The sequence below is a fragment of the Sorex fumeus genome, unplaced genomic scaffold (genome assembly GCF_029834395.1).
Source record: "Sorex fumeus unplaced genomic scaffold, SorFum_2.1 ptg000092l, whole genome shotgun sequence".
Taxonomy (NCBI): Eukaryota; Metazoa; Chordata; class Mammalia; order Eulipotyphla; family Soricidae; genus Sorex; species Sorex fumeus.
The window spans coordinates 6022652-6092582 of NW_026606149.1; the positions used below are offsets into that span (position 1 = coordinate 6022652).

General features: G+C 54.2%; 1 protein-coding gene and 1 pseudogene across 1 annotated transcript; one reads left to right on the forward strand and one right to left on the reverse strand.

Moving 5' to 3' along the window:
• The first annotated feature begins 9042 nt into the window (after positions 1 to 9042).
• On the forward strand, positions 9043 to 36015 carry SOCS6 (suppressor of cytokine signaling 6). Its single transcript, XM_056131522.1, has 2 exons — positions 9043 to 9150; positions 34226 to 36015. The coding sequence occupies exon 2, from the start codon at positions 34275 to 34277 to the stop codon at positions 36000 to 36002; it is 1728 nt and encodes a 575-aa protein (XP_055987497.1). The 5' UTR covers positions 9043 to 9150; positions 34226 to 34274; the 3' UTR covers positions 36003 to 36015.
• A 21674-nt stretch (positions 36016 to 57689) lies between these two features.
• On the reverse strand, positions 57690 to 58619 carry LOC130039622 (RNA-binding protein PNO1-like; annotated as a pseudogene).
• Between the last annotated feature and the right edge of the window lie 11312 nt (positions 58620 to 69931).

Genomic DNA, 69931 nt, shown 5'->3' on the forward strand with positions numbered 1-69931 from the left:
AGACAGCCGGTCAAACTAAATGGATAGCATTAATGTTAAAATGTCTAATTAATGCACTACTTGAAATTAGCTGTTATTTAAACCTCCATTTATTTGTCTTAGTTATTCTCTGTGGTTCTCTTTGAAAATGACAAGGTACCTTAAAGTACAGTAACGAGGAAACAATAAATAAGTTTGAGGGGAAAAATGCATTCTTTCTCACATAAATGTCTGGGTTTTCTGTTTCTTCATAACTGCTTTCAAAATGTTTTTGCATATGAAAGCTAGGCTGTGAAGTTGGGGACTTGAGTTGTCAGTATGATTAGACACAAGAACAAGAACAGCTGGAGAGAGAGCGAGAGAGAGAGAGAGAGAGAGAGAGAGAGAGAGAGAGAGAGAGTCTCTCTCTCTCCATCTGCCTATCCAGAAGGCCAGCCTGTTACTGAGGCCTGAGAAGTGCAGTGAGTAGAGTTTTAAGTCAACCTGAGTTAGAGTCCTATCACCCCATTTCACCCCCCAAGCCTGCCAGCAGTGATGTCTGAGCACAGAACCAGGAGTAAGCTCTGAGCACCGCAGAATGTGGCTCGAAAACCCCAAATAACAACAACAACAACAATAATGAAAGACCAGCCTGCTTCTCCCCACACACTGACCAGGAAGACTGAAGCACACTCCACCCATTTGGTGGCCACAAACGTGCACCCACTGCCAGTCCACCCAGCCGCCGCCAGGTGAAGGGACGGTCTCTGTCAGGAATCCGGGAGGCCTCTGCAAGGAGAGGGACCGCCTGGGCCACCATTGTCCCCCCACAGAATTGTCCTCACACATCAGGAGCCTGAGAGTCGCCGGAGCAGAAGGAAGTGTGAATCAGCCGGACGCTTCCTGCAGCCTCCACGGTCCTTTCCCTTTCTTTCCGGGGAAATCCAGGCTGTTCTCCAGTTACACAGACTCGGCCATATCCTCACGGGGACCCTGTCAGGGAGGAAAGGCCGGCGTGCCACACTCGGTCCCCACGGCTCCCTGGCTGGGATCAGGGCCCGCCCAGGCCTGGCCACGCGCCGCCTGCCCGCAGCTGAGGCTCTGCCACCTGGACTCCAGGCTCACTCACTGATGCTTGGATTGGATCGTCTCTTTGGGTCCTAGTTGTTGTTCAAGTGCATCCACGAAGGTACTAGAATACCTTTCACCTGAGTGTGTTCTATCAGCTCACCAGATCTATATTCATTCTAATGATATGACTCACAGGTTCTGGGGGGTTGGGGGAGATGTATATATATATATTTTTTTGTGGGGGGTAAGAGAGGGTATTGGATAGAGGGCCAATCTGAAATTCTGGTGAAATTAAAATGTAATGTAGAACACTGAACTTTCCTCAGAAACATGAGCTTTTGTAAATTGGACCTATAATCTAAAATCCATAGAGATGGGCGGAAAGGAATGTTACACTGTTATGCTGGGGAGCTTAGCTAGGCAAGGTTAGAAGCGCTGCTGGCATGAATGTCCCCCGTGTCAGCAATATCACTGTATAACACTGTATATATCCTGATGTATTGAGTATGAATGCCCTGATTGGCCAGAGTTTCGATGACCGCTTCCGTCTCAACAGATTCAAAGGCCTTCTTGAGATCAATGAGCGTTAGACAGAGCGACATCTTGAACTCCTGAGAAGTCTCAATGAGCTTGGTTATCGTGTGGATATGGTCAATCATGCTGGATCCTTTGTGGAGCCTGGCTTGCTTGCATGAGCTGTATTACGAATTCACTACCAGGATCTCACCATTCTACAAAGAAGTGATCATCAATGTCAAGAGGGGTTCGGCAGGGTGATGCCATTTCACCGAAACTCTTTAGTGCCACCCTCGAGAACGTCATGCGACAACTGGAATGGGAAGGAATGGGAGTGAAGATAGATGGTCAGCAACTACACCACCTCCGCTTTGCCGATGACATCGTTCTAATAACACCAAACATTAGCCGAGTGGCACAAATGCCAGTTGACTTCGACCGTGAATGTGAAAAGGTTGGACTATAGCTGAATCTCATAAAGACAATGCTGATGAGAAACAATCTTGTTCCTGATGTTCCATTCGCTCTCAATGGAACGACCATATCCGAATGCAACAGTTCTGTGTACCTAGGTCGAGAAGTCAACATGATGAATGACCTGGCACCTGAGTTGCGCAGGAGGAAGAGAGCGGCTTGGAACTGCTTCAAAAGCGTCAAAGAAATAGCTAAGGGGACGAAGAACCTCGGGCTCCGGGCACATCTCTTCGATTCCACTGTTCTTCCTGCATTAACATACGCCTCAGAGATCTGGGTCCTAAAAAATAAGATGAGAACGCTATTCTGGTCTCCCAAAGAAGAATAGAAAGAGCTATGCTTGGAGTATCATGCTTCATTCAAATGAGAGAAAAATCTGGAATTCCGACCTCCATTGATGGTCAAGAATCAGGGACACTGTCTCGTTTGCCAAGAAGTCGAAAATCAGATGGGCTGGACACGTAATGAGATTTGGAGATGACCGCTGGACTAGAGCCGTTACTGACTGGATTCCACAAGATGTCAAAGGACCGCGTGGCTGCCCACCTACAAGATGGTCAGACTTCTTCATCAAGACCCTGAACAATAGGTTTGAGGCTCTTCGTGTTCCTAGAACGAACAGACGCCATTGGGCTACACTGGCACATGACAGGGATGAATGGAGACATTTCTGGTGCCCGCTCGAGCAAATCAATGATTAACAGGAAGTCAAATGATCAAGTGATAGAATGATCCAGTACCCATCCCTCCACTAGTGCCCATTCTCCACCACCAATGTTCCCAGTATCCTTCTTGCCACGCCAACATCCGCACCCCTCCCCTCGCCTCTGTGGCAGGCACACTCCCTTTAAGTCCTTTTGGGTGTTATGGTCTGCATTACAGGTAGTAGGTGGCCATCATGTCTGGTCCATAGTCTACTTCCAGCACGCATCTTGCTCCTCAATTTGCTCAAGGGCATGGCTCCCGTCCCCTTCTGAGAGGGGAAAGCATTTGATTTAGGAAATCAAATCAGATGAAAGTGGAGGGGCTAGCAATTCTAGTCCTGACTTAGCTCCTTTGAACGTTAGCACGTGGGCGTGATCTCTGAGATGACTTCCTCTCCTGTAAAATGAAAATGTCCAACTGTTTCCTTATCTGCACCGAGATTGTGCTGAGGACCAGGGAAGGTCCTTCTGGGTTATTCCTCTCAGATCCTATAAGAGAATAAACTTTATTTTTATTTCATTTTATTTGGTTTTTGGATCACACCGAGTACTGGCGATGCTCAGGAGACCATTTGGGATGCTGACTGGATGCTGGTCCCTAAGGATAAACTTTCTTAAGGATCCTTGACATCACCTTCTTTTGTTTGTTTGGGGGCCGCACCAACTGGTGCTCAGGGCTTACTCCTGGTCCTCTATTTGGAGATCACTCCTGGCAGGCTCGGAGACCATATGTGGTGACCGGGTTGGCTGCCAGGCAGGTGCTCTACCCAGTGTACTATCACTCTGCTCGACTTCACCATTATTTTGAAAGTTTGTCTATTAGACAGGTTTGCAGTTGCCAACGGCAGGTCTGAAGACCTTGAGCCACACGGGGCCTCAGCAGGCTCCCAAGGGCTGGTCCCGGGTGCCTGGTTCAGACAACGCAATGCCATCCTTTCTCTTCCGCTTCTCCCACTCACCTTCCATCTCTGCACTGCTTGTTCAAGCGCCGGAATCTTGCTCAAAAACCCAGCTGGTGGTTTCGGCCACGGGCGTATCTCTTGGTCCTCTGGGTGTAGGCAAAGAGAACATTTCCCAGAGACAGAGTCAAAGGCAATTCAGGGCAGCTGCCAAGGACAGGATGTGTCTACAGCCAAGGAGCGCTGGAATTCCGTCAGGTGCAGAGTCTGAGATGGTCTGTCTGGACACAGAAATCTCGATACTGGAGCTCTGGCTGCATAACACCAGTGAGACAGCGGAGGGAGGAGGGGCTCGCCTTGCACGTGGCCCACCCTGGCTTGATCTTAGCCCACATACAGTCCTCTGTGCGCAGAGCCAGGAGTAGCCTCTGAGGCACTGCAGGCAGTTAAGAGCTCAGATTCTAGATGGCAGTGAATCTAAGACTATGTCTCCTCTGCTACACAGGAACTGTATGACTTGAGGAGCTGCTTACTATTCAGTATACAAGGAGCTTGAGCTTCCTCATCTGTAACTTGGGGATGGTGAAAATATCCTAGACGTAGACTACTGTGCCGGTGAAAGGCAATACCTATGTAGTGCCTGACTCAAAAAAGATATGTCACCTAACACTACTAAAAAATCACTGTGGGATTGCCACCAACTTCAATGGATTTTTTTGCATTCCTTGTGGAGGCCTTCACACCCTCTTCCATCTTTGACGGAAATAGAAACTCTGGTTACCACCAGGCAATTGGGTGAAGGGCACACATCTATGACAAGTGTCCCATGAGGCCAGTACCACTCAGGGGGACTCAGAGTGAGGGCTGGGGCTCTGCCCACTGTTTGCCTTATCGTCAGGCTGGGAGGATCACAGTGTATCCCACCAGCTCTTCTGCCGGAGAGAAGGGAGTGCGGGAAGATGCCCAGGTTCAGTGCTCAGGGACCACAGGTGGAGGCAGGGATAGTACCAGGGTCAGCCACATGCAAGGCAAGTGTCTTAACCTTACCTTCACTTTCTTCCCCACTAGGGGCCTTTGTTTGCATGGAGGCAGCTATGCTGGCTGTGCTCAGGGATGACTCTTGGTAGTGCTGGGGCACAGGGGACCAGATGGGGTTCCGGAGATTGAGCCCAGGTCCACTGCACACAAGGCACAGCCTTACCCTGTACTATGTGTCCAGTCGGAAGCTTTGCCTTATTATTTCTGAACGCTGGTACATTGTCATCACCCTACCCTCTCTAGTCGTTCTCTTTCAGGGGACTTTCACTGCGATACTTAGGAATTAAGTTGCATTGCAAACAAGTTAGTAATAGTAGAGGTTTGTTCATTGAAGTTAAAATTGTGATGCACCACACTTACATATTCGAGGCGGCTGTACATGCGATTGATAGGAATTAGTACATACTGCTTGAATTTTTTTTGTTTTGTTTTTGATTTGGGGGTCACACCTGGAGGTGCTCAGGGCTCAGGACTGGCTGGGCACTCAGGAATCACTCCTAATGGGCTTGGGGGACCATATAGGATGCCAAAGACAGAGCCCAGGTCAGGCAGAGTGCAAGGCAAATGCCTTCCCCACTGCACTATGTCTTCAGTCCCTCTGCTGAATTTTCTTAAGTAACAGTTCTTACTGATATACTCATAATACAGATATAAATTCACTGTTGAACCACTTTAAGACATTCCCCTCCCGACCTGCTTGGTTTCCACATTTCAAAGTCTGCACGGTGGAACTTTAACTCACAGGCGGGAGGCCCTGGCTGTCCCAACTGCTTTCCGAAAAATGAAATGAACACGGTTCCGTGCGCATAGACAGGAGTGATCCCTGAGCACAGGGCCAGGAGGAAGTCCAAAAGCAAAAAGCAAACAAAGAGAATCAAATTTGCGGTCACTGTTCTCCATTAGGAGGAAGTTCGGCCAATTTCTAAAGAAACGAGTCAAGTTACGCAACTCTGCATCCCCCCACCTTGGAATTCCGTCCCGCTTAGGACAGGGAACGGGTCCAGCCCTTGAGCAAACGCCACCGGCACACAGTGTTCAAGGAGCCGGGTTTTTAAAGCACTTCCCGGGATGAAGCCCGGGCAGGGGGATTGCTTCTGCTCTGGGGTTCTCCCGCCCCGCGGGGACCAGGCAGGGGTCACCGCGGCGACTGCAGACAGAGGAAGGCAAGGGCTGGGCCACAGGCCCGGGCAGGGGCGCGCCCCGCAGGACCCCAAACCTCCGGTCCGGACCCCACCAGCTCCACTCCACGTGCACAGTGCCCCCGCCCCCAAGCGATGACGCCCCTGATGAGCCCCACTACCCTTCTCGACAGTTCCCTACCCCGACCCGAGCTCACACCTCAACTCCCACCAGCTCAGGACGCCCCCGAGTCCCAATCACCCGCGTCCCAGGATGTGCCCCAGCACGTGACGTTGGCCCCACGCACCCTCCCACCCCGACCCTCCCGCCCAGCCGCTCTCAGGCCCCGCCCCCGATCACTCCCCGCCTATCACGCTCACAGCCGCTTCTCACGCCCCGCCCCTGACCACGCTCCGCCTATCACGCTCACAGCCGCTTCTCACGTCCCGCCTTCTCGATCACGCCCCTCCTATCATATTACAGCCGCTCCTCGCTCTCATGCCACTCCCCTACACTGACGTCACGGCCCTGCGTTCACAGCAGCTGCTCGGCCCCGCCCTCGGCCACGCCCCGCCTCCTAGGCGCACAGCCGCTCCTAGGCCACGCCCCTCGCCCTCACGCCACGCCCTCCACACTCAGGTCCCGCCCCTGAGCCACTTTTGGCCCCGCCCCCAATTACGCCCCGCCCCTCACGCTGACGCCCCGGCGTTCGCGCTGACCCACCCTCCCCTCCTGTTTCGACCCGGCCGGCCTTACGCTGACGCCCCGCCCCTCACGCTGACGCTGACCCCGCGCACGCTGGCGCCCCGGCCGGTCCACCAGGTCCCCCCGCTGATGCCCCGCCCACGCGCTGGCTCCCCGCCGCTCCCGCTGATGCCCCGCCCCCGTGCGGAGGCCCCGCCCTCAGGCTGCCGCTGTCCCGAGCACGCTGGCGCCCCGCCTTCGCGCGGACATCCCGTCCCCGGGCGGAGGCTCCGCCCCCACTGGGAAGCCCCGTCCCCGCGCGGACGCCCCGCCCCCACTGGGAAGCTCCGTCCCCGCGCTGAGGCCCCGCCCTCACGCCGATGCCCCGCCCCCGCGAGGAAGCCCCGCCCTCACGCTGCCTCTGCCCCGCGCACGCTGGCGCCTCGCCGCCGTGCGGACACCCGGTCCCTGCACGGAAGCCGAGGTCCCTGCACGGAAGCCCCGCCCCCACACGGAAGCCCCGCCCCACGTGGAAGCCCCGCCCCGCGAGGATGCCCCGCCCCCACGCCGCCTCTGCCCGGCGCACGCTGGCGCCTCGCCGCCGTGCGGACACCCGGTCCCTGCACGGAAGCCCAGATCCCTGCACGGAAGCCCCGCCCCCACACGGAAGCCCCGCCCCACGTGGAAGCCCCGCCCCGCGCGGATGCCCCGCCCCCACGCTGCCTCTGCCCCGCGCACGCTGGCGCCTCGCCGCCGTGCGGACACCCGGTCCCTGCACGGAAGCCGAGGTCCCTGCACGGAAGCCCCGCCCCCACACGGAAGCCCCGCCCCACGTGGAAGCCCCGCCCCGCGCGGATGCCCCGCCCCCACGCTGCCTCTGCCCCGCGCACGCTGGCGCCTCGCCGCCGTGCGGACACCCGGTCCCTGCACGGAAGCCGAGGTCCCTGCGCGGAAGCCCCGCCTCCACACGGAAGCCCCGCCCACGTGAAGCCCCGCCCCGCGCGGATGCCCCGCCCCCACGCCGCCTCTGCCCCGCGCACGCTGGCGCCTCGCCGCCGTGCGGACACCAGGTCCCTGCACGGAAGCCCCGCCCCCGCGCGGACGCCCCGCCCCTCCGGCCGAAGCCCCGCCCCTCACGCCGCCGCCGCCCCGCGCACGCTGGCGCCCCGCCCGCCGGCCCGCCCGGCCCGCCCCCCGCGCTCTCGGCCGCCTGCGCCGCGGGCCGAGTGGTGGGCGCGGCGGCCGGCCGGGCTGGTCGCAGGCGCTGCCGCTCGGGCGAGGCGCCCCTCGTGCAGGCGGCGGCGGCGGCCGGCCGCGCCCCAGAGCGCCCGGCGAGGCAGCGGAGCGGCCGCGGGTGAGCGTGGGGCCGGGGCTCGCGCCGGGAGGGCGCGCGGCGGGCGGGGGCCGGGGCCGGGGGGCGGGGGGCGGCGCGCGGGCCGGGGGCGCGGGGCCGGGCCGGGGCCTGCTTCTGCTTCTGCTTCCGCCCGGCCGGCCCTGCCCGCCGCCTCGCGCCCGCCCGCCCGCGCCGCCGCCGCCGCCGCCTTTGTTGCCCGCCGCGCGCGGGAGGCGCCGGGGCCCGCGCGGCCTGCGCGCCCGCCCGGCACCGGCACCCGCGGCAAGTTGGCGGCGGGCGCGGCGCCCTCGGGGCCAACTTCTCCGGAGTTGGGGGCCCGGCTCCCAGCAGCCCGCCCCGCCGCCGCCCGCGCCCGCGCCGCGCCCCCCGGGGGTCCCGGCAGCCCCGCGCGCCCGGCCGAGGCCGCGCGGACGCACCACGGCGCTGCCGCTTCCGTCTGGGCGCGCTCGGCCCGGCCACCCCGCACCCGCACCCGCACCCGCACCCGCACCCGCACCCCTCCTGGTCCTCCTCGCCGCCTCCAGCCCGGACCCGCACCTTCCGACCCGCGACCCTCCTGATCCCCGCACTCGCACCCGCACCCCTCCCGGTCCCGGCACCCTCCAGCCGCGGGACCCCGGGCCTCGGGGGGCCACTCGCCCGCCTGGTCTGGGGGGGCCCTGGCGTGTCTCTCGCCCCCGCTGCTGGCCTTTGGGGGCGCCTCCCCGACGCTGCTCCCGGGGGCCACTCCTGCTTGGGGCCACTCCTGCTTGCCGGCCGGGGCGCCCAGGTGGGTGCCCACCGCGCACCTGCCAGGCCAGGTCTAGCTCTGCCTCTGCCCCCCTCCCCCGTCTCTCCTCTTCCTCTCCCTCTTTTCTCTCTCCCCCCACCCCTCCTTAGACTTAGCCCCAAGTCTCCCTAACTTCACTCCCTGGGGGTGGGCTTCCCGGGACCTTCCCTGTAGCTCCTACTGCATCTTAGTCGTGCTGTCTTGGAGGGGCTCGCGTCTGCAGGTGCCCAGGGGTCGCTGGCCTGCTTCTTGGACCCGCCACCCCGTGATGCGTGCTGCGCGCGGGCGGGCGGGCGGGCGGGCAGGTAGAAGACTCAGTAAGCAGCGTCCCTTGTCCCTTGGGCTCTGTCCTGAGTGTTGTCTCTTCCCCAGGGCGGAGGAAGTTTCGGGACTCTTCGCATCTTCCTAACTTTCCCCCCTTCCGAAGCGGCCTCTGGAGCGTCTGCCAGTCCTGCCAGTCTCTTCCCCCGGCTCAAGGGAAGTTGGTGACGCTGGTGTGTGTCTTGCATAGGTGGACGCAGAGGAAGAACGCGCTGTCTGTCCGGGTGGCCACGGGGACGGCAGGTGGGTTTGTTCTGCAGGTGGACGCCGCTGGCATCGGCGTGTCTGTGCCCTCCGGCTTTGGGACGGAGGCACACTGCCCCGTTGAAACTCCCTTCAGAAGGTGACTGCCACGGTGTCACCCGCTGGGGGTGATTTTTAGCCACTGTGCTTGGAGGTGCCGGTTCTCTTGCGGACCATGGGGTCCCGTGGAGGCAGGCGGTTGAGCTTTAGGGAGGAGGGTCTGCGCCTAGCTGTGTGAGCCAGAGTGAGCGCTGCATCCCTTGGGTTCTTCCCCTTCTTCCCCTGGGAAGGAGAAGAACCCTCCGACGATGGGGACCACCCTAAGGACAGCAGCCCCGAAGACAACCTCTTGTCACGGCAGGGGCATCTCTGGACTCGGCAGAGAGGGACAGTCGTGTCTGATGGGGCCCCCGTGCGGCCAGCTCGCCCTCTGCTCCGGCCCTCCCCTGCGTGGGGTTTCTCCTGGGCACCCCCGGGGCCTCCCACCCCAGAGACCTGCGTGTGAAGGGAACCGAACCGCTCCGCCGGCCCTGGCTGAGTGTGTGGGACGTGCGGGGGGAGCACCTTGACTGCTGTTGGGGTCACTGAGGCCGGGCAGCCTGGACTGGCCCCCGGTGGAGTAGGTGAGGGCCAGGGTTGGATGTTCGGTAAGGCGCGTGTGGTCAGGCCCATGGCAGGAGCCTTGGCTCGTACCCGGCAGGCTGTGGTGAAGCGGATTTCCTTCTGGTTCGTTCCCATCCGCGAAATGAAGTGAGGACGGGCTGCTGAACGGTGGTGGGGGCACACTGGCCGTGCTCAGGGGTCCCTGCAGGGAGCTCCTGGGACCAGGAGGCATCCTGGGTGCCCTTGGCCCCCCACGGGGAGCTCCCTCTGGCCCCAGACCCAGACCCTCTTGGCCTGCAAGGTTGCCACTGGCCTCGGCACTGCTTCTTGAGCGACCGTCTCTCCGCCTTAGCCTGAAGTCGTGCTCCCGCCGTTCCTCTCCTCGCCTTTCCAGCCGCTTCTGCCGTCCCCGGCCTTGGGAATATGGTTCTGTCTGCCCGACTCCTCTTCAGGCTGTGACTCCTTCCCAGATCCTAGCATCGTCGGGGGTCCTCGCCTGACCGACGCCTCCCCTCTCCGCCCTGACCCGCCGCGTCCCCGTTCTCGGCGCTCGGTGCTCTCTGCCTTCATCTCTCTTGCCCCCTGTACCGGTCGGCTCTGCGTTTTCCCGGACCGGCTCTCCCCGAGAGGAGGTGTGCTCTGTGCTCCCGCTCTGTTCCCCCGAGCAGCCTGGGTCTGGCGTGTGTGTTGGAGGTTTTTGTCCTCGGAGCGCCCCTTTCTGACAAAGAGACGCTGTGTAGGTCTGGGAACTCCGCCGAGCGGAAGACGAACGACTTCATGGCCCGGGGGAGACGCGGGCTCGGTACCTGCCTCGCCCAGGTGGCCCCACAGAGGGGCAGCCGTCCCGCCTGGAGGGCCGCAGCCTTGGTGGGCTCCGTCACCCTCCCCAGGGGCGGGTCAGGAAGTGGCGGGCATTCCGCGGTGTGGAAGGCCCTGCGCCAGCGCCGTCCCCTGGGACCCTCGCTCCGTCGCCTGGTAAGGTAAAACCCCAGTCCCCGGGACCTCTGGCCACCTGCTCTCTGCCGGACAATTGGCAGGAAGGAAGACCCGACGGGGCGGGAGCCGAGCCAGAGGCCCCGCTGGCTTGGGTATTGGCAGGTGAGGGCAGAGCTGAGCTGACAGGGTCGCTGTGGGACTCAGCGGGTGCCCGTCTGGCCTCCTGGAGGCCGACTGCCTCCAACTTCTCGGGCTTGGGCTCCGGCATGCCACAGTGATCGTTGGTTTTCCTGGTTCGGGAAGCCGTGGGGGAAGGGTGTGGAAGCCAGGCCACGCGGGGAGGGGACGCTGTCCTTGAGGAGGGAGCCGTGTCCAGCAGGGATCCTTCCCCCACCCCCGGCCCTTCTGCAAAGCCTCTGTTCTGCTTTCTTACTGCCGTGATGCCGTTGGATCGCTCTGTGCTGGGACCGCACTCACGTGTTTCCTTAAAACACACCACAGGACAATCCTGCGTGGAGACGTTGCTCTGGGGGTGGCGGTTGGTGGCCCTGGAGGCCGACGCCCGGGCGGTCGGGAGGAAGGAAGGAGGAGCACAGGCCCCGGCCGGCACTGTGCAGGTAAACTCGGCCCCTGTACCGGCTCTGGGGGTGCCTTGTTGCTGCACTTCCTGTGTGCACGTGTGGTCAGAGCATCTCTCTGAAGAAGACGCAGTGCCTGGCTCCTCTCAGATACGCTCCCATCAGGACCGATGTTTCCAGTCTGATGGTGTCGAGGACGGCTGAGTTGACCAGGTGCTCTCAGTCCTAGCCCGTCACTCGGTGCTGTGCTGTTTCTGCTTGTGCTGGTACTCATTCTGTGACGGGCGTTCTGGCCACGCTGAGAACACACCGGGTGGTGAAGCGGGGTTCACATGCCGTCTCAGTGAGGAGGCAGTGTCCCAGGTTGCTTTAGGTGATTTTCCTTTGATGACTTTGAGTATTTATAATCATGAAGGAGTTTTGAATTGTCGCGGAATTTCGGTGTGGAAGGAAATGCCCCTTTGATAGCAGTCATTTTGGACTGTATACGTTGCTTCTGAAATAACACTGAAGCCGTGGGATGGTCCATTTAGGGTGTGTACCTGGCAGGTAGCCTCCCCCCCCCCACCCCGGCTCTATTTCCAGCCTTCCCGAGGGCAGCTCTAGAGACCCCCTGAGCACTGCTGGGGCGGCCCAGTGTCGGGGGGAGGGGACACGGGGAGGGCGTCCTTCAAGGTGAAGTTAAAAACCCTCAAGATTAGCGTGTTGCCAACTCACAGGCCGGTGGACGTTAGCCTGCCAGACAGAGCTCTGGGGGTCTGTCCGTGTTCTGGAAACTGCTTAGAATTCGGAGGTTTGTGTATCATGGACCCGCGTCAGCCTCACACAGCTGACAGGAGATGGGGATTGGAGCCGTGTTTGTCCGCCCCAGGGCACCCCTGGGGTGCGGAGTGGGGTCCAGCAGGGGCAGCTCTCCTGCCGTCCACGGGGTGTGGCTATTTGCACCTGGCGTACAGGGGACCCGGGTGTGTCCTCCAAGGTGTGCCCTGGCTTCGCTGGCTCTTGGGGAGTTTCCGGTCTCGGGTGGAGCTGGGGACCGAGGGACGGAGTGTCAGGCCAGGCAGCTGCGCTAGGCCGGGGGTCAGAGTCCACCCAGACACTCCTGTTGTCATCGGACATGCAGGATGTCGCGAGTCGCAGACAAGCGCCTGGGCGAGCCCGGGGTGGCCCTTTGCGCCTCTCAGCCCGACCCGGGAGCTTCCCAGGATGGCGAGTGAGGCACCCTGGGGTGCGGAAATGGGGACGTGTCGGGGTGAGTGACCGAGTTCCTGGGCGTGCGGGCTGGGGCTCCTCGCGGCCCCCTGGGAGCTGGTGTGCTGTCCCCCCTGCTGACCCGGAGGCCTGGGCGTGGCTATAGGCACTTCTGCTCCCTCAGTCACCGGTCACCGTGTGGCTCCTCATTTTCACGGCCTTGGCCTGTTCCCTGAATTCTCCCCCGTGGGCTGGCACCCACCCTCCTCCCAGGAGCCTCCCGGCACCAGACCGGCGCGCTTCCACCGTGAGAAGCCGTGGAACGGCTTCCTTAGTGATTCCCCCCCCCTTCGTTTTCTCTCTTTGCCTGACCAGACTCCTTTTTTTGAGTGCCGAGCTTCCTGGGTTGATACTTGAATTCCCGTAGCCTTTCTGGGGTCCGCTTCTGGTGGTGCCAGGACTCGCAGTATTGTCAGACTGCCCCGGGGAGCTCGTCCCAGCACCCACCGGCCACCGGAGAACCCCTGACCCCCTGACCCCCACCTCAGTGCCCCACGGACATTCCCAGCCCCCACTGATAAGCTCAGTTCTCTGAACAGAATCTCCAGTTCTGCTGACTCCGACCATTTGTTGTTCCCTTTCTTTTTTTTTTTTTTATTATTTCATATTTGGGACATCTTCCTCTTTTTAAAAACGTTCTCTTTAACTGTGGAGGTGGCGACGTTTACACACGGAGGTGCAGAGAGCTAATCTCCTGGGACGCCCCAAAATTCTGAGATCAGTGAGAAATTTAAAGTAAGATTATTTTTTCCCCAAACACCATCTTTCTTAGGTGTATAAATTCTTCAATATCATGAATAATTCTGTGCTAATCCACTTTAAGACTTGTATGGAATAAATCACTTGATGACTTCCCGTTGCTCATCGAGTTGCTCGAGTGGGCACCAGTAACGTCTCTCTTCATCCCTGTCGCGTGCCAGTGTAGCCCAGTGGCGTCTGCTCGTTCTAGGAACATGAAGAGCCTCAGACCTGTCCTTCAGGGTCTTGACGAAGAAGTCTGACCATTTTGTCGGTGGGCGGCGCGGCCACGCGGTCTTCTGGCGTCCCGTGGAATAAATAAATTCTGTAAAGGCGATCTTTAGGAAGGATGAAGAGAGTTAAGAGAAGTATGAGGGGAGGATTTGAATTAGGCCTATTGAAGTAAGAATGTGGGTTTTCTCCTAAGAGAGGGACTGGGCTTGATGTGAGGGAGTATCGTAGGGGCTGCGTAAGTGCCTGCATTAATACGGAAACGGTCGTAATGGAAGTCTCCGTGGATGGAAAGCAAAACAAAACAGAAACTCGGACGAGGTAGGCGGCATTCGGGGTGCGGGAAGGTTCGCTCGTCCTTGCCGGTGCACTCAAGTCCCCTAGCTGGGCAGGCGCGGACCGACCGTTTCTTAACCTAGCCGAGGGCACCCGTCGGAAGTGATGCCACCCTCGGCGCCAAGTGCCGAGAAGCTGGTCTTGCCTCGTAAAGAAGCTCCTGGAATGCCGCTCGCGCGACGGGTTTCGTGGCTGTAAATTCCCTGATGCTCCCTGAAGCTCTGTCCCTCCCGGGTACTTGTTCTCGGGGCAGCGGGAGTCAGAGATTTGGTTGTTCTTTTGCTTCAGGTGGGTCTGAGGGGTTGGAGAGAGGGGAGAAGGATTTCTAAATTGTGCTCTGTTAAACGCCCGTCTCTCGCCGTGTTGCCCGGCTGGCCCTTGCCTCTGCTCTCTGTGCTCTCTGCCACACAGGTTGCTGCCGTCACCCGCTGGCCGGGCTCCCTTCTTGCCCGTCCGGCCAGACACTGTCCTCCTGACCCTTGCCTCCAGTTTCCGCCGCCCTTGTTGGTGGGATACAGGAGGTACGGACGTGGTGGGTCTCTGAGAATCGAGTCCAGAGGGGTTTGTTCTTTTTTTTTAAGTGAGTTTTGTGTGCGTTGCTAGCACCTCTTCTGTTAAAGTCCGACTTTGGGGGGAGGGATGCCGGTTCTCGTTCTCTGTTCTTTTTTTTTTCCCCCTTTCTTGGGTCACACCTGTCGGTGCTCAGGGGTTCCTCCTGGCTCTCCGCTCAGGAATTACTCCTGACGGTGCTCGGGGGACCGTATGGGATGCTGGGGATCGAACCCGGGTCAGCCGCGTGCAAGGCAAACGCCCTCCCCGCTGTGCTGTCGCTCCAGCCCTTCCTGTTCTTCTTTGAATAAATCATGTTATTGGAATAAATGACGGCATTGCTGTCAGGAAGCCCCACTGGTGGCCCGGAGGTTTGTCGCCCTTGGGTGATGAAGGACCTACTCCTGCCGAGGGGTTGGGGGTGGGAGGGTAGCAGGACCTGATCCCATCGGGGCCCTTGGAAGCGTCGGGAGAGTGCTGGTTTGACAGTCTGTGAAGCGTGGTGACTTGCCGGTGTCACTGCCCATCGTGTGGTCGGCTGTGCTGCTGATTAAGTTAATAATTGCTGGGTCCCCCCTCACCTCTCGTGACCAGTGGGTTGGGATTTGTGCTTGATCTTAATCCACATTTACTAAATCTCAGGTGGATGACTTTTTGTACCACAGACCTGCTTTTCTGAAGCGTGTTCTTTGATGTGGTAGAGCAAATTATTTCAACTGAAAACTCCTGTCCTGTCAAGGCGAACTGGATGGAAAAAGAAAAAAATCTTCTATATTCTACGCAGGCACATTTACATAATTGGAAGATTGCTTTCTAAATTGGAACCTTTGCTTTAAAATCCGCGGAGAGAAGTCAGAGCAATTGTGTTTCTTTCCAGTTACTTTTATGTACGTGTTGTCTTTGGAAGGTGACAAGGCACGAGAAAGGAGCCCATTATCTTTGAGGTTTTATTGAATTTTGGGTCTCCCAAGTGTTGCTCGGGTGCCACCTGGTATCACCCTGCTGGAGGGACTGAACAGCGTGAAGATTGACAGGTAAGATAACCCCTTCCAGGGGACAGCGGCCTTTCCCCCACATGGGCAGCAGACAAGATCTGTGGGATCTTGTTGGCCAGGACTGTCAGAGCTTCTCAGGACACCTGCCCCAGTTGGTCGGTTGCCCGTGAGGTCCATCGCCTCGTGGTGGGGAGAATGTTCTGGGAATTCACTGTTTGGCTCACACAGCGCCTGGATGGGTCTAGAACTGCCGGAAGCCTGGAGATAGCACAGTGGTTAGGGCACGTGCCTGGCACCCGGGCAGCGCCCCTTCCTCTGGCCCTAGCGCTGACCCTCTGGCTCAGCTGAATATCGGATGTGACACCCAGGACCCCCTCCCCCCCCCCGAGACTGCTTGGGGTGACCCCCGGAACAAAGGTCCATGTTGCCTTGTTGTGTGGGCAAGCCTAAACAGGATGTGGGTCGGTGTGTAGGTGTTCTGCGTCTTAAACACACCCTGGGAAGACTCAACAAGGGCCGGAGCAGTAGTTCAGCGGGGAGGGATTTAGCCTTGCGTGAGACCGACCCAGGTTTGAGCCCTGACACCCCGTGTGCTCCCCCGAGCACCGCCTGGAGTAATTCCTGAGTGCAGAGTCCGAGTGCTCAGGTTACCCCCTGAGCATTGCCAGGTGTGACTCAAAATACCAAAAAAAAAAAAAAAGACTCAAGAGTGAGAATTTTACAGTCATTTCTTAGGAGCCGGCTTTATGAATATTAAAGTAACTGAATTGATGAACATTTGTTTCATATTACATTTAAAAGGAGATTTTTTGAGGGCCACAGCAGCCGTAGAGCTGGTAAGGCACTTGCCTTGCAGGTGGCCTCCCTGGGTTCAACCCCTTGTATCCTGGATGGCCCCCTGAGCCCCTCTAGGAGTGATTTCTGAGCACAGAGCCAGGGCTAAGCTCTGAGCCCCACTGGGTACCCCACACGCACACACACACAAACACACACGAACAAATGTATTGAAGAAGTTACAGGGCAGGATACTTAGAGAGGCCCCCAAGGAAGTCCTCGGAGGTGCGATTTCTCAGTCACCGCACGTCCTCCTTGTCTCTGAGTCTCGTGCTTCAGGACTGAGGAAGCCTGGAGCGGTGGTCTTCGACCTGGGGTCGCAGGGCCTGGTGCTGGTGGGCAGTGTGTAAGGCTGCCGTCCTTCCTTGGTGGACACTGCAGGACAGGGGCCGGGCTGGCGAGTCCCCTTCTCCCCGGAGGGAGACTGCGGGGTCTCAGCGTCCCGCTGCCCCGGCCGGCTCAGCACTGGGGTCTTCCAAGGTTTCCTAGCACCCTTGGATCCGTTCCTGATTTATTCCGTTGTGACGCCTTTGGAAATGTCAGGGTCACATTCCTCGCCTTTACGTTTCTCTGTGCTTAACCCTTTGTAGATCTGCAGGTCCTTGTAACCACTTTCGTACGGGGCGACACGTGATCAAGCCCAGGGTGATCAGTCTTGGCTCTGAGCTGGGGCAGGTCAGGTCCCGTGAGTTACGGACCATCAGACTCTGGTCTGCAGGGTGCCTGGCATGGGCTTTAATGGGAGCTGAGAGGTGTCCCAGCCGTTCTGTTCCTCCCACACGTGTCTGTTCTGCTGGCTTGGTGTTGTCAGGGAGGTGACAGCAGGCAGCCGAGATGTCCCCGGCTGCGAACTCGGGGCGGCCCCGTTGGTGATGGGAACCTTCGTTCCCTGGGCAGAACCGGCCCCCAGGGTTGACCTTGGTGCCACGCGGGGGATGGACCGTGGTGCTCGTTGGCCGGGAGCTGCAGGCGGGAATGTGAGTGTGAGGGCTTGGGTGTGAATGCTGGAGTGGTAGGGGGGAGGGGGGAGAGAGCGAGTGGCCACGGGCGTGGAGCAGGTGCAGACCTCGGCCTGGAGTCTGTTTCCGACTTCCGTGGCACTGCACGGCGGGCGGTCAGGCAGGAAGGTCACCGTGACCAGTCCTGAGAATGAGCGCGTGTCACGGCAGAGGGGAGTGGTGCGGGGAAGGGGCAGCGTCTTGGATTTGGGGGTGTTGGCTGCTTCCAGTTCTGCTCCTAGAACCCCCAACCACAGGACAGCAGTTGAGCAGACCGTCGCGGGTGACCCTGGCCGGAGCCGCTTCTGTCCCTGTGTCAGAGACACGGTTGGTGGGGGCGCGAGAAGGCCCGAGTGCCCTCAGGTCTCCCCAGGGGGCTGCTGCCCAGGGGATCCAACTGAGGAGGGAGCGCAAGCTGGTGGGCAGGGAGGGGATGATGGGGGAGATCGAGCACCCAGACAAGGGGCAGCAGCTGCCTGTAGAGCTGGGGGGCAGTTGGGGGGTGGCATGCAGATGTGGGAACACGGATTCTAGCCTTGGGCCTGGAATCAAAATCGAAAGCTTCTCGGTGAGCCCAAAACGGGCTCTCGCTGGATTGGCGTGGGGCGTGCGTGCTGTTGCAGGGTGGCAGGGAGGTGGTGAGCGACAGGGAACTGCAGAGCGCGGAGGATGGATCTTGCCCCCAGAGCTGTTGGTGGGGTCGGGGTCTGACTGGGGCCGTGAGGCAGGTGGGGAGCGGGGAGCGTTCAGCGTGGTCCCGTTAGGGGGGCCCTAGTCACCTTTGTTCCATTCAACATGGTCCCATTTTATCATGGTTTTGCTAAGGACGGTTCTTTCAGTATGGCCCATTCAGGTTGGCCCCTTCAGGATGGTTCCGTTCAGCCTGGTCCTTCGGTATGGTCCCACTCAGGACTGTCACCGGGGCGCTGATGGTTTAGGCTTCTTGCCGGGATCATTTCGACTTTCTGCCTATTCCGGGCCGGTCTCTGCCTCTACATACACGGTTAAAATTCAGTGTCAGATTTGAAGAAGCTTCCTTTGGGTGGGGCAGGAGAGCGAGTCCCTGTGGTTTCATGATTTTGTTCCTTGGTGGTCCTGGGGTGACGGAGGCCAGGGAAAAACATTTGTGCTCTTCCGTAACCTGATGGTTTGGTCCAGTCATTGCTTTGGAGAAGTAGCTTAAGAACAAACATATTCTCAGACTTCTTGTTTTTTTTTAAATAAAAATAGTTTGGTGCTCATTAGAGCCTGTTTTACAAGTTCACCGTTGAAGACACTTTGTAAAGGATTCTGTGTTCCGCTTGACTTTTCTGTATTTCTTTCTGATCCAGTTTTCCTTTTTATTCTTTGTACATAATCGGGACCACACTTTCCATATGATTTTGTTTCCTGTTTTTTGTTCTTCACACATGAACAATATGAGCTTTTCCCCCTGTTATTTATAACTCCGCATAAATACTAATTTGCGTAATTCTCTGAAGTGCCATTGTGTAGATCTGCCCGAATTTTGTTTACAATTCTTAGACAGACAGAAACGAGAAGGTTTCTCATCTTTGATTTTAAACTTAGTTTTTTAATTCTACATACTGACACAGGGGACGTAGCCACATTTTGGTTTTACAGTCTCTTAACGCGCTGGGACAGAGAGTCCGAAAACTTAGGGGAGCTGCCCGGGACGGTGTTTCACGTCTGCCCTGAGATGTTCTCCAGGCTCTGGTGTCGGCCTGTGGCTCAGGAGCACTGTCCTTCTCGGCGTTGGGGACAGCGCCTCCCGGGCCGAGGTTTCAGGGGCGACGACCAGGACTTGGTGGGGCCATTGCGGGGTTCAGCGGCAGTGCCCTGGGGGCCCTGAAGCCCCTTCATTGGCCGCTTACCGCCTCCTGGGGCCCGGATGGGCTGTGGGGTTCTGCACCGAGTCTGAGGTGGCTGAGCGGGTGATCTCTGGTGACAGTAGGCGGGGGCTGGGGGCTTCAGGTTAATGGGTGGGTTCAGTGTGGCAGAGATCGGGCGTGGAGGTGGGTTTATTCCACATCGGTGCCCCCAGAGACCGGCTTGTGATGGAGGTGCCGGAAGGGGTGTGGGAGGAGGTATGGGAGGGGTGAGGAGAAGGCGTGGCGCCCTTGACCTTGGGATCGGAAGTCCTTGCTGCTCCTCGCCCTCGGGTGGAGTGTGTGTCCGGGTCGGGGTGATGGGGGGCCACAGGTAGAGAGGCCTGAGCCGGTTGTTGGGAAGTCACAAATAAATCTCAGAAGAGAGCAACAGGCCGCAGAGGTCTCCGGCATCCGCCCCAGCAGGGTCCCGGCAGCTGGACACCTCCAGAACCCAGTCGCCGCCACGCTCGTGGCCGATCTCCGCAGGCTCGAGCGACCCCTCATGCGAGTCCGCTGAAACACGCGGGTAGGCGGCTTTGGTGACCGAAAGAACCAAAGAGCTGGGAACGGGCAACCTCTGCGCCCAGCTCCCTCTTCTCCCGGGAGCCTGGCGGTCACGCCCACAGGCGGCCTCTCGGGAGAGACACTTGTCGCGAAAGGGCAAGCAGAAAAGCAGCATGCAGGTATGGCCCCACCTACGTGTCTGAGTGTCTAAATCAGCGCAGTGTGGTTGTTCAGAGGGCCGCTGGTGGGTCCCCGTGAGCACGCCTGTGAAGAATTGGGGGTGGGGGCAGGGTGCTCGCCTCGCAGGGAGCGGACTCAGGTTCAAGCCCCAGCGCCCCCTGAGCGCTGAGCCCTGCCCGGAGTGACCCCTGAGTACAGAACCGGGAGGAAGCCCTGAGCATCTCTGGATGCGGCCCCAAAACCAGGAATGCCAAATGGGACAGGAAACTTGCTTTTCTCCCCGGACGCCGCCGCCCCCTTTGTCTGTTATTGCTGCGGTTTCCGGATACTTAGGTTGGTTCTGCGTTTCACCTCACTGGGCTCTTCGGGCAAAGCGTGCGGTCATTCTGTAGTCGACTGCCGTCATCTCTGCCTCAGCTTCCCTCTCTGGAAACGGGCTCTTGCCGCTCTGTGTATGCGTGGGAGGTGGGGGGACACACCGGGACCCCCCAGCTCTGTTGTCTCTGGGCGGCAGTGCTGCAGCCAGTGCCTCCGGATGGGCACGAGTCACGATTCCCAGCAGGGCTGAGCGCTCGCCTCCCTGAGTCCTGCCCCAGGAGAGTTGACCGGGTGCAGAGGGTTCAGCGAGAGCAAAACGCTGAGGCCTTGCACCCGTTGGCCAGTCTCCATGGCCCCTGTGGGTACTGTGCTAGTGCTAGTGTAGTACTGGCCTCTGGAGATCAGTCCTAACCTAGTACTGGTCCAGTGCTGGCCTCTGTGGAGACCGTTCCTAGACTAGTCCTAGACCAACGGTGAAGTAACCCTAGCTTCGTTTGTGATTACTGCCGTGTTGAAGTTTGTTTTCCTTATGTTCTTATTTGGGCGTGTGTTCGAGCCTCAAAGAAAGCTTTCCTAATAGCGTAATTGCTTCCTTGGTTAAAGCACATGTGAATTCAGAAATCCGATAATTATTTTCGAATAGTCCTCCGCAAATCGCACCAATTTAGACTTCGGCAATTAGTTACAAGTGCCCAGTTTCCCGTAGCCTTGCCAATCGCCTTACAAAACTCACGAGTGAAAATGCCCTGTTTTGAATTTCCTTTTCAGGGGGATTTGGGAAGTTGACAAACAAATCTACATACGGCCGAGCGTGCCCTTTCGCGTGTACAGATTGTTGGGTTTGAACACACGTGTGTCGTGTGCGTCTGCTGGAGCCACGGCGGTGGAGCGCCAGTGCGGCTGGGGCTCCTGCCCCGCACGCAGCTACCTGGGCTTGATCTTGGGGATCCCCGAGCCCCAAACAGAAAAGCTAGGACGCGGGCCCCAGCCCCGCCAACTCTGGGCGCGGTCGTAGGTGGGTCCAGACTCTGGAGTGCAGCTCCATCCCTGGAGTCCTTTACTTCTGTCCATCCCTCTGTCCGTCCATCCATCCGTCTGTCCATCCGTGTGCTGTGTAGCTTGACCGCGTCCACAGACGGCCCCGAGCAGAGTCCTGCCTGTCCTCTGCCACATTTGCCTCCCTCTTCCCGGCATCGGAGAGCCAGGCCCTGGGTCCAGAAGGCAGTGTTGGTGGTTTGGGTCTGAGGGTCCCCCCGTTCGGCTTTGTTTTTGCTGTTTGGGGGGGCGACCCAGCAATTCACAGGCTTGGCATTCGCCAGTGTGTTGTGTTGGTGTTTCCCTTCGGATAACTATGTTAATGCTTGGAACAGCTCTCTGCAGTGCCAGGAGTTTTAGGATTTCTTTTTCTATTTGAGCTTTTTTTTTTTTTTTTTTTTTTTTTTTTTGGTTACTTGATCCTCCAGGCATTAAATTTTATGTGGACAATAAAGCAAGAGCCTTACTCCCTTGTGGTACCCTCATTTCTTCCCCCCCCCCAATTTTTAAATGTTGGGACTTGGGAGGGATACACATCCACCAGTGTATCCATCTGATTACTCGCGGCTCTGTGCTCGGGATTACTCCTGGCAGCGCGGTCAGCTGCATGCAAGGCACATGCCTTGACCCTTGTCCTATGTCTTCAGCCTCCGGACTGGATGAGTTTGTTTTTCAAATAACTTGATTAAGTCATTAGTTTCGTTAAATTCAGTATTCCAACACCAGTCCCACCCCCCCCACCCCGCATGCCCTTTTCACCTCCATTATTTCCGATTTTCTTAACCACTCTTGAACCTGCCCCATAGCAGGCTCTCAGTAATTAATTTTGCATTGCTTATTACCAGTAATTTGCTAAAAACATGGTCAAAGAATGTTTCCTTAGAAAAAAAGTTAGTGAAAATGGTCATATCTCACCAGGGAGCCCTTTAGCCCGAGTATAAGAGATTGCTAAAGACGTAGTTACAGATTGAGCCTTCTGTGTTAATGTTTTGTGAATCGAGATTTGGTTGCCTTCGACGTTACATCCCGTCCAATCTGGTGTGCTACTTGTGGTGTATCAGTGTTGCGGAGTTTGAGTTGTTCCAGAAAGTCCAAAATTTTTAATGGGGTGTACAGCTGGAGTTTAATTCTTTTTTTTTTTCCTTTTTTGGGTCACACCCGGCGATGTACAAGAGTTACTCCTGGTTCATGCACTCAGGAATCTCTCCTGGCAGTGCCCGGGGGACCATATGGGATGCTGGGAATCGAACCTGGGTTGGCCTCGTGCAAGGGAAACGCCCTCCCTGCTGTGCTATCGCTCCAGCCCCTGGAGTTAAATTCTTAACTGGCTGGCCACTGTGTGTGTGTGTGTGTGTGTGTGTGTGTGTGCGCGCGCGCACACGCACGCGCAAATTAATTTCTGGATGAGGCTCACCCAAGCAGTGGGGTCCAGCCAGGAGCGTGGCGGTCTTTATGGAGTGTTGACACCCCCTTTTCTTGAGCAGTTCCACCTTCTCGCCATTCCCCGGGCACCTCTTGGCCACCCGCGCCCGCCAAGCCTGTGCATTGACTGTCCCGTGGAACTCCTCCGTGCCCAACTGTGCTGTTCCGATGCTTTCTGCAACCTCATTCTCCCTACTCGTTCTTTCCATTTTTTCCCGAGTCTTCATTGTTTGTATGTTAAACATGAACTGAATGTAGTTTTGTTTGGGATGTCTTCTTGGGATCTTGACTTAATATTTTGACGGGATCAAAGTGTTTTAGCTAACAGCAAGATGCGTCTTTCTGTATATTTAGATCATTTTTTGAAACCCCCTGAGGAATCTTCACATCTTTCGTTTTCTTTTCTCAACTTTTAAAAATAATTCTTTTATCTATTTTGAAGCCATTAGAATTGACTATAACCTTTATTTTTTTAAAAAAAACACCTATTTTTGCCAGCCTTGTACGAGTATAGAATTAGCATAATTTTTACGTGTGTCTTTTATAATTAGTCACTTGAAAATTTCTTTCTTAATGATTGTTCAGCTGCAGCATCTGTTAATTTTTCTGGTTTTGGACTTCGCTCAGTGGTGCACCGGGCTTACTCCTGGCTCTGTGCTCAGGGACCGCTCCCTGGCAGGACTCAGGGGACCCTGCTTGGTAGCTGGAATCGACCCCAGGTCAGCTGCGTGCCCACCGGACTCTCTGCCGCTCCCGCCCTCGGGCAGGAGGTGAAATCTGCCTTTTCCCCAGTCCTTGTGCTTCTTTCTTACTTCGCTCTGAATGCTTGGCTGATGGACTGGAAACAACGCTGACCGGTAGCGCTGGTCACTGGCGTGGTCATCGATTGGGTCCTTGTTGCTGTCTTTCAGCATTCCCTTCTGAGTGTGACTTCCGCTCCTGTGCTCTGTGATGCTGTTGAAAAGCGTATCGGGGTGCGGGAGTCGCCGGGTGATGCCGTGTGACTCTCGCCATCGGCTGGTCCCCCTGGGCAGCCGGGCCCCTGGCTGGCGGGGAGGGTCTGGAAGCCCGTCTCTCTCCAGCCCTGCAGACCGCCGGTGCTCTGGCTTTGGCGTGTCCCCCCCAGCCAGACCTTCTCTGTTTTCTCGGGTTCTCAGCTAGGTTGTTTCCCGCTGGGGTTCCTCCCAGGGGGCCGGTGGGGGGAGGCAGCGAGTATTGGGGAACTTTCTCAGGTTCTCAACTGCTCTTAGCTGCTTCTGGTTTCCTGCCTTTTTCTCTCCAAATTCTGGTGATATATATATTTTGCCATATAAGTAGTCGTTTTGCCCTGCTTTGGGTCAGTTTGTACATATGACATTTTCAAATTACTCTTTTTTTTTTTTCTTTTTCGGGTCACACCCAGCGATGCACAGGGGTTACTCCTGGCTCTAGAGGCACTCAGGAGTTACTCCTGGCGGTGCTCAGGGGACCCTATGAGATGCTGGGAATCGAACCCGGGTCGGCAAACGCCCTCCCGGCTGTGTTATCTCTGCAGCCCCTCAAATTAGTCTTGTGGCTTTTTCATTGTTTACCGTCTCTACTTCTAATATTCTTTAAATGTGTGTGTGTGTATTTTTTTTTTCCTCATGACAGCTGGTTGTTTTAAACCAGTTAAGTGTTCGTTTACTCCAGCTTGGATTGTTCACTGCCATCTTCTAATTCACTGATTCATGTGTTTCCCCTTTTTAAAATTCTGATCACCTCCTTGAATTGAAATGCATAGTTTGTTTCTTTTAATTCCTGACAGTTTGCTTGGTAGAGGTTTCAGACCAGAGTTTTCTGGGATTCCACTCTGAGGGCCTTAGAGGATCACATAGGTTTGTGACGAGTCCTTTTCCTTCCGTTGGCTTAAGAGTTATTTCCCAGGGGCTTTGGGCCACCCACACCGGGGACCCCCCTGGCACTGTGCTGGCGGGAGCCCTTGGTGGGGGTGGCGGGCTGAGGCTGGAGCAGGGAGGCGAGAATGGTGATTCCAGTTTTAACTCATGGAGATTTTTGTATGGAGTTTGACTGTCTGGGAGCCACTTAATGATTTATAAAAAATTACTGAGTGTTTGTTTTTTTATGATATCTTAGTGTCAGATACTACACTTGATCTTAGCCAAAAGGCCGTAGGGCGTTTGCCTTGCGTGCAGCCAGCCTGGCTGAGCCAGGTTCGATTCCTCCGCCTCTCTCAGAGAGCCTGGCAAGCTACCGAGAGTATTCAATATGCCAAACACAGTAACAAGAGGTCTCACAATGGAGACATTACTGGGCCCATTTGAGCAAATCGATGAAAAACGGGAGGACGGTATATCTTAGTGTCATGTCACCTTTAGTTAATTAACGCTTCCATTCTATTTAGGAAGGATTTTCTGACATTTTAGAATGTCTGAATTTTGAATATAGCTAAGAGACCACTGAGTAGGGTAAATCTGCTCTTTTTAAAATGTTCTTAGACTGAATGAGGTTTTTCAGTGATCTCCTGCTTGGAGCGTAAAGATTCCGGCAATCTTTAGTTTTTTGCTTGTCACACTAGCCGGCTTGCTTGTGTCTGTTGGGGGCCGTGTCCTGGGGCAGGGGTCCTCCCTTGGCTGCGCCTTCCGCCCCCTCAGTCCCGTGGGGGGCCACCTCTGCCCACGCTCCGGCCTGCTCTCGTTTCTTTGGTAGCTTGTGCCTTTTTTTTTTTTTCATTCTTGTACAGGACTCATTTTTCCTGAAAGAATGAAAATGGGATTTACATCCATTTGAAAAATGCACCCAAGTATGGACGCATGTACGCTGAGTGTTTTGATTTAAATTAAATCAAGTAAATATTCGCTCATTCATTTCCAAGTGTTGTGCCAGTGTTTTCATACCCATTGGCTGAAGATATTCAGGCTGAATTATGTAATTCCCATCCTTACGTAACCCGGCCTCAAAGATTTCAAGTTTGACTTTTTTTTTTTTTTTTTTTTGCTTTTTGGGTCACATCTGGCGATGCTCAGGGCTTCCTCCTGGCTCCTGCACTCAGGAATCACTCCTGGCGGTGCTTGGGGGACCCTATGGGATGCTGGGAATCGAACTCGGGTCGGCCGCGTGCAAGGCAAACGCCCTCCCCGCTGTGCTATCTCTCCAGCCCCAAGTTGGGCACTTCTTTAGCAGAATGAGAACTTGGTCGCGTTTGCAAAGCGATCTCTGTGCGAAGTCCCCCCTTTTGTGTCTCTGTTCGCTTGATGTTCTCCTTCTCCCTCGCGTGGCTTTCCCTGTCGCGACTCCACAGGCCTGTTGTAGCCGTCTGCATCTCCTGTTTAAAATCGATTGTTGCTGTAGAAAGGACGTTCAAATATTTACCTTTCCTTTTTTTTTTTAAACATGCTGATGTCATGCGATGAGATTCTTGTCGGGAGGGTGACAGTTCGTTCCCCAGCAGTGCTCAGCGCGGTCAGTCCGGGGATCCCTCCCGTGCGGACACCCGCCTGTGTACGACCGGAAGTTTCAGCTCCTGGGCCTGCAGGGCTCCACCCGCAGTGCTCTGGGCCAGGAGGCGCTGGGGGTTAGAACTCAGGGCCTGGTGCCGGCTGGCCTGTGCGTCTGGCCCCTGGCCCACGTCGGGAGTCTCATGCCGTGCGGAAGCCTCACTGGGGGAGTCACACCAGAGGGGTTGCCGGAGGGGTCGCCAGAGGGGTCGCCGTGAGAATACCACCCTGCAGGGAAACGACCGATGAAATGCAGCGCTGCCGGGCAGGCCAGCCAGTGGTGGCAGAAAGATTCGACTCGGAAATTTCCCAGACTGTTGGCTTCAGCGTGGTGTTTCCACACTGCGGGATGGAATTCCAGAGTTGAAAATGTGCGTCTTCCGGTTAACTGCGTTGATCGCGCTCATACTTACTGCCACAAAAAGTATCGGACCCGGGCTGGAGCAATAGCACAGCGGGTAGGGCGTTTGCCTTGCATGCGGCCAACCCGGGTTCGATCCCCAGCATCCCATATGGTCCCCTGAGCACCACCAGGGGTAATTCCCGAGCACAGAGCCAGGAGGAACCCCTGTGCATTGCCGGGTGTGACCCAAAAACCAAAAAACAAACAAAAAGTATCGGACCCAAAATCACATCACATATCATGCTTGCTCCTGTCCTTTCCTTTTTTTTTTTTTTCTTCCCCATTTTGGGGTCACACCCGATGATGCACGGGGGTTACTCCTGGCTCTGGACTCGGGAATGACTCCTGGCGGTGCTCGGGGGACTCTATGGGATGCTGGGACTCGAACCCATGTCGACCATGTGCAAGGCAAACGCCCTCCCCTCTGTGCTATTGCTCTAACCCCTGCCTGTTCCTTTTTAATGGGCATTTCTTTCTTTCCCTCCTTTCTGCAAGGACTTTCGTGTCTGTTCTGTATTTTTCTGTGTTTCAAGCACCCCATGTTTGTTTGAGGTTCTGCTTCTTCTGAGTCCTTCTCGTGTAGGACCTGGCCAGTAGGACCTCATCTTATGGCTCATCTCAGCTTCTGCGGGGTGGAAAGAAAGGGCCGTTGCCAGGCGTGCCCAGAGCAGGGCCGCGCCCGCTGGCCCCTGGCGACTGCTCCCGTCCGTGTAGCCTGGACTCCCGAAACCGCGTCCCGGTTCTCAGCCGGAGCCTCAGCTGTCCTGTCGGGAACACCGCCTATGTTTCACGCCGCGAGTGGGCTGGGGGCCGGGCCGCGGGACCTTGCCCTGGTCAGCTCAGCCGCGTCCGTGTGTTCATCTCCAGCATCGGTGTGAAAATGAGATTTTCAGGGGTGTTGAACATTGTGGCTGATGAAGCTGTAAAAATTCTTTGGGCTCAGATCTGGTCCCCGAGCGTTCGGAGGGTGGAAGGGCGGGGTGCCGGGAGGGAAGGGCTGGCCCTCGGGAGGAGCGAGGTGCCGTGGTCATCGGAACGTTGGCTGGCACACCTCCCGGGCTGGTTAGATGGTCTGCTTCTGGCGGGTCCGAATAGCAGGTGACACGCGACAGGGATGGACAGGGACGTGGCTCCTCACAGCATCAGGCTGGCAGGGCTGCTGCCGGACCCTCGGTGACTCCTCAGGGCCGTGCCTGGCCCCAGGCCCCGGGGCATAGAGTGACACTGCTCCCCGTGAGCCTCACGGCCCATGAGCCTCACCTTGCAACTGACCCGCCGGCTTCAGTCTCGGGCCCCGAGCTCTGCTCGGAGTGATCCCTGAGCGCAGCCAGCTGTGGCCCAGGGAAAGACCCCCAAGTGCAGGGTTCGGCCAGTGGCCTTGAGGAAACCCACTGAGAAACATTCTTGAGCTGATTTTGAACTGTCCAGTGCAGCGACGGTAGGGAACGCGTTCTTTACGTTTTGGTAGATTATCAGAAGGAGAATGTACACGTGATCTCATCATTCCTCCCGTTTACACCTAGGCCATGTGTAGGGAGCTGGGTTTTCATTTAAACCAAACAGCATATGGCAACAGGTTGAATGCAGATGCCCATTGAAATGAGAGCACAGCTGTCTTAGTAGGAAGAAGAAGAGTTACGGGAATGTAAAACAGCGCCTCTTCTCTCGAAGGAGTTTTGGGAAATTTTGTTGGGGAATTATTTTATCATTGAGAATTTTATGTTAGCGTGGAATGAATCTATTATTTTGAGTGAATTAATAGGTGAATATTTTAAAATATTCTCATTTTGGGGCTGGAGCAATAGCACAGCGGGTAGGGCGTTTGCCTTGCACGCGGCCAACCCGGGTTCAATTCCCAGCATCCCATATGGTCCCCTGAGCACAGCCAGGAGTGATTCCTGAGTGCAAAGCCAGGAGTAACCCCTGAGCATTGCCTGGTGTGACCCAAAAAGCAAAAAAATAAAAATAAAAAAATATTTTCATTTTAAATTTCTAATCATAGATCTGATATAATCTACAAACAGAAAAAAGACTACTAAAGTAGCTTGATAATTTTTATGCTAATAACTATCAAATTATTAGCACTGAGGAGATCCCAAAAGCAGGCTCTTTGGGGACTTGAATGTTGATCTGAACATCGAATAATTTCACCTTACTCCAAGGGAAGGAATATCAGCTTTGTGGGTTTTTTTTTTTAAGCTTTATTGATTGAGGTTCTGTGATGTATAGTACTATTCATGATAGTTCCCCATGCACATGATTCCAGCTCCATCCCCAGTTCACCAGGGACCACCTGCCTTCCCCCAGGTCCCCGTCAGCCCTTTCTTTAACAAACTCCCTCTAGCACGTACACACACATACACACAAACACACACACACACACACTCTCTCTCTCTCTCTCTCTCTCTCTCAGTTCTAGGGACCTGTTCTCCCCTCGTGTTGCCTTTGCTTTTCGCTTTTTCGAGTCCCCCGAACCCCGGTTTCTCTTTTGCCATATGGCAATAATAAAGCGGCTTGCTTTCCTTGAAGACTCTTGAAATCGTTTCCCACCCAGCGTTGGGGACAGCTGCTGCCGCCTCCCTCTTCAGGCTAGGTGTTGGGAGCTGGGAGTCTGCTTTGCAGCACACGCCGAGCGGGCTTGGGGTCCCGAGCCTGACCCCGGGCACCCCAAGAACATGCTAGATCCAGCACTGCCTGGCCTGCGCTGGGCTGACCCCACAGACAGCGAAATGATGTGAAGGGACGATCTTCTTCTACTCGAGGGATGAGTGTTCCTGTCTGAAGCCTCATCCCCTGAACCTTGATGCACACAGGTATCTGTGTAAGCCGGAGGTTTCACAATGAGGAAAGCAGCGGTCCTCTTCGCGAATATTTACCGAGCCCGCTGGAGACAGATGGCATCCTATAAAAAGATGGCATGTATTTTTGGAAGTGCCAAGGAAAAGCAGAGACTCTTAAACACTCCCGAGCAGTCCTTGCCTAGAAAATGAAGGGAAGAGTTAACAGAACCATATGGCCCGAGAGAACTTTTTTATCAAGAGTCTGATGTCTAGGATGGGGTTCGGTTGACGGTGCGTGGGGGAGCTGAGTCTCGGAGCTCGGGGTTGTGCGAGGAACAGGCGTCGCCGACGTCCTCACCATTTGGTAAACGAAGTGGCTCCTCGTGTCCCTTCGGCCGTAGTGGGGACCGAACCCCGGGCCTCGTGCCGGCGAGGCCTCTCCTGGGCCCTGGCGTTGCCCAGAACCAGGGCTGCTGTGTTCGCTCCGTAGTGCTCCCTCTGAGGACTTGTCGGGCCCGGGTGCGAGCCAGGTGGAGCAGTGTGCCGGAGAGATGACTCTCCCAACTCTCCCCCGCGCCCCTTGGCTCTGGTGGGCCCCTGTAGATGCTGCCGTCTCGGGGGCTGGGCTCTGGGTCCGGGGAACAGCTTCACGCCACCCCCTCTCGGTGTCTGTGCCACCGGGACGCTGGCCCTCATCTGAGGCCGTGGCGTTGGGGTCCGGTCCGGTGGTGTGACAGGCTCCGTCAAGCGGGGAGGGAACACCCCTCCTGAGCCCTTGGGTGGTCCCGGAAGTTCTCTGTGGAGTCTGAGATGGGAATTGTGTGTCCCCCCTCAACAGACGGTGGGAGCACTGGGAGGGGACCCCCCCCTGCAGAGTCCTTGGCCCGGACGTGTTGTGGAACAGCCTTGTGTGGACAGGTTCTTGTCCCTGCAGCGGAGCCAGGGCAGGGAGGACGGCCACTGTGGGCAGTGCTGGGGACCACCTCCCGCCCATGGCTGGGGCCAGTTCCTTCCCGGAGGGTTCCCTCCCCCCTGCGCCCCTCTGAAGTCTAGTGGAGTAGCTGACAGAGGGCGGCTGGGGGAGCCCTCGGGAGCAGGGAGGGCAGTGGCGCTGGGTGGAATGTTCCAGAACGTGGCGCTGCCCTCCCATCAGCGCCCCCCGGGGCCACTCTGCTGGCCCCCAGCCAGTCTCGGGAGCAGAGAGCCTTTGTGTTGCCACGTGTGTGTGTGTGTCCGTGCTCAGTACCTCGGGTGGGACTTGGAGACCACGGCGGGCCAACATGGGCCCCCTTCGGTGGGCGCTTCGTGGGTTGGGGCCCGTGGACTCCCGACAGGCAGCCTCCTTCCACCCGGGACTGCGGCCTGGTCGGACAAACCCTGTGGCTTCCTGTTCTGTCCTTAGTGGATCTGGCCCCAGAAAATCCACGCCGGAGGCTGGCGGCTCCATCCCCTGATGCTGCCGTCGGGCCAGGAGGCGAGGACGTACATCAGACGAGACGGTCCTGCTGCCCGTGGCTGTCGTCCCAGAGGGCTTGAGGGCACAGGCGTGACCGGGAGGAGCAGCTCCGAGTGTCCGCGGGGGGACCCGGCCTCTGACCCCCCCGGCCCCCCCTCCCCCCGTTCCTAGAAAGCGTCTGCGCCTCCCTCCCCCGGCAGCCACAGGCTGGGGACAAGATCACCACAGAGAAAGGGCCGAGGCCACGACCTCATGTGCTGGCGGCTGGCAGGAAGCTGAGAGCAGCTGGGCCGCGGCCGCCCAGCGCTGCTGCCTCAAGATGCCGCGGTCCCTGCCGAGGACCGCAGGGCCTCCTGGGGCTTGAATCTCTGAGCCCGTGGGCAAGAGGGTTTTTTATTTTTCCTTTTTTTTTTCCAGTTGCAAAAAAATCCTTTCTTTGCAACATTCCCGCTTCGGGTCTTCACGGGTTTTTAACTGTTGTCACGTGGATGTCAGTGATTAAATTTCCTCAGCTCCGGTGCAGGGTGCAAGGTGCAGGGTGCAGGGTCTGACCAGACTGGGTTGATTGCCAGGGAGCAGGCAGCCGCACTTCCCCTGGGCGTCGGGGCTTGAGGGGGGCGGGGTGCTGGGCCTCACCCTGCTTTCAGGGCGCTGCAGTGAAGACGTCCCGAAGTGTCCGGGGAAGGGAAGTGGGCGATCTTTGATCGAGACTTTCAGGGTGTTATTTTTCTGCCTCACGTTAGATTTTTGACAGATGGTTCCCTCCCAGTTCCCTTCGGGGGAACTTTCGAACCGGACTTCCCTCCTGAATTCTTCTCCTGCGTGTTTAAGAAGTTGTGTTGCTGGGCAGTGCCGTGGACGGCGGGTGGGGAAGGCCCGACCCCCCGGTGCTCCCCATTCGAGTGGGCCTCTGACCACTTGCCAGGTCTGTTCCAAAAGCAAACCAAGCTCATCTCACTGCCCTAACGGCAATTCTGTGCTTCATTCTGGTCAGGACTGCGTCTTAAAAATCAGCTCTTGGGTCTGCCTGTAATTTATTTCGCCCGTGGTGCGGGGTGTGGGACCCAGTGCCGTAACCTCTTCCGCCCCGAGCCGCAGGAGGCGCCGTCGCTCACTTCCCCTGGCAGCTTCTCAGGGTGCGCCTGCGTCCCTCGAGGTCACTGGTACAGAGGTTCCTGCGGACCGTCGCAGGTCAGCGTGTTTTTGCAAGATCACCCGATTATTTTGTTACCTAGAATAATACCTTTGCAGCTTGTTTTGGGGTATTTAAAAAAAAAACACTTAATGTGGAACCCATGCGATAGGTAGCACAGTGGGGAGGGCGTTTGTCTTGCACGCAGCCAGCCCAGGTTTGATCCCCGGCATCCCCTAGGGTCCCCCGAGCACCGGCCCCCAGGAGGTCCTGTGGGCCGAGGGGTTGGCCACATCCTGAGGCAGCAGAGGCGCTGGCGGCCGAGGGCCAGCCTGGTCTGCAGCTTCCTGCCAGCAGCAAGCAAGCACGTGAGGTCGCGGCCTCGGCTCTTTCTGCTGTGGTGATTTGTCACCGGTTTGTGGCTCGGCCGCCTGTGGGGGAGGGCCCCCCCCCCCCGCCCCAGCACCGCCGGCAATGATCCCCGAGGGCAGAGCCCCAGGAGTAACTCCTGAGACCCCCGAGCTGTGACCCCAAACCAAAACAAACAAAATGCTCAGTTACAAAAACGTTTCATACTTTCTTTCCTTCAGTGAACAACATCTTTAATAGCATCGTTGGTTTCCTAACCAGATAAGAGGAGAAATGGTCTCAGCAGCTCTGTTTATAAAATACAACAGTAAAAACAAAGCGATGCCCACCGCTTTGAAGGCGAAGACTTCAGGAAAGAATGAGGAACGTGCACGTGCACGTTTCCTGCGGCGTTCCTGTAGGAAGACAGCGCCGGGCTGACGCCGCCGTTGAGGACAGGGACCTCCTCGGGGTTCCCCCAGAAAGCCAGCCCAGGCCTTCACGCTACTCACTCATTTCCCGATGCACGTTTCTGGCTCTCTTGTGTTGTCTTTTGTTTTGTTTTTTTCCTTGTTGACCATTTACAGTTACCATTCAAAGTGTTGACATGGCTTATACTTGCTGCCCTTCCCAAGCAAGTAGATTCCTCACGTCTGTGTCAGTTGCCTTCCTGGTTGTCACTCGTCACGTGCACAACCTCCAAGTTGTCCCACGATGCTCTTCCCGCAGCCCAGAGAGCTCAGGTGTCAGGGTACCTCTGCCTTATAGGCGCGGGACACCCGGCCCGGCCCGGCCTGGCCCGCCCGGCAGGTGAGACTCGCCTCGCCTGCACTGTCGTCTCCTTTTACGTGTTTCTGAATGGCTGTATTTTTGTCAAATAAAAATGTTAATAGCTTAGTGTTGTTAGATCTTCATGCTGGGATGTAGTGAATTGCTCAACACGCAGATGCCCGTGGAGTTTCAAAGTGGGTGCTGTTCTCAGTGTACATATATTTGATTTTTTTTTTTACAACTAGCTTAAAAGTCTTGACTTAAAATTTTTAAAAAAAATTTATTTTCTTTTTTTAAATTTGAAGCACTGTGGTTTACAATACTGCTAATTATAGGCTTCGTGCGTGCATCATTCCAGCCAGACTGTCGGCTTCCCTCACCAGCGTTCCAAGACTTTAAAAATGGCTTCTTCCTTTATGGAAACGATCGTGCCGGCCGGGCCCCTGCAGGGACTAGGTAGGTGGCTGATGGCAGAGAGACCCGCTCTGTAGGGTCTCGACATGGGGACCAGATCTTGCTTCAGTCGGCCGATGGCAGGTAGTTTCCCCCGACCCCAGCGTGGGCGTGGCGCTGCCAGGCCTGGTTGGCCCCGGGCGCAGCTGCAGTCTTTCCTAGGGACCCGCGGGGCCGGGAGAGGTGAGACTCTTGCTCCTGGCGGTCGGGGCATTTTGCTCAAGTGGTGACCGGATTCTTTATCTGTACCCTGATGGTTCTGGGCAGTGAGCACCTGCCGGTGCGGGAGCTGCAGTGTATGTGGTCAGCATGCCCTCCTGGTGTCTGTCTCTCTCTCTGTTCTGCCCTGGGGTGGTTTCCGGGGCGCCGCCGTCGTTACAGAGTGACAGCCCTGTCACTCCAGTGATGTGACCAACCCGGGAAGGACTTGGAGACTGTCTCTTTGGATCCGGAGGTCAGAGTGGGCCGTGCAGGGTGCTGAGCCAAGAGGGGGAAGACATAACGAGGGAAGTGCCCTGGTGGGCTTCGCAGAGCTGCCGTCAGCCGCACTCAGGTGGGCCGACCAGCTCTGTCCCCTGGAAGCCGGGAGGTGCTGTGCCGCGTCTTCTTCGGGCGTCGGTTGGGTGCTGGGACCCCGGCCGTGCCCGTCTCCCGTGGCTGCGTCTGGGTGTGAACGGGGCCGTGAGCTTTGGGCCTGGACCCTGCCCTGGGCGGTGGGAGCATTTTGCCCAAGTTCCCACCGCATTCTTCGCCTGTAGTCCGGGCCTGTGGGGTTTGTGCCTTGTCCACGGCAGACGCCCGAGGATTGGACCCCCGGGAAAGGACTCGTCCCTGATGGGTCCTAACCATTTTCTTTCCTTCCCCCCACCCCTCGCAGGAGATGGCTCCTCCGGAGGGCGCGTGACCGTGACCGGGACGATGCCTCGATGCACCGCTGCGGGCTGTCCCGGTGCTTGAGGGTACGGCTGCAGCCGGGGGTCGCGCCCGGCAGAATGAAGAAGATCAGCCTGAAGACCTTCCGCAAGTCCTTCCACCTGAGCAAGAGCAAGGAGGAGCCCGAGTTCCTGGTGGTGCCGCCGCCCTCGCTGGCTGGTGGTGGTGGCGGCGGCGGTGGCGGCGACTTCGGCAAGGACGAGGCGCTGTTCGGCGGTGGTGTGGGGGAGCCCGGCGGTGGCGGCGAGGCCGAGAAGGCCGGCAAGGGCCGGGCCAAGGCCGAGGGCCTCATGGGCACGCTCAAGCGGCGCCTGTCGGCCAAGCAGAAGGCCAAGGCGGCCAAGGGCGGCGGCGGCCAAGGCCAAGGCCAAGGCTGCGGCGGCTGCGGCCTGGACGACCCCGACGACGACGCCTTCTCGTCGGCCTCGGCCCCGCTGGCCTTCAAGGACGCGCGCGCGCCCCGGCCCGTGCGCTCCACGTCCCTGCGCAGCCACCACTACAGCCCCGCGCCCTGGCCGCTGCGCCCGGCCGCCTCGGAGGACACGTGCGTCCGCATGGAGGTGCGGGTCAAGGCGCTGGTGCACGCGCCCGGCGCGCCCGGCCCGGCCCGCAACGGGCTGCGCAAGGACCTGCCGGGCGGCCCGGCCCCCTGCTGCCCCGAGCCCCTCCCCGCGGGGGGCCCGGGCCTGGGGGGCCTGGGCCTGGGCGGCGCCCCCCACCCCGCAGCGGGCAGCCCCGGGGAGCTGCGGCTGCGCCTGGACGCCCACGTGCCTGTGGTCCTGGGGCTGGTGCCCGACTACATCCACTACACCGTGCCTTTGCCCGCCGCGCCCTGCCTGGACGCGCCCTCGCCCATGGACGTGTCGGGCGCCGGGGACGCCAGGGACCCCGGGGAGGACGAGGAGGAGGACAACGACGAGGAGGAGGAGGACGCGGTGGAGGAGGAGGAGGACGCGGGGGAGGAGGCGGAGGAGGTGGAGGCCGAGGGTCCGGCGGGGGCCGGGCTGTGCGCGGGGCTGGTGCTGCCGGGCGCCCGCGCCCCCGCCGCCAACGCCGCCGCGGCCGGGCTGCCCCCGCTGTCCCCCCTGCTGCCGCCGCCCCTGCAGCGGACGCTGGCGGCGCTGGCCGGGGCCGGGGCCGGGTCCGAGGCGCACGCGGGCCTGGGGCCGGGCCCCGCGCTGGCCGGGGCCGGCGGCGGCGGCGGCGGCGGCGGCGGCAGCAGCAGCCTGACGGAGGAGCTCAAGAAGCTGGCGCGCCAGGGCTGGTACTGGGGCCCCATCACGCGCTGGGAGGCCGAGGGCAAGCTGGCCAGCGTGCCCGACGGCTCGTTCCTGGTGCGCGACAGCTCGGACGAGCGCTACCTGCTCAGCCTGAGCTTCCGCTCGCACGGCAAGACGCTGCACACGCGCATCGAGCACTCCAACGGGCGCTTCAGCTTCTACGAGCAGCCCGACGTGGAGGGCCACGCGTCCGTGGTGGACCTCATCGAGCACTCGGTGCGCGACTCGGAGAACGGCGCCTTCTGCTACTCGCGCTCGCGCCTGCCCGGCGCCGCCACCTACCCGGTGCGCCTCACGCACCCGGTGTCGCGCTTCATGCAGGTGCGCTCGCTGCAGTACCTGTGCCGCTTCGTCATCCGCCAGTCCACGCGCATCGACCTCATCCAGAAGCTGCCGCTGCCCGCCAAGATGAAGGCCTACCTGCAGGAGAAGCACTACTGAGCGCGGGGAGGGGCGCGGGCTCGGACCCCGGGGCGGGCCCGGCGGGGGACCGGGCGCCCAGGTGCGCGTGCGCCCATCCCTCCGGACCTGGGCGCAGAAGGCGCCCGGCCCGCCCGCCCGGAGAGCGGTGGTCCCTTCCTCCCGCGCCCCCGCCCACCCCAACACACACGTCCTTTGCTGCTATCCACTGTGATTTTTTATTGCATTAAAAGCACATTTCATGTGTCTCCAGCCCGAAGTCGAGTGGGATTTACAGAATCGAATCATGCCAAGTCTCTCTCTCTCTCTCTCTCTCTCTCTCTTTCTTTCTCTCTTTCTCTTCCCTCCTCCCTCCTCCCCGCCCATGGCCCATTTTCCAAAGCTGTCAGAGCCACCGGGCCCTGCGGTACCACTTCACGGTTCCCACGGACACGGGCCCGAGTTGGGCTGGGCTCAGCGCCCGGCGAGGGAGATGGAACGTTAAGCCTGAGATGTCTCTCTCTTTTTTTCTTTTTTTTTTTTTCCCCAACAACACGCCTTTTTTTTTTTTTTTTGGTTGGTGTTGCCTTCATTTCTCGTGGTTTGTCTCTTTTACTCAATGGCCTTACTTTAGAGGGGTGGAAAGAAATGTATACCACCAGTGTGAGACACTGTTGCCTTTTTCTGTCTTTAAACTCTGGTACAGATTGGCATTGCACAGGCAGACCGATGGGCTCAGAATCATTGGAGAAAATGCTCGGCTGAGCAGAGGTGCCCGGGAGAGCAGGTCCTTTTTTGTTGCTTTGTGTGTCTCTCACCCATGTTTTCATTGTTGAAGTCTGCTTTGTCTCTCGAGATGCGTCGACCTCTTCGTGGACGAACTTGATAGAGAACTGATTTTTATACCAATGAAAGTTTATATATAAAATGATTCATTGATTTCAAGAGAAAACTTGGTCTCAAAATCGGTTTATCTTGTCCTTTTATGTACTCTTTATTAAGGTGCGTGAGCTCTGATCCTTTCTTTCCTCTCCCCCCCAAGAAAACAACACGCGACAAACCCCAGTGACCTTAGGCAGAAAGTGGTGATGGTGGCATATCACGAATGAAAAAACAATAGGCCCTGATGATCTGCCTGGAAATTGTTTTCCCTACTGCATATGCTGCCATTTGAATGGGTTTCCAACTTTTTTTAATTTAGCTGCATCTTGAGTAAATTGGCACCGGGAGTTATTTCCTCTCTTTTGTTATTGGGGGGGGGGGGTATCCTTTTAAATCACACAGAGCTGAGCTAGACTGTGTTTCTGGGGATTGTCCCATCCAGACATCGCCTCCAGGACCCAGCCTGAAAGGAAACATTTCACACAACTGGGGGTTCGCGTCCTTTCTTCCTTGGTTCCTCTGTTCTCCTTTCTCCTCCTGCCTTTGCGGGAAGGTCTTTGGTCAGACTTCATGGTTTTATCATTTGCCATTACCTGCTTTCCCGGTGTTATTTTTCCCCTCTGGTTTAGTGTCAGAACTGAGAATTGCCAGGAAAGGGCACAAAATGCCACGGTGCCGTGTTCCTCTTTTGACCTGCAGGAAGGGTGGTACTCGGTTCTGGTGGAATGTTAACTGTACCTGCCGCAAAGACTCCTCTTTCAAATCCTGTGTCTCAGTAAGATGGAGTATGGAGTATACTGTAATAATATAATTTACGTGTTCACGATAAGCTATTTGGATTAAGAACTATTACAGAGTTGTAAACTTGTTATCAAATTAATGCAAGACATTTAAACTATTTTTTTGCAAAACTATTTATTTTTAAACAAGTTAAGATAGAGCTAGGGTAAGTTAAAGGTCCCTGTGCATCTATATTAGATGGCAGGTATTGTCACAGAGTCACTGTGTGTTCATACAAAGTGTCGAGCTGGCTTCTCCGTGTTTCCTGTAGCATTTACGTGGACACCCCGTGACACTGTGGTGCACAGAGGTCTTTGTTCTGCCCTGAATCCGTCTTCCCGCGTGGGCTTATAGCGTGTTCCCCGCCCTCTTCCCCGTGATGGATACCCTGTGTGGAAACATCCGGCCCTTTCGTTTCTTGTTCAAACGATTCTGGATTCCGTCGAAGCGTTCCCGAGATTGTACTCTGTGTTCTAAGAAGGGCAACTCTTGCGGCCGTGTCCGTGTACAGAAAGCCAGGTTTTCACGTGCTTTCGCATCAGCCATGAAATAACCTGGCAGTTGAAGTGTCCTATTCTGATGCAGTTCAAAGTCTGGTGGGGAATCGATTTTGAAAGTATCTGCCAAGAAGTTATAAACAAAGCAGCTACCGCAGCGGCTGTGCCTCTGAGTGGCTGCTGCACGTGGGTCAGTGGCAGTCTGCTTGAAGCAGGCAGAGGGAGACAGGCAGCTTCATCCTGTAGTTGGGTCTAGATTCAATTTGGGTCAGTTTCTGGATTGTCTAGAAAGGCGGAGTAGAGACACACGGACCCAGCCCCCTGGGGGATCCTGACATGTTTCTGCAAATCAGAGTTTAAGGCAAGGAAAAGAAAAGAGGGAAGCCGTGTCCTTTTGCCAGAGTAAGTGAATCAGAAAAATTTTGCTTTTAACCTAATACTTCATCATAAAACCTGATGGAGACCAGAAGCTATTTCTAGACTTTCTAGGACACTATTACGCATTTTTATAAATAATAAAACTATAGGGAGTACTTGAATGATATCTCACTAGCTAAGAAAAACTGTTCTCTTTCTACTCGGTGCAATAATCTAATCTGAAGATTTAGAAGGTGAAAAATTCTTATATCACAGGAAATGATCATAGAACTCAAAATAATTTCTAAAGAAACCAGCTACTCAAGGCAGTCGTCTTGATGTTAAAATCATGTGCCAAAAGGCCAACTCGCTGACTTACAGGAAATAAAATCCAGAATATGCAGAGGAATTTCTGAGCCAGTATTACTGAAACGGGATAAAAGTGGCGAAAAACTTAAGATTATATGCAATGTCTCTGTCAGAGTTACAGACCGAAATATCTTAATGCATTCAGAAATGCTGACTTGAATCGTATATTTCCCATTGTATCTGAGGTTTGTTTTACGGATGATTCAGAATGATATATTTTAAATCTGAATGCTTTTCAGTCGAGTGTGAAGTCTTAATTTGGAAGTGAAATCACTCTGCCAAGAGTGGGCAGTCTCGGATACCCTCAGGAGGACCACGCCCCCGTTCCAGAAGCAACTTTAAAATGCTAAAGTGAAGTATTGGTACGCTCGTAGTCACAAGTTTGGTTTCTTTTAATGCCTTTTTTAAAATCCTATAAAGATTTTTTATAAACATCTGTTTTCCGAATAATGATCACATGCCGAGGTCATAGTTGCTGTCGCTGATCCAAACTCTACGTCCAGAACGATGACAGGTTCTCCCAGAATTTTGTAGGAAGTACACATGCCGGGCTAAAGAAGTTTTCTAGTTGTCGGAGTGCCATGACACATTGATACTCGCAATCCAGATTGCTGTAGTTTACACTTTTTTCTGTCCGTTTCAAATCAGGTGTGCGCCATTTGTACTGAGAACACCGCAGAATGAATTATCCAAAGTCCATTGATTTTAATACGTGTTTTGGTTTGTAAACAAATAGTAATTTCTTGCACATTTTTTTGGAAATTGTATAAGAATTTATGTATCTGCTTCTAGATACGGTGTGTAAATAAAAATTTGGTTCACAGCCTCGGCCTGCCAGTGTCGTTGATGGAGAAGTCTCCTTTACTCCCCGGTGCAGAGTGGGACCTTCCCACGTCGGTGGCTGTGGGGGGGGGGGGGGGGGAAGAGGGCGATGGGATAGGTGTTCAGGTGCCCCCTAGATGGGGCAGAAACGGGAGGGTGGGAACCCGTAAGTCTCTTCGTGAAAATGGAAATGTGACGTGGTGTCAGGGAGACGTGACGCAGGCCTGAGATCTTCCTGTGTTGCTGATAGCCTCGTGCCTTCACCTGGCAGGGAGTCGTCAGAAGCAGCTCGGCAGAGACCAGTTACCAGTGACTCACTCCACTGCAGAGGCCCTTGTGTACCTGCGTGTGTCCTGCCCTTGTATTGTCACTTCTCACACTCATCAACCACACTGCCGCGTGGCTGGCCGTTCCCGAGAGCCATGGGGTGGACCCCGCCAGCCATGCATGGGTGGGGGGTGGGGTCATACGTTGCCCGGCTACCCAGTAGAGGCATGTTAAAGGGAGAAGGATGCACATCAGGGGTGCTCAGGGGTTACTCCTGGCTCTGCACGAGGAACAGCTGGTGGTGCTCAGGGAACCATCGCATGCTGGGAGCCATCCCCGGTCGGCCGCATGCCAGGCAAAGGCCCTACCCGCTCTACTCCAGCTCCAAAACATTTTCTTCTGTGGGCCGCTCCTGGTGGTGCTCAGGGGCGGCTCCTGGGGCTGGTTTCTCGGAGGGTCACTGGGTGGTCTCAGGCCTCTTGTATGCAGACACACTCGAGCCTGCTGAGTTCTCTGACCCTCTCCCAGAAGCTCGTCAGAATCCAGAGGGGAGGGCTGGAGCGATAGCACAGCAGAGAGGGCATTTTGCCTTGCACACGGCCGAGCCGGGTTCGATTCCCAGCATCCCATATGGTCCCCTGAGCACCGCCAGGAGTCATTCCTGAGTGAAGAGCCAGGAGTAACCCCTGTGCATCTCCGGGTGTGACCCAAAAAGCAGAAAAAAAAGACTCCAAAGGGGAGAAGGGGAGCTGACAGCTGTAGTTTTTCCCATCATCTCGACCACACGAGCTCGTGTGGTAGAAATGATGGGACAAACTCCAGCTCCTGGCCTGTCACAGCTTCAGAATGACCCTATGCCCCGCAAGCCCCTTGTGGGAAAGGACATTAAGGTATGTGCGAAGTCACACCAGTGACCTCCCAAGGGGACAAGGCGTCTGTGACAAACAGCTTTCAAACTCCTTGTTCTTACCCATTTGGAAACACACCCCTGGTATTCAGGGTTTCCTGGTGCTGTTTCTTGGGACTGGGGGGTTATTTGTTTGGGGGCCACACCTGGCAGTGCTCTTGAGCTTTTCCTGGCTCTGTGCTCAAGAAATCCCTCACAGTGCTCCAGGGACCAGTTCAGGTGCCGAGGATTGGGCCAGGGCCCGCAAGGCCATCGCCTCACTGCCTGGACCATCTCTTTGGAGTTGGAGCCATGCCAATGACTTGCCCGCTGTCTTCTCTCCCCTGCTGGGGCCTTGGCCTAAACCAAGTCATCCTCCTGAGCAGTGTGTCGTTCCCCCCCCCCCCCCCCCCGCCGTGTTGGCTTTCATAGCGGGGAAGGGTCCGTGACTCCCTCGTGCAAGGTCATGGAAGAGAGCAGCTTCGTCAACTGTGGGACAAGATTGGCAGGAGTGTAACGCAGGGCCTGGGAGGGTTTCTCCTGGAGCCCGGCACCTAACACAACCCTTCTTTATTGCTCACACGTGTGGGCAGATAGCTTGGGGCTCTGCTTGGGCCCCATTCGCTGCCAAAAGCCCCGGTTTTAGGCTGTAAGAGCAGACACGGGTCACACCGTCTCTGATCGGTCTCCTATGCTCCTGCCCGTTCAGTTCTCTGCAGTTGCCACACCCACAGCGAACACATCCACGTGTGTACAACTCCAGTCACACGCGGACTCCGTGTTCTACCATCTGCCCACACCTGAAAACCAACCGCCTCTTCCCGTGAGTCAAAAGGCCATGAGTAACTCAAAGGGAAATCCCCTTGCCTGTGCCTACTCCAGGAAGGAACCATTTATTTATATGACACCTCAGAACCTTATATGACATTACTAAAAGAGAAGCAAGGGCTGGAGAGAGAATCCAACTGGTAAGGAATTTGCCTTGCGTGTGGCCAACCTGGGTTCGATCCTTGGCACCACACACAGTCCCTTTTTTTTTTGCCTTTTGGGTCACACCCGGCAATGCACAGGGGTTACTCCTGGCTCTGCACTCAGGAATTACTCCTGGCGGTGCCCAGGGGAACCCTATGGGATGCTGGGAATCGAACCCGGGTTGGCCGAGTGCAAGGCAAACGCCCTACCCACTGTGCTATCACTCCAGCCCCCACACAGTCCCTTGAGCTCCTCCAGGAATGATCCCTGAGCATGGAGCCAACAGGAAGCTCTGAGCATTGCTGGGTGTGGCCTCCCTCCCCCAACCAAAAATAAAGGAAAGAGAAATAAACTCTGGGAGGTGAACTTGGAATCGTTTCCCGAGTGCTCTCGGCACGTGGGACTGTCGAGTGGGTTCAGACAATGCAAGGAAATGGAAAGTACCTGTGTCCTATTTGAAGTCTGACTTTAATGTTTCTCCGGGTGCAGGCAGGGGGCCGTGAGTTCCGCACCTGCTGTTTAACTGAGGTCCCTTTATTTGTGCTCTGTTGGAAAGTCATTTTCTCTGGAATTCTGGGCTTTGCTTTTCCTCTTTAGGCCCTCAGAGACCAGGTCCCATTGTCCTCTGACTTGCTTCTCCGAGGCTGTCACCCACCGTCCTGCCCCTCTGGAAGGGATTCAGAATACATCACCCGGGCCCTAGCAGGTTTCTCTTGTCACTGTCACCCGGTGTGGGCTGACAGGGATGCTTCCTGCTTGGGGTTTCTTGTGCTTTTTTCTGTCTCCAGGTCGGTTCTCACCGACTTTAGGACATTTGTCGTCATTCTTTCCGCAAATATCTGGTCTCCCCGGAGGAGTGTGAGTCCATGAGGTGAGACTGTTATTTTCCAAAACATAATTGAGGCTCTATATTTCACACCTGTTTTTCTCTTTGCCCTCTTGACCGTGACCGTTTCTCTTGATTTGTCTTTAAGTTAGAGGTTTTTTTGTTTTGTTTTGTTTTGTGTTGCTGGTTTGGGGATCACACCTGAGAGTGCAGCTCGCACTCAGAGATCACTCCTAGCGGGGCTCAATTCCCAGATGGGGTGATGGGGATTGAACCTGAGTCTGCCAGAGGCAAGGCAAGCTCCTTGCCGACCCTCCTCTCTGGGTTGGATCGACAACACAGCCCGTCTTATTCATTTAAAAGCTCAGATACTGCAGTTTCCGAGTGGAGGGTTTCCGTTTAATTCCTTAGTAGCTCCTGTGTCGGAGCAAGATTCCTTCCATCTGTGCCTATTTCTGGGGTCTTATTTCCTTATTGCCTGTTTTGAATGGCCCTTGTGGGCCTCCCTCCCCACCTCTATTTTTAACACTACTGATACATTTTAATTTATTTCTATTAGTACTGTTGATACAATTTTACTGAACATTGTGGACAAAAAAAAAATGCTTTGAAAGGCCAGACAGCTATATGGGGGCTGGAGCGATAGTCCAGTAGGTAGGGTGTTTGCCTTGCACGCAGCCGACCTGGGTTTGATTCTCAGCATTCCATATGGTCCCCTGATCACCACCAGGAGTAATTCCTGAGTTCAAAGCCAGGAAAACCCCTGTGCATCGTCGGGTGTGACCCTCCCCCCCCCAAAAAAAAAAACAAAAAGAAAAGAAAGTCCAGACAACTATCATCTTTTTCCAAAGAGGTTTACATTTTTCTCTGGAAGAAGCAGCCCACTATGCTCTTGTTGTTGTTGTTGTCGTCGTCGTCGTCTTCCTCCTCCTCCTCCTCCTCCTCCTCCTCCTCCTCCTCCTCCTCCTCCTCCTCCTCCTCCTCCTCCTCCTCCTCCTCCTCCTCCTCCCCCCCCTCCTCCTCCTCCTCTTGTTTCTGGGCTTTCCTCAGTGATTTCTAACTTTTCTGTAGTTTCATATCTCAAGTCCCCAAATACTTAGTGCTCCCAACTCTGGCTGTTGTCCCTGGAATTGATACAGCCTGGTTTCATCCTGCGCACCTTTTCTCCATATAATTTGAAAAATTCATTCAGGGTTCAAGTACAGGAGACCTGGGTTCCATCTTCAGCACCGAGTATGCTTCTCTGAGCACCACCAGGAGTGAGCTCTGAGCAGCAAGCCAGGAGTAGTCCCTGAGCACCACTGGGTGTGGCTCTAGGAAAAGGACAGTAACAAGGACTCAATATCTGTCCCTTGACCCAAGGGGACAGGTGTGCCATCAATGCTTCTGTTCCAGGCCTATTCCTGAGTTTCAGAGGAAAGGATGGCTTCCAGAGAAAGGGGTAGAAATCAAACCTCAAGAGAAGGAGTGGGCAAACTCGGACCCACAGAGGAGCTGGTAGTTGGTACAGGAAGCTTTGCCGTGCATGGCCAGGCCTGGAGCAAGGCCACGGTCAGGGGCACCTTGGCTCCAGGAAACCTCTTTGCAGCATCTCTCTCTGCTGTGCCGAGGCACCAGGCCTGATGCTGAGAGGTGGGTACTGATTTGGCCTCCATAGCAGGAGTCTAGTTGAACATTCTGGATTTTCTAGCACACGTGACACCTCCAAACTCTACCACACCGACATCCCAGTGGTGACACAGCAGATTGGATGGGGTGTAGCGTAGAAGCCAACCAATCTCAAATAACAGAAATATTTATTCAATTTGCAACAACAGCCTACAGTAAATGCTCAGATAAGGACTTCGTGTCCCTACGGTGAACTACAACAATTTTCACGAATTTTCTTCTGCTGAAATATTTTTTTTGGGGGGGATCATTCCACTAGCCATTTAGTGGTGACAAGCAATATAAAATAAATGATTGTGGGCCTGCTACGAAGGCAGACATGAGGGGTGGTTGGGAAAATGGAGACAATGGTGGAGGGAATGTGACAGTGGTGGTGGGGTTGGTGCCGGAATATTGGATGTCTGTGACAAATCATCACGAACGACTTTGTAAACCACAGTGTCTAAATAAAGTTTGATTTTAAAAAAAGACTCACTGTGTTCTTATTTTCACTAACTCCACTCAGTGGCAGGGGCAGGCAGGTGTAAAGAATTCTGACCTTCACTGATTCTCCCGGGCTGGAGCCATAACACAACGGTAGGGTGTTTGCTTTGCGTGCAGCCAGTTCAGCTGAGCCGGGTTCGATTCCTCCGCCCCTCTCAGAGAGCCCGGCAAGCTAGCGAGAGCATCTCGCCCGCACGGGAAAGCCTGGCAAGCTCCCTGTGATGTATTCGATATGCCAAACGCAGTAACAACGAGTCAGTCTCACAATGGAGACGCTATTGGGCCTCCTCAAGCAAATTGATGAACAACGGGAGGACAGGGACAGCGACTGATTCTCCCCAGGTCTTTATTGGGTTCCTACGATGGGCCAGGACTGGGAAGGGAATTTTCAGTGAGAAGAATGGGTTGGTTTTGGGTTTTCCATTTCTGGGCCACACCCTGTGGTGCTCAGGGCTTACTCCTGGCTCTGTGCTCAAGGGTCACGCCTGGTGGAATTGGGCTTGGGGTCCCGGTGGGGTGTGGTGGCAGGGCAATCCTGGCTCAGCATGTCCAAGACAAGCATCCCACCCGCTGTGCTATTGCTCCAACCCCTCAGTGACAGGAGCTTTGAGGCTCAGAGAGACCCACAGGTGTCAGCTTTGCTCTCGAAAGCAACTCTCGAGCTAAGTGCAGTCTCTGGGCTCGGTCTTCTCTCCCATCCTCCTTTTAGCGGACTCAGCTCATTGGCAGAAACCTCAGGGTCTGTTGCATTGTCTTTTGTCTGGTCCAAAGGTATGCAAATCCTGACTATTCTCTGATGATGATGCTTGAGGCTTGATTGGATTGCTTTAAGGGGGATTGAATTTTGTTCTCTTCTTTTTCACGGTTCCTAAGGAAGTCATATTGCTCCATTTAGAATTAAAAGAAACTTGAAGGAATCCAGAAATTTAGCAGATGCCAGCTAGTCAGAGAGATCTAAGCATGTGCGTTAATAACAGTTGGAACCAAGTTATGAATTTTTTCCCCTTTCTGCCTTATATGTTGAGATTCTTTTATAATTTCTAGTTATTGGTTCTTCTAAGAAATCTACTTTCGCCACATGCAGAGTCGATCAGTTTGCCATGTGATGGAAAGATTGCGTGCGACTTCTCCCTTTGATGAAATTAATTTGTACAAATTATTAGCTCAAGGGTTTGAAATGATTTATCTGATCACACAACCGATGTCACATTTATTAACTATGGATTGCTAGCCTTTATCATTAATTGATAGAACCTTGTATTTTACCCTTGTCGTTAACTTGTTTCAGTTGAAAGGATTCCTAGCATGAAAACATATTCTGTGGTTCTCAGACAAAATTAAAATTCCAGAGTTCTACCAGGGCTGGAGTGATAGTACAGCGGGGAGGGCATTTGTTTTACATGTGGCTGACCCATGTTTGATTTTCAGCCTCCCATATGATCCCCCAAGCACCACCAGAATAATTAGTTCTTGAGTGCAGAGCCAAGAATAACGCCTGAGCATGACTGGTGTGACCCCCCCCCCCCCAAAAAGGAAAACATTCAAGGGGTCTAAATGTTCTGCACTGTAGCACTGTCCTCCTGTTGTTCATCGATTTGCTCAAGCGGGCACCAGTAACGTCTCCACTGTGGCACCAGTAATGTCTCCGTTGTGAGGCTTGTTTTGGGAATATTGAATATGCCACAGGGAGCTTGCCAGGCTCTGCCATGCGGGCGGGATACTCTTGGTAGCTTGCCAGGCTCTCCGAGAGGGACAGAGGAACCGAACCCGGGTCAGCCACATGCAAGGCAAATGCCCTACCTTCTATGCTATCGCTCCAACCCTGTACTTTTATTAATACATTTATTAATATGTAAAAAACCAACAGGTCTAATAAAATTAAATGTTCAAATAACTAAAAATTCTGAGCAAAACCCTGGGGAAAAGAAATTTTCTATTCGATAATCATAAATAGCTCTGCAGTCCAGCTAGACGTGGTGGGGTTGAGGGTGCAGGGAAATATGGAACCAAAAGGACCCTAGGGAGTGTACGCAGGGTCTGTGGGCATTCCGAGCACTGTGGGGGAGGGGTTTTCTCCTTTGCTAGAGGATGAGGCGGTGAGTCAGATGAGTCAGAACTATAGGACATGTCCACCATCTGAATCTTCCATCTTCTTGCAGGCCTGCCCCTCCTCGACCCACAGTGCTCCCTGGTCCTCACACCAACCATGCCCCCTGTCCCCGCCAAACACCACTCAGCCATGGAGGTACAGGCGAGAAACTGGGAGCCATTGGTGTTGGATTCAGCATTTGCCATGGACAAGATGTCATGACCCAGAGACCTCCAGATGAAATCCTCATCGTCAAACTTCTCCCGATGGGTGAACTCATGATGCGGTTCCCGAGAGGGATATCTCCACCCTGGCCCATGCATCCCAGGATGGCCCCGTGAAAGCAGGTGCCTGTGTAATCAAGTCCTTTCTCACCAGTGCTCAGAGTGTGTGTGTTCCCTGCTGTCTTTGGAATGGTGTCTGCTAACAGCTGCAGGGAGACACTGTTAAACTGGGCCAAGATCTCCCCAGAGAAATCACACGAATACAGATTGCGATGCAATAAGCAAAGGGTCTTTATTGGCTAGCTCGGCTCGCTCGAGCTAGGGTCCTGGTCCAGCTCACCCACACAGCGGCAGCCTTCTTGGAACGAGCAGTCCCGAGTCTCAAAAGTGAGGGACTTTTATACCATGGCATTATATAACAGGGACTTTCCTCGGACCACCCTTGTGGCTGCAGTCTGAGGGTGTTTTCACTACTTGTACTGAGGTGATTGGTTGTAAGTCAGAGTTACGTAAGGGTTGCATAGAGGGGCCTTTCCTACCTGCACCTGATGGATAACTAGTTGACCTCACCATGGCTATCTCACTTCGGGGAAATCATGACTCAATTCCAGGTATCTGGACTCAATTCCAGGAATTCTGGAATCGAAACCTAGGTCCAGCTTCTTCTGGCTTCTTTATGAGCCTGTTATGGCTCTGCCTTTGTTTTCTCTGTTTACTCAACGCCACCCACTGGCCCTTGGACCAACCATGGTGATGCTGAAGAGCCGGCGGGGGGGGGGGGGGGGGGGTGTTGGTCAGAGCTCAGGACGCAGGAAATCAGGCGGTGGCTGTGTCTCCAACGACAAGAATTTTCCCCCTCTCATGCTCCTGTGAGCCTTTGAATTAAAAAAAAGAAGTCCATGATAATATCACGGTTCTGTTTCTATTCAGAACTTATGGTCTAGTTGGCTATTCCTGGGTCAGAGGTTGAATCCAGTGCCCGGGAAGCTTTAGTTTGACTTGCAGTGTGACACTTACAGCTGCTTTGCTCGCTGACTTAAAGTTTAGTAAACTTGGAATAAATTCTGTAACAGCCCAAGTCTTCCGTGAGATGGAACCAGACCTATGTTTCGCACCCTTATTTTAACAGTTGATCGTGGGCTCTATCTCTGCCCCTCGTGCGTTCAGGCTCCAGGAATGTTATGTAAAAGTGTGAGGTTCTAACATTGCCAGCTGAGCCAGGCTCTAGGACTTTACCTCATTCGTAAACATTTCACTAAATCAGTAATTATTATAGTAATCAGGCACCTGGGTCTGAGGCCACAGGGGCTGATGAGGGGAGAAGTGGCATCATGAGGTCAGGGCAGGCGACGTCTGAGGGACTTTTTCCTCTGATCTGGAACTGGCCATGGGCCGCGTCCCATGCTGGGTGGCCTTCAGATGCTTCAGACAAAGGCTATGGCTGGAGTCAGGCGCCCCTGGAGGCTGGGAGACCTCGCTTCCCTGAGCACTTGCTGAGGAGTCCACGGGCAAGTGGGGGGGCACCAGCCAGCCGGGGTGGGCCCCCGATCTCCTACTCCCAACCCTGTAGAGGATGAGTCAGGTGTGGCTGAGAGAAAGCCCTTTGATTCCTGCAGAGCTGCTTTCCTCACAAGCCTCCTGGATAGTTCTAGAAGCGCTGCCTTGTGCTCAATAACAAAAGAAAATCCAACGCCGACTTTGCCTCCCCGGGATCAGGTCTCTGTGCACCTCATGCCTTTCTAGAAGCTTCCTTCGCTCTCTACTGTGCTACCTGGCTCCATTTTGCTTGCCTGGCAGACTCTAGTTGTAGACGTCTCTGAGCGGAGAGCCCCTCATGGACCCCCTTTTTGTGGGTGCTCACTGATACCGCTCCTCCTTCCCCTTTTTATTGTCCGCACTTAGGAGACCAGAGATGACAGAGGTGCCATAATTACAAGGATCTCAATGAGCTGACTGGAGTCGCCCCTTTCATCTGTGTGCTGGCTGTGTGGTTGGGGGAGGGGTTAAGGACAGGGTGACTCACTGGGATCCTCTGCATGTCACCAGCTCAGGGAGGGACCTGGGAGAGGCCAGCCTGTGGTCGAGATGCGGAGAATCTGCCCGTGCGTGTGTGCGTCTGCATTTGACGGTGGTTGGTAAGTAACCACTTCATTTCCTGTTCCTGTATCTCTTCCCCTCGGCAGCGTGATAAGTGCCTCCTTATCCGCCCACCTCCCTATCAGAGTATCCCCGAGATTACTTGTCATTCAGAGCAGAATGAGAGCCTCCATCACTCCGGAGATGTTTGCTCTCTAAATGTCAGAGGCCGACCTCCAACTTCCTGCTTCGTGATCGTGGCGCCTGCAAGTTGAGTGATGTTCTCGACCGAGGGGATGTGTCCCAGCTCCTTCCAGAAGAATCTGACATTCATTTCAAACCTAGCGCACTGGATTTACTCCAGCTGGTTCTTTCTCTGCCAGGTAAAAAATGTCCCAGAATATACCAGATAAGACTGAGTCATACTGTTCATGAATTTGACAGCACCTGTGGTTGGTGTTGTGTTGGGTCTCACCTCAACCCGTCTGTCTGAATGCACAGCCCTGTGTTTGAAGCATTCTTGCAATGCCAGACAGAGCATCCCCTGCAAGAAGAGCTTCAAGGTGATGACCAGAGGTAGGTGTCCTCAGTGGTCGGTCACTTGATGTCGTGTTGGAGGGGACAGGATCTTGTTCTCCTTCCACTTCGACCTCTATGGCATGTTGAGTTTTGTGCTTTGGTACCTCATAGTCAACCACATGGCGGGTGCTATCACTGCTCTCAGCCTGTCTGTGAGAGTGTCACAGTCTCTGAGCGTGTCGGTGGAGTGTCTCTGAGAGTATCGGTGAGAGTGTCTGTGAGAATGACTGTGAGTGTCTCTGAGAAAGTCACAGTCTCTGAGCGTGTCTGTGAGAGTTTCTGGGAGTGATGCATCTCTGAGGGTGTCTCTGAGAGTGCCTCTGAGAGTGCCTGTGAGAGCGCTGGCAATCTCTAAGGGTGTCTGTGAGAGTGCCTGTGAGAGTCTCTGAAAGTGTTGCTGTCTGTGAGAGTGTTGCAGTCTCTGAGGGTGTCTGTGAGAGTGTCTGTGAGAGTGCCTGTGAAAGTGACTGTGAGAGTGTCTGTGAGAGTGTCTGTGAGAGTGCCTATGAGAGTGTCTCTGAAAGTGTTGCAGTCTGTGAGAGTGTCTCTGAGGGTGCCTGTGAGAGTGTCTGTGAGAGTGCCTATGAGAGTGTCTCTGAAAGTGATGCAGTCTGTGAGAGTGTCGCAGTCTCTGAGGGTGTCTATGAGAGTGTCTGTGAAAGTGCCTGTGAGAGTGTCTGTGAGAATGACTGTTAGTGTCTCTGAGAAAGTCACAGTCTCTGAGCATGTCTGTGAAAGTTTCTGAGAGTTATACATCTCTGAGGGTGTCTCTGAGAGTGCCTGTGAGAGCTCTGGCAATCTCTAAGGGTGTCTGTGAGAGTGCCTGTGAGAGTGCCTGTGAGAGTCTCTGAAAGTGTTGCAGTCTGTGAGAGTGTTGCGTCTCTGAGGGTGTCTGTGAGAGTGTCTCTGAAAGTGTTGCAGTCTGTGAGAGTGTTGCAGTCTGTGAGAGTGTCAAAGTCTCTGAGGGTGTCTGTGAGTGTCTCTGAAAGTGTTGCAGTATGTGAGAATGTTCAGTCTCTGAGGGTGTCTCCGAGAGTGTCTCTGGTGTGTCTGTGAAAATGTTGCAGTCTGTGAGAGCATCTCTGAGAGCGTGGCAGTCTCTGAGAGGGCAGGAGCGAGACGTCTCTCAATTCTGAGGGTGTGTGGAAAGGTTACTCGGGAAAGGGAGATGCACCAGTGTGGCAAGGCGGCCATGGAGGAGCCAGAGGAGGGAGCTATTTCCTTCCCCAATTCCTGGCCTTGCTCGCTGCCTCAGCTTCCACACTGCACCCTCTTTCCTCTGTTGGCCTCAGAGGGATGGGAAGGCGCATTTCCAAACAGTGTTTAAATTGGTGTGGTGTGCGGGGGGCTCTCCAGCAGTGCTTGGGCCCAGGGGCCTCTTGGACGCTTGGCCATCCCGGTCTCAGGCTCCACGCGGGAGCTGTCGGACCCTGCGCTGCCTGGCCGAAGGCCCAGGGCTGGAAGCTGGTTGCACATCCCCACCCAAAACCCCTCCTGTGCCAGGTCCGCCTTGGCTGCACAGTCTGAGTGTGTGGGGTGCGCTGTAGGGCGGGGCTGTGGGCGAGCCCAAGGGGCTTCTCGTGTCTCCCACATTCATCACCATCCCTTCTGCTTTCTCGCCGCCCGCATGTGGACTTGACTGTTTCCATGGAGAGGCCGCGTCCAAAGGGGCTCTAAGGCAAGAGTGTTGCAGTCTCTGAGGGTGGCTGTGAGAGTGTCTCTGAGAGTGTTGCGGTCTCTGACGGTGGCTGTGAGAGTGTCTCTGAGACTGTTGCGGTCTCTGAGATGTCTGTGAGAGTGTTGCGATCTCCGAGGGTGTCTCTGAGAGTGTCTGTGAGAGTGTCTCTGAGAGTGTTGCAGTCTCCGAGGGCGTCTGTGAGAGTGTCTCTGAGAATATTGCGGTCTCTGAGAGTGTCTGTGAGAGTGTTGCGGTCTCTGAGAGAGCCTGTGAGGGTGTCTGTGAGAGTGTCTGTGAGTGTTGCGGTCTCTGAGGGAGCCTGTGAGGGTGTCTGTGAGAGTGTCTGTGAGAGTGTTGCAGTCTCTGAGAGTGTCTGTGAGAATATCTGTGAGAGTGTTGTGGTCTCTGAGGGTGTCTGTGAGAGTGTCTGTGAGACTGTTGCAGTCTCTGAGAGTGTCTGTGAGAGTGTTGCGATCTCCGAGGGTGTCTCTGAGAGTGTCTGTGAGAGCGTTGAGGTCTCTGAGAGTGCCTGTGAGAGTGTCTCTGAGAGTGTTGTGGTCTCTGGGAGTGTCTGTGAGAGTGTTGTGGTCTCTGAGGGTGTCTGTGAGAGTGTCTGTGAGTGTTGTGATCTCTGAGAGCTCCTGTGAGAGTGTCTCTGAGAGTGTCTCAGAGGTCACACAGGCCTCTGAGGAGACTAGATGTTAGTAGGAAGGTCCCCAGCAGTTTCTGCTGGAGGCATTGCTTCCAAGGTCGTCTAAGGAAAGCTTCCTACAGGAAAGCTGAAAGGGTGGTACCGAGGACAGCCAGTACCCACCCCTGAGGTGCCATAATCAGAATATCTCCCTGATGCTTCATTAAGGATCCTTCCATCTACTTACCCTGAACCATCCTGTGGCACGTCTGAGTGAGTTAAAGGCAGCGCAAACAAGCAAATGGTTTACAGCCTCTCTTCCTACAAGGGAGAGAGCGAGTTCAAGCGGTAATGGGCAATAGCTCCAGGGATGCCCTCGTTGCCTCATACACCAGTGTTGTTTGCCAACCAGTAGGGGGGTGGTGATGGGGGGTCCCGAGGAGGGTCCTGAGTGTTTTAGGCAGGCAGTGGCCCAGACCTGAGCAGTGACTTAACACAGCCAGGGCCTAGTTATGGTATTATTGGGCCAGGGTGTTGCCCACACCGTGTTTAAATATCTAAAAGGTACAGGGAGAGTGCCAGCAACACAAAGCCGCATCAAGGATGTTAAAGCTTAATGGGGCTAGGAAATCAATATTTGTCATATGCTTTTTTCACGGCTCAGCGGAGGCCAGCTTAGTTCCCAAATGGACGTCAGCTCGGTCAGTGTGCAAGGCAGGGGCAGCCTGGAGGGGTACACTGAGTCCCAGAGCAGCGGCCGGCCGGTCACCACTGAGCATCTGCTTCTGTTGCTCTCCTGTGCCCTTTCTGAAAGCGAAGAGGTTTCTGTGCGGCCACTCCCGGGGGCTGGACACTTGTGCTGTGAAACTCTAGCATATGGCATCTAACTATGGGCTCGCTGTGGGATGTGTGTGTGTGTATGTGTGTGTGTGTGTGAGAGAGAGAGAGAGAGAGAGAGAGAGAGAGAGAGAAAGAAAGAGAAAGAGAGTGAGAGAGAGTGTGTGTGTGAGAGTGTGTATGCGTGTGAGACTGTGTGTGTGCGAGTGTGTGTGAGAGAGAAAGAGTGTGGTGTGTGTCAGAGTGTGTGTGGTAGAGTGTGTGTGTGTCAGAGAGAGTATTTCTGTGAGAGAGTGTGTCAGAGAGAGACTGTATGTCTGTGTGTGTTGCATGCACGCACATGTATACATATATGTGCACACATGTGTATATGTGTACATGTGTATCTCTGTGCATGTGTGTGTGTCAAGCCTTTAAGGACAGGCATCAGATGCACTCTTGGACCGTCTGGCCTCTATTGCTGGGGCTCATGACTTAGCCACCCTGACCCTGTAAAATGAATTTGATCCACAATTCACTCACTTTCCAGGTTATGGTCAAGAATAAGTGTGATACTATCTATGAACAAAGCATCTATCAGAAAAATTCTTGCTCTCATTAGCTAGAATGTGGTAAAAGTAATACACCCAGCAAGGAAAAGAAAATATCCATTGCATCAGGATAGAATTTGACTTTTGAGTAGAGACGGATCTCAAAGATTCTAGACTCCTGTAGGAAATAAGAAACCTCAAACATTAAATTGTCTTCACGACCACAGTTAAAACTTTTCAGGACTGGGCAAACTCAAGGTTTTAAAATTTCTTCTTATGTTTACGGTTTGGAGACCACACCCAGTAGAGCTCAGAGCTTACTCCTGACTCTGTGCTCAAGGATCCCTCCTGCTGGTACTCAGGAGACCATATGTGGTGCTGAGGGTTGGGCCCAAGTCACCTGCTCAAAAGACAAGTGCCTTAACCCTGTGCTATCTCCCTGGCCCCCGAATCAAGGAGTTTTATTTGTTTGTTTGTTATTGTTGTTGTATATGCTTGTTGGGTCACACCCGGCGATGCTCAGGGGTCACTCCTGCCTCTGCACTCAGGAATTTCTCGCTTCTTTCTCAGAAGCAGGTTTGCCGTCTTCCCAAGGCTGCAGAAGATCGGTGTGGCTTCTCCAAGGCAGCAGCTCTCACTCGGAAGGAACAGCCCAGCAGGACCGGCAGGGAGGGGGCTTTGACCCCATCTGAAAAGAACTTTTGGTTTTCCTTTTTATTTAAAGTTGTGGGTTTGTTTAGGTAACTTCGAGATAGTCTCTTCAGAGGTTTGGAAAACTTTTCCTGTGAAGACATACAGAACTAGCTTTGGTGGGGAGAGAATAATTGGTCATTTGGACATGGCTGTATTTCTGTTTTTGTCTCTGTTGAGATTCAGCTTGTCAATTTCTATTTTAGCTTGGAGATACATATATATATGTATATATATAATTTGATGATTTATATTGGAATCTGCCCCTTCCCAACTGAGCGTCAGGTCTGACTACATTTGCGCAGACGAGTTCTTCTGATAACATCATTTGAAAAAGATACAACCTTGCGTCATAAAACACCCTCTTCTCTCCCGGGCTATGATCAGCACCGTGCTCAGAGGAAATGCTGCCCCCACATTCCCAGCTAGTTGGATAAATCTCTTTATTATGAAATTATTAAAATATATCCAAATTTCGCTTTTGTTTGTGGGGTCCTCAATTTACAATTCCTTCCTCCTAGGTGACTTTCTTCTGTAAATATTTGCGTTTCACAAGGCTTAACCTGTAACAGTTTTAGTAATCTCTTATGCAAGGGCTTACTGGCTCCAGGGTGAGATGCAATGGTTTTCACACATTTTATTCTAAGGAAATCTTTTTTGATCATTTTTTAGCATATTAATCATAACAAGAAATACAAAATCAATCATTTAGGACCTGCTATTGGGGCAGGTTTAGCTGGTGGTTGGGAAAATTGGAAATAATGGTGGCGGGAAGGGTAATGCTGGTGGGATTGGTGTTGGAATACTGAATGTAATAAATTATTGTGAACAACTTTATAAAATGAAATTTAAACCACTTGATCACTTGATTCCCCATTATTCATCGATTTACTCGAGCGGGTGCCAGTAACGTCTCCATTCATCCCTGTTGCATGCTAGCATAACCCAATGGCATCTGTTTGTTCTAGGAACATGCAGAGCCTCAAACCGATCATTCAGGGTCTTGACGAAGAAGTCTGACCATCTTGTAGGTGGGCGTCCACGCCACCTTTTGACGTCCCGTGGAATCCAGTCGGTAATGGCTCTAGTCCAGCGGTTGTCTGTAAACCTCATTACGTGTCCAGCACATCTGATTTTTGATGCCTTGGCAAATGAGACAGCGTCCCTGATTCTTGAGTGTTGACAGAGATCAGAACTCCGGATTCTATCTCTCATTTGAGTGAAGTGTGATATTCCAAGCATAGCTTTTTCGATTCCTCTTTGAGAGACCCGGAATTTAAAATAAAATGAAAAATATATTTGTGTCTACTGTAAATGCCTTGTGCTGTTCATGCTTTCCTAACTGAACCCTGTGGAACGTCTTAACCTAAGGCAGCTTTGGTACCCTAGCACTTGGATTTCAAGCATTTTGATTTTCATTTTTCCCCTTGTTCATTTGATAAAGTACAGTAAGTAATGGTAAAGAAGACCACTTTTCCAGAAAGAAACAAAGGTAATTTAAGAAGAACTCTTGTAGGTGAAACTACAAGTTCCTGTGAGCAAGAGGAGAGGGAAGACAAGGACTGGGTGTTTGTGGACATCTGGGTGAAATGGAAAATTCTGGAAAGCTCCAGAGCAACTTAGGACTGTGACTGAAATAGGACAGAGTCAGTTCTAGGGCCACTGATAAAGCTCTAAACATGTTTCCTGAAAGAATTCAGGGTCGAGGAGAGAGCACTTCTCTGCTAAGTTCCTTCAGAGGGAGAAAATCCAGAGAACATTACAAATTCAGAGAACCAGAAGAGTACTAGCCTGCCAGTGCAAGAAAATAAGCTCCAAAAATGTCTCCAACTTTGTCTTCATATTTGTTTGAGGAAGAAGCTGAATGTTTTAGGAAAATGTCTCTGGTGAATCTGACGCGAGGTTTGTATCCTGAGGCAGTTCTGGGCGTGAGGCATCTTCTGAGTGTCCGATTGGACGAGTCACACTTGCCTGATCTCATCATGAAGCTGTTCAGATCCTTCACCCGGAAGAGGAACACGGCGTAACCCGTCCGTTGGGGAAAATGCTCTTCCATGATCCTTTGGCTTACGACGGCAACGCTGGTTTCCCTCACAGCGAACCTGCGTGTGACAGCGCCAGGTTCCTGCAAGGTGAGAGGAGCTTTGACTGTGCCCTCCAAGCATGGACACAGTCTAGTGAACTGCCCATGAACCTGGAGGAAGAGGAGGTGAAGGTAGGGTGGGCCTGGCAGGGACCTTGTTTCCAGAAGATAGGGCCAGGGAAGTTCTGAGAAGGATGTTTTGTAAAGCACTTTTAAAATGCCTCTGTCTCTGTTTCTCTTGTTTCTGTCTGTGTCTGTCTGTGTCTGTCTGTGTCTGTCTGTCTGTCTGTCTGTCTTCCAATCTCCCCAGAACACCCTTCCTGTTCATCAAAGCAGAGCTTCAATCTTTCGTTTTTTTTACAAGTTCTGATTACCTTTATTAAATACGGAATTTGAAAAACTCCTTACAATTTTGTGTTGTAGTTCTGTAACTTTAAAGTACAAACTGCAAAACAAAAACGAACTTCTTTTTTTTTTGGGGGGGGGGTCATACCCGGCAATGCTCAGGGGTTACTCCTGGCTCTGTACTCAGGAATTACTCCTGGCAGTGCTCAGGGGACCATATGGGATGCTGGGAATCGAACCTGGGTTGGCCGCGTGCAAGGCAAATGCCCTACCCGCTGTGCTATCGCTCCAGCCCCCCAAGAAACTTTTAAAAATTTAAGGCACCATGATTTATGAAGTGCTCATAATAGTTTCATGGTATGCAATGTCCTAACACCAATCTCATTACCAATGTCCTACTATTCCCTTCCACTGCCCCCAACAGGCACATTTTAAAATCCAGTTGTTGTGGTTTGGGTTTCCTGCTTTGTTTAAACATCTATCCCTCACCTCTACACCACAAAAGTGCTAGGGGGCCCTGCCCTTGTTACTCCAGTTTGCCTCTTATTAATTACCCTCTCTATATTTCTTTCCTTCTCTGACCTCATGTCAATAGTCCAGGTAAAGGGTAACTGAGGTATCCCCACTGCAGATAAGTGAGATCATTCGGTATTTATTATTCTTCATTTAACATGGTATCCTCGAGTTCCATCCAAGTTGCAGTGAACTGTAAGAGTCCATCCTTCCTTGCAGCTGCACTACTCCACAACGTATATGCATCATACCTTCATTATCCACCCATCTATCATTGTACACCTGGTTAGAATTCTACATTCTAGCTACTGTGCTCAGTGCTGACATGACTAGTGTGTTTATATTCTTTTGAATGAATGTTTTTGGAGACACAGATATTAATCCTTTGAGCATACTCAAAGTCTACACATGACAATGGCTTAAAAGTGTTTGCAGACTACCCAGAATTTGTGGCAGAGTCAGAAATTTTCTGAGATAATTCTTTAATACAACTCCTAGAAGAAACGTGAATGAAATTTTTAAGTAAATTTATAAAGAGCTTACAAACTCATCAAGAACTGTTTAAACCATAAGTTTCTCGCAAAATGAGAATTATCAAGTCTGCAAATCTGCCACATAAAATGTGTTGATATAATAATGGTGCTGAATGCTGGTATTTAAATGACCCGGCTGAATGTGAATATTCAACCTCTTCCTTTCTGTTCATGTCTGGCTGAGAAGGGAAGAAGGAACAAATTAAGGCTACAAGTGACTGAAAAAATCTTCATGTTGTTTCCTGTGCCCACTTGTTGGGGGGATAGTCTTTTTCCCTGGAGTCCAAACACAAGATCAAAGGGCTCTCCTTCACAATCAGGACCGATCTGCTGCTCTGCTAGGCACAGCTCGAATGTTGCCATCGACCTTTGAAGGAGGATTTCCCAGGACGAGGTTGCAAACAGCAGTTCTTGCCATCTTGATGTTTTGGAAAGAGCCAAGGATGTGAACTTTCACATCAGCCAGAGCTATTCGTGTCCGTGTAACATTCTCTATGGTGAGTTCGGTTTTCTCTCCTTTGCCAGCAATTCTTCCAATAGCTCGGGATAGGTGGTCTCCCTTTCGGGGCTTCACATCTGGAATTCCAAAAGACTCTAGGAAGAGGTCATCCAGCCTAACGGGGGCAAGTGCATCCTCCACCTGACACCCCAGGACAAAGACTTTCACAAAATCAGAGCACTAACATCTTTGGTATCTTTACATGTCCTAATTTCTACGTTGCTCGATTTCAAGTTAAAGCGTATCTGAAGTCCCAGGTGTTCTACAATTGGAGTAAAAATCTTCATCCAGTTATCTTTTAAGGGCGTGTATCTCTTGGCTGGCACTGGAACTATCCTGATTTCGCCTTTCCCATTCAGGACTGCATCCCCGGAGAGGGGTGAGAACACGGGCTTCTTGGCTGGCTGGGCCTCGTCCGTGTCCATACATGGCCGAGGACAGCTGCTCAGTCCGCCGTTTCTTCACCCGCCCGCCTCCCTTGTGGAGAATGTGGGTGAAGCCGTCCTCAGCGCCCACACTCTGTGCCTCCATTGTGCTCTCCATGCCGAAGCGTCTTCGACCGACCGACCACGGCACCTCAATCTTTCAATCTTATCATCAGCAAGCCTTTTGGGAAGAATAGCTTTTCCATCCTCTTACGGATGCAACAAGCACTTGACCCACGACAGGTTCTCATGCTCTGTTCCCTTCATTTCAGACTTCTTTCTTTATTTATTTATTGAATCACTGTGGGAAAAGTTACACAGCTTTCAGGTTTAAGTCTCGGTCATGCAAACATCAAACACATTTCCCTTTACCAATACTTATTTTTCACCACCAAGAACCCCAATAAATGCTCCCCTCCCAACCCTCCCAATGCCTGTGAGGCAGATGATTTCTAGTTAACACTCTATCTACTTTGATTAGATTCATTGTTTCAACAAAAGATGTGCCATTATTATTTAGAGTTTACACCCCCCAAATCAGACCTGCTGAAAAGGCATTGTGAAATAATTTGTTTTCTACAGCTGCAGGGACCTGCTCGAGGCAATCGACGAATAACAGGATGATTTGTAATTTGTGATTTGACAGCTGCATACCAGACTTCTTAAAAAAAAAAAGTGAGATTCATGGGCCAGAAAGATAGTCCAGAAGGCAAGACACGAGGTTTGCCCGCAGCTGACCCAGCTCAGTTCCCAGCACAGCAGAGGGTCCCCGAGCCCTGCCAGGAGTGAGCCCTGAGTGCAGAGCAGGAGTCCGCCCTAAGCACCCTGAGCTCATGCCCCGAACAAAGGAGCAAGAAGTCTGCATGTCTTGCACACACGTGATTGGCTCAGTCATATCAAAGTTCTCAGTTGAGGCCATCTTTACAGCACACAGCCGCAGAGAAGAAAGGCCGCTGGGCGGCTCCACAGCTCCCGGAGAAGGCACCAGGTCCCAAAAAGAGCTGAGATCACCGGGAAGTCCCAGATGGGGTAGGTGCCGCATCCCGCCTCCTCCAGATGGAACCCCGGTGACCAGGAGCCTCTACAAGCATAGCTCGAGTATGCAGGAACCAGGACTTTTACTCCAAACCACGCAGCCGCTTACGCAGCTGTGCCATCTCCCTATATACAAAGTGATCAATGGAAAGTAAATCATCCAACGTTTCTCCCTGAAAATCAGGCTTAATTCTTATACAAACCACAACACCCAATAGGAGAGAGAGAACAAAAGGGAATGCCCTGCCACAGAGGCAGGGTGGGATGGGGGTGGGTGGGGAGTGGGAGGGATACTGGGATCCGTGGTGGTGGGAAATGGTCACTGGTGGAGGGATGCGTATTCAAAATAAATAAATAAATAAAAATAAAGTTAGAAGAAATTGAAAAAAATATTTCTCAGTTGATCTTGTGGCTGAGGCTCTGGAGAGACACGCCTCTGGGCAGGGATGAATGCCAAGCTCCTGAGAGCCCCAGGGCACTCTCTGCACCCTCATCTGCCCCGCCCCGGGTCTAAGAGATGGCCACATCTAAGTTCCCTCGGTCATCCTCACCCGCTTTCCCTCAAAGCCGAGTCCGGGAGCAAATCGTGAAACCGTGTTTCCTTATTTCTCCGGGCCGGCTTTCTTGTGACCAGAACTAACCTACTGACCAGGTCTGTCTTCTCCTCAGCCCACCCAAGCATTGGGACTGACTCAGGTAATAGAGTCCCCCAACTGGAGAACATTCCCTCCCCCCACCTTCATTTAATAATTTTTGGAGCAAGGATTATGCTTCTTCTGGATATCCTTTTTCCTTCGTGGGGGGAACGAGCTTGGCCAGGGGTGATTTCCTAGAGTGCTCACGAGTCAGTGATTTAAAAAAAAAAAAGATTGGATTGTCCTGCGAAATGTCGCCTCCCCTAACCCTGTCATTTAACTTCTGAGAAACCCAAAGTCCCAGCAAGAAGCAGCCGGGTGCAGTTCAGGACAGCACGTGGATGGGTTGCAAAGCCGTCCCTTCTGAGGTGTGGCCTCGAAGCAGTCCACGTCAAGCTGGGCTGCAGTTTGCTTATCTGTACCCATCAGCGCTGTCATTGTTTCTTCCTTCGGAGACGGCTCGGGGGCTGGGTCAAAGCGTCTGATTCATTTCCTTACTGTCGAGCAGAGGCCTTTGAGGTTGCCATTCAGAGCTCTTGCCAAGTGCTCCCTGGAGGCAGAGGCACGGCCCACGGCCTCCTGACCTCAGAGCCGTGACTCACCGTTCCCTCCTGCTTGTCCAGGCTCAGACTAGACATAGGTGGTTGGCAAAGTAAGTGTAGAGGGAAGCTTGGCACTTGGGGGCGGGAGGGGTGTTCACTTCCTTTTCCAGAGTGAAATATGTGTCTTAACTGCACTTTGTGAAAGAGCGGGGGTGACTGTGGCTGAGAGGAGAGTGCCCTAGCGCCGGTCTCCTCCGGGAACACAGAAGCTTTTCCTCTCTCTCTCCGACTGAGTGGCTCGGTGTGAATCTCCACCTGGCAGGCCCGGGCAGCTGTGCAGGGAATTCAGACCTGAGGTGCTTTAGACAGGGAGGAGCTTGGCAGGTGGGAAGCGAGGCTGACGCCTTCTGAGACAGCTTCTACTTCCTTCTACTTCCAGCTGAACAGTCTAGGTGAATCAGGAATCTATATTTGCAACGGAACTGTAGCACTGTCCTCCCATTGTTCATCAAGTTGCTCGAGCGGGCCCAGAAACGCCTCTGTTGTGAGGCTTGTTACTGTGTTTGGCATATTGAATACATCGTGGGGAGCTTGCCAGGCTTTGCCGTAGGGTGAGATACTCTCGTTAGCTTGCCGGGCTCTCCGAGAGGGGCGGAGGAATCAAACCCGGGTTGGCCGGGCTGGCCACATGCAAGGCAAATGCCCTACCACTGTGCAACAGAACTAATTATTTGGGGGGGGGTGGGGAGGAGGGTTTTGGACCATACCCCTCAGTGCAAGGAGGATACTCCTGTTCTCCTCAGAAGCGCTCAGATGACCAGGAGGCTCTGGGGGCTGACCAGGGCCAGCCTCATGTCAGGCAAGTGACTTACCTCTGGGCTTTCTCTCCATGCCCGGTAGAGTTGGCGATGCCCTTCTCCTTCCCGTCATGGCTGATGCTGTTGGTGGTGATGTCGGGGAGGGGGGGGCATGGGTGGCTCGTATCAAGTGGGGAGGACAGAGACGGTCACTTTCTCCCCATCCGCCTCTGTCACCCAGGACCCAGGGTGACTGGGTTCTTGTCTCGTCTTGCAGAAAGGAATTTCAGGAGTAGACAGGCAGTGAAATTAGTTTTTATTTGGAGACTTTGAAGGGAAAGAGGGAGAAAAAGTAGGAGAGAGTGGAGAGTAACACGCTCAAGAGAGAGCCCGGGCTTCTTCAAGGATGGAGAAAGCCCCTACACACACCCTAGCATTAGACAGGAAAGCACGAAAGTCCGCATCTCAAGAGAGGAGATGCAGGCGACACATGTGCTCAGGCGCTCTGTGTGATCGGCCACGTGGGCACAAGCAGCACGTGGAGTCAGGCAGCATATGCACCCTTCCCTTGTTCAAGGTGGCCTTTATAGGGCTTTTCTGACCTGCTCCCATGTGGGGCTTCTACCTAGGTCAAAGTCTGTTGCTAAGGAGGTTGTCTACAAGGTAGAGTTGGGAATGGTGATGGTCTTCTTGGAAATTTCTTTCCTGGACTTTTGTTCTGGATGGGGCTTGTGTGTGTGTGTGTGTGTGTGTGTGTGTGTGTGTGTGTGTGTGTGTGTTGGGGGGATTGTCCAGCCTCCTCAGGGTCTGACTGACTGGCAGCATGAGGTCAGGGCTTATTACTTCCCAGGACATTTACTGCCCTTGCCTTGGGAGGGGCCTTCGCTCTCTGCCTGCCTGCCTACGTCATTGGCAGTTGCTGAGCTCTAGAACTCTTGGGGTTCAGTGAGAAGGTTCTTGACTGTGACTGCTGACTTTCAGGGTGGCCGGGACGGGGTCTGGACAGCCGTCCTTGAGATGTCCTCACTCCCCCAATCTCATGAAGCCTGTCCGGACCTCTAGATGCGGGGCGGTGTGTCTAACTCTCCATCCCTCCCAGCGTCTCTGGGAGATCTGCTCAGGAATGTGGAGCTTTTGGGCTGATGCCTGAGATGGTCAGTCCAAACACATAGTCCCGGGGGCTCTTCTGCTTGACTCTCTGCAGGTCCTGCCTGGGTGGCCTTGGGGATTCCAGTGTGGGAAGGCCACAGGTTGTCAAGGAAACCTGGGATATGGACTCCACTGAGGTCAGCCCCTGTCTAGCCCCGGGAAAGCTGGGTGAGCTGCTCACTGAAGCTTTCATTGATTCAGGTGGTCTGACCTGCATCTATTTTCTTTTCTTTCTGGGTCACACCCAGTGATGCTCAGGGGTTACTCCTGGCTCTGCTCTCAGGAATTACTCCTGGCAATGCTTGGGAGACCCACATGATGGGGTGCCGGGGATTGAACCTAGGTCGGACACGTGCAAGGCAAGCGCCTTACCTGCTGTACTATCGCTCTGGCCCTGACCTGCATCTTTTTTTAAGACTGTCTCCCCCCCAAATCGGGAGCTGATAACATGAGGGGTCCAGCCAAACTCAAGCAACTCAAGTGACCCGGAACAGATGCAACCGTCTTGCTGGACTGAAAGAAGCTTGATCAGGACCCAGGGCCCAGGGCCTCTCATAAACGCTCAGGCCCTCAAACCTCCTGTACTTTACACCCAGGGAGATTTTTATTCTTCTTTTTGTAGAGCTCCAAACCAGTGGGTGCATGATCATTGGTCCACAAGTGAGTGCAGTTTGCAGGCAACGGGAAGGTTGAAATCCTCTGACCCAGTGAAAATTATCCTGGGGTAGATGGCATCTGGAGGAGATGCTGTGACCTTTCTTTCTAGCACATGGGTGCCTCCTCAAACCGTCTCTGCTATGGAGGGCTCCTCGTGTGAGCACTTGACCTCTGCGGTGACGACAAACCCACTGGCTACAGGGTCAGCCATGGCTCTCGCAAAGGGAGCCTGTCCCTGCCCTTCCCCCAGGCCTCTAGGGAAGCCCAGGCAAGGTTGGGCGGGCAGAGAGGCTGTGTGGCTGGCCTGTGTGGATCCTCTTGGCGGCTCTGGGCTGGCTGAGGCTGCGTCTCTGCTGAGAGTGGACACAGGGGCTGCCTGAGAGCCATGAGGAAGGGTTGTGGCCGGCGGACTCAGCATCTGGAGGGGGGACTCGGGAGGGGCTTGCTGTCCTGGAGGGTGGGCTGGCTCTTGTGTCTGTTTTCTTTCTTAAATGTTTTGTTTTTTTCTCTTTTTGGGGCCGGTGGTGCTCAAGGCTTACTCCTGGCTCTGGGCTCAGAGCTCACTCCCTCCCTATCTCCTCCTCCTCCCTGCTCCTTCCCGCTGATGGAGGCGGATGCCGGAGCACCGGGAATTCAGAGAAAACTGTGGGTACCATCAGCGTCCACTGCAATTGGACCTGCAGACATTCCTTTACACGAGGGAGCTAATGCTGGAAAAAACGGTCCTCTCACCGGTTTCAGACGCTCTGTCCTGGCCCTGCCCGTGAGTAGATTACCCGAGTCCAGAAGATTCTGCTGTTGCGACACCTTAGTGTTTCCTCGACACCGCTTTCAAAGCCTGACTAACACTCATAAGAAAACCCTTAGAGAGACGTCATTTTTTTTTTAATTAGTGAAACACCAGGAGGTACAGTTGTAGACTTACAAATTTTTGTGCTTGGGTTTCGATTATACAATGATCAAACACCCATCCCTCCACGAGTGCCCATTTCCCACCACCATGGGACCCAGTATCCCTCCCACCCCCATCCCCCCCATCCCCCCCTGCCTCTGTGGCAGGGCATTCCCTTTTGTTCTCTCTCTCTCTCTCTCTCTCTCCTTTTGGGTGTTGTGGTCTGCAAAAGAGGCATTGAGTGGCAAACATGTTCGGTCCACAGTCTACTTTCAGCATGCATCTCCCCTCCTGGGGGGATCCTCCAAACACCCTTTATTTGGTGCTCCCTTCTCTATCTGAGCTGCCCTTTCCTCTAGAATGCCCGGCTGGCCACTAAGCTATGGAGTAATCCTACTGGTACTGATCTCGGCTATTCTTGGGTATTAATCTCCTATTTCGTTACTTTATATCCCCCAGATGAATGCAATCTTTCTATGTCTATCCCTCTCTTTCTGACTCATTTCGTTTAGCATGATACTTTCCATATTGTACCACTTGTATGTAAAGTTCATGACTTCATCTTTTCTAACAGCTACATAGTACTCCATTGTGTAGATGTACCAAAGTTTCTTTAACCAGTCATCTGTTCTCGGGCACTCCGGTTTTTCATTTTTAAGGCTCGAGAGAGTGGCACAGAGACTCCAGCTCTTTTGCAAACATCGTGGTCGTTGGATGCGCGTGTGTTCAGTTTCTCTTCTCTCGGGGCAGGGTGGGCCCAGGCAGTGCTCAGGGGGCCCGAGCGCTCCTGGCCGAGTTGTCTCAGCGTGCAGGCCCGAGTGTTGAGTGCCTGGCTGGGCAAAGCAGTGCTGGGCAGGGTCATCAGCGTCCTCGGCAGGGCTCCAGCGTAGGTGCTCCCGCCTTGCGAGTGCTCCCCCACCCCCACCTTGTAGCCTTCATTTTGCGGCACAACCTCACAGCCGCCCGCTACGAAAGCCTCGGCAGTGTCATCTACAGCTGGTGCTCGAGTCCTCGCTGGGCTCCCGGCGTGACACTCCCTCGCCAGGCGCAGCTGCCACCAGCTCCCTTGCTCTGGGCTGTGCTCCGGGCTGTGCCCCGGGCGCGCAGCCTGTCACTCAGTCTCGGACCCTGGGCACTGCCCGTAGCGGGCTCTCTGCAGCTCCTGGGGGGCCCTTGCCAGCTGCCCCTGCCCACAAACAGCCGTTGTGAGCCCCACGCCACCCCTACAGGCATCCCCAGAGAGCCGCTCTGCCAGGCACGTCAGCAGAGCCGGGGAAGTGCCCTGGCTCGTGGCAAGGTGGACACTGCGCTCTCAGCCGGTTCCGGCTGGACACTGTTGTGGCAATGGGGAGCATCGTTGGGTGTGCGTGTGTGCCTGTGTGCTACACTCCGTCAAGTGTGCGTGTGTGCCAGCAGGGCCCTCCGTCGGTGTGTGTCTGTGTGTGTGTGTGTATGTGCTAGCTGGGGCCTCTGTCGGTGTGTGTGTGTGTGTGTGTGCATACTAGCAGAGGCCTCTGTCTATGTGTGTGTGCATGCATCGTGTGTGCTAGCATGGGCCTCTGTTGTGTGTGTGTGTTTGTGTGCACGCATATATGTGTGTTAGCAGGAACCGCCGTCAGTGTGTGTGTATGTGTGTGTGTGTGGGTGCATTAGTTTGTGCTAGCATGGGCCTCTGTTGGGTGTGTGTGTGTCTGTGTGTGTGTGCATGCATGCATGTATGTGCATGCATGTATGCTAGGCCGGGCCTCTGTTGTGCATGTGTGTGTGCGTGCGTGGGTGCATGCGTGGGTGCTAGCATGGGTCTGTCTCTGTGTGTGTGTGTGCAAGCATGTGTGCTAGCATGGGCCTCTGGTGTGTATGTGTATGTGTGTGAGTGTGCATGCTAGCAGGGGCCTCCATTCTTTGTGACTCTCTGGAGCATTAGGGGCCTGGACCCTTACAGGTGGATTCAGAGTGATCCAGATGGGATTTTCATTTCATTGGAGCTGGAGCGATAGCACAGCAGTAGGGCGTTTGCCTGTGCACAGTCAGCCTGGCCGAGCCAGGTTCGATGCCTCTGCCCCTCTTGGAGAGCCCTGCAAGCTACCGAGAGTATCTCGCCCACACGGCAAAACCTGGCAAGCTCCCTGTGACGTATTCGATATGCCAAACACAGTAACAATAAGTCTCACAATGGGGATGTTACTCGTGCCTGCTCGAACAAATCGATGAACAACGGGAGGACAGTGCTACAGTGCTTTGCTTTGTGGCAGCGAGGTGATTTCCTGAATTCTCCTTCAAGCGTCTGACTTCCAAGTCCAAGGGGATGCAGGAGATGTCCCAGGGACGCCCCTGACGCGGAGTAGCTGGCCCTTACCTGGCAGGCACGTGGCGGATTCACTCTCCTGTCCCGGAAGCAGAGAAAGGCCGGAGCAGCCGGGTCAGGCCAGGGACACAGGACGGGGAGGAGACGGAGAGACGGACGGCCTGAGCTGTCCACCCAGAGGCCCAGCTGGGCTGCGAGTGCAGGAGCTGCTTCCGCTCAGTTCTCCAAACTAGGACAGTGATCAGATTCCGCCGGATTACCAGGAGCCCCTCCCTGGACTGAACTTGTCTGCGGATGGAGCATTCCGCCCTGTGAGACGGGGGTCTCCACTGCCACAGAGCCTGAGAAATGGGGGGCTGTCTCCCGCCTCCGCCGGCCCCGGCTGTGATGTTGAGGAGAAGACCCTCAGCTTTCGGTGTTGCTTCTTTTGTCTTGTTCCCATGTTCGCTTTCTGTGTCTTTGCCCCCTTTGAGAGGACTGTAGGGGTCAGGGTCCCTGGGGACTGATCTGAGCTCCCTCCCCTGCCCCGGTGGACAGCGGTGCTCTGAGTCCTGGCCTTTGCTCCTGCGACCAGCCACCACACCCTGCTCACGCCTGCTCTTCCTGGGGCCCGGCCAGCACGGAGGGCCTGGGACCCCACGACCGGAGTTGAGGGTCCCGCCGCCCGCCTGCCTGGCCCAGCCGCTGTGCTTGGGTGGACTTGTGCCGGGGGCAGGTGGCCTCACCCCGCACTGGCAGGAAGATAGCAGGCAGCTCGTGTGTTTGGACATCTTTGATTTTGCTTTTTAAAAAATTCCTGTGTTATTTACCACTTGGATGTATTTGATCGACTCCGTGGAAACAAAAATTTTTCCTTATTACCTTTGTTCCTAAAAAAAAAAAGCATTTCTATGTCTACACTCTGATTAAGTGAATTATTGGGGGAGGGGAAGAAGGGTGAGAAAGAAAGAAGAAAGAAGGGAGAGAGGATATACACACACACAGAGGACAGACGGACAGATCCACATACAGAGAGAGAGAGAGAGAGAGAGAGAGAGAGAGAGAATACACACAGAGGACAGAGACACACAGGAGGGGAGAAGAGAAAGAGAGGGAGAGAAAGAAGGAGAGGGAGAGAGAGAAGGAGAGAGACGAGAAAGAAGGAGAGAGCAGAGAGAAGGAGAGAGAGAGGAGAGAGAAGGAGAGAGAGAAGGAGAGAGCGGAGAGAGAGGAGGAGAGAGAGAAAGAGAGAGGAGAGAAAGAGAGAAAGAGAAACAGGAAAGAGAGAAGGAGAGAGAGGAGAGGGAGAGAGAGAGAAGGAGAAACAGAGGAGAGAGAGAAGGAGAGAGAGGAGAGAGAGAGAATCCGTACTGGAAATGCTGTTCCTATATTTATAGGCTTGGGGGTAGCTGGCCCTGGTCTGTCACTCTCAGTCGGTGGCAGCTGAACCTGCAGACACTAACCTGGAGGCGTTGACACACAGTGCCGCCTCTAACCTGCAGGGCCACTCCCCGTGCCAGGGTGGGCGTGATGTACCACGGATTGCTCCATGTGGACCACCAGCCACCCCCGCTGTCCCCGCAGGCTGCCCGGTGGGGGTCAACTGAGCCCCGGGGCCCAGGGGTCTCGCTGGAGGGGCCCTGCACTGAGCTCACTTGGCTGAAGCCCAGAGCCCCTGTGGGGCCACAGGAGGTGGGCTCACACGGAGAGGGACAAAACCCACAAAACGCCACAGAACTGTGCATGCAAAGGCTGATCACCTGCATTTCTCTGCCTGCTAACTTATCAGAATTATGTTTTTTAAATAAGCACTTTACTTCTGTACGTTAAAAATTAACTGTTCACATCAAATAGTTTACTATAAACTATTGTACGTTAAAAACATGGGGCTGGACACTCAATGCCTCTCTTGCAAACCACAGGACCCAAAAGGAGAGAGAGAGAGAATAAAAGGGGTTGCCCTGCCACAGAGGCAGGGTGGGATGGGGGGGTGGGGTGAGGGGTGGGAGGGATTCTGGGACTCGTGGTGATGGAGGATGGGCACTGGTGGAGGGATGGGTACTTGATTGTTGTATAACTGAAACCCAAGCACAAAAATTTGTAAGTCTATAACTGTAACTCATGGTGTTTCATTAATAAAAACAAAACAAAACAAAATATGGGGCTGGAGTGATAGCACAGCGGGTAGGGCATTTGCCTTGCATGCGGCCGACCCAGGTTCAATTCCCAGCATCCCATATGGTCCCCTGAGCACCGCCAGGGGTAATTTCTGAGTGCATGAGCCAGGAATAGCTCCTGTGCATCACCGGGTGTGACCCAAAAACCAAAAAAAAAAAAAAAAGATTTACGTGGCCATGATAATCATAGTCTTATCTAATAAAAACAGTGCAGAGATATCTTGACCAGCCACCGTGGCATCTCTTGAGAGCAAGCACATCTGAGACCCTTCTGAGTCAGGCATAGGACAGCGGGGAAGGCATTGGCCTTGCACATGGCCAGTCTGGGTTTGATCCCACCTGCAAGGCCGCCAGGAGTGATCCCTGAACGCATAGTCATTAGTAAACCCTGAGCACTGCTGGGTGGGACCCAAAGCCAGCAGTAATTCAGCAGGCAAGGCATCTGCCTGGGGCCGGAGCGCTAGTCCAGAGGGGAGGGTGTTTGCCTTGCACACGGCCAACTCGAGTTCAATCCCTGGCATCCCATAGGGTCCCCTGAGCGCCAACAGGAGCAATTCCTGAGAGCAGAGCCAGGAGTAAGCCCTGAGCATCACCAGGTGTGACCCCCAAAAAGCTAAAAGCAAAAACAACCACACGAAAGAAGATAAAAGAGAGATTTCAGCGTCTGAGAGCAAAGTCAAAAGGCTATCATTAAGTTGGTTAGGGGAAGTTCAGCCCAGCTTTCATTACTGAATACTAAAGCCATCCTGTATGTAGGAACCATTCTCTTGCATGGAAGATTGCACAGTGATTCTATTCTTAGAAAAACTCTGTAGTTATAATCCACCCGTACTGTAATCCACCTGCAATAGAATGCACCGGCAGTGTAACAGGTGAATTCGAATAGAGTCTAAGTAGAAGGCAAGCTGTTGGAACACCGGTTGGCATGTATATTTTAAAACCTTTTCCTTTTTGGTTTCGGGGGCTTCACTCGGCAGTGCTTGGGGGCAACTTCTGGCTCTGTGCTCAGGGCTTGCTTCCAGAAGTGCCCAGGCGACCTGGGGTGCCAGGGATCCAACTCAGGGCCCTGATGTCCTATCATCCGGTTTCTGGATCTAAAATGATTTCCCAGTCCCAACGCCTGTGGTTCCACCTGGAACTGGCGCCCTTTGAAATCTCTTCCCTAAGAATCGACCCACGAGAGGGGCTGAAGCGATAGCACAGCGGGTAGGGCGTTTGCCTTGCACGCGGCTGACCTGGATTCAATTCCCAGCATCCCAGAT

What these genes read in the sequence shown, in the direction of transcription:
- SOCS6 (XM_056131522.1), top strand. Translation starts at nt 34,275, where the DNA reads ATGCACCGCTGCGGGCTGTCCCGGTGCTTGAGGGTACGGCTGCAGCCG.